This window comes from Suricata suricatta, chromosome 5 (assembly GCF_006229205.1).
Source record: "Suricata suricatta isolate VVHF042 chromosome 5, meerkat_22Aug2017_6uvM2_HiC, whole genome shotgun sequence".
NCBI classification, from domain to species: Eukaryota; Metazoa; Chordata; class Mammalia; order Carnivora; family Herpestidae; genus Suricata; species Suricata suricatta.
Window position 1 is genome coordinate 16,183,325 of NC_043704.1, and position 72,089 is coordinate 16,255,413.

Below are 72,089 nucleotides of genomic sequence, written 5' to 3' on the forward strand. Positions count from 1 at the left end.
ACTTGTCATCCGTGGTAGGCACAGAAATGGCAGACTTCGAACATCCTGACCTCGTGTGTATTAAATGCACTTGCTATTATTAGATACAAATAATCCCCCTTCCAATTGTGCAGTTGAAAATCAAGTATGTCCACATCCTTGGTATAATGATAAATACTGGTTTTTTTATGACCATCATGTAGCATCTGCTAGGAGACACATATTTTATTGCAATTAATAATACACAGCAATAAAAATTTTTGAAACCAGAACCTAAGTTATTTTTCCTCCAGATTATTACTTATACTAATACAGTAAAAACTGACATGTGGACGTTTCTTTTTTAAACAATTAATCTGAAAAATAATAGATCTCAAATGCAGATTTTAAAAATGTTTATTTATTTTTGAGAGAGAGAAAGAGAACGAGTGGGGGACGGGCAGAGAGAGAGGAAGACACAGAATCTGAAGCAGGTTCCAGGCTCTGAGCCCAACGCTTGAAGTCACGAACCAAGACATCATGACCTGAGCTGAAGTGGGATACTTAACTGACTGAGCCACCCTGGCGCCCCTCAGATAAAGATTTTTAATAGAATTTGTCAAAATATGGAAATGTCCTTTCAATGGAAAGATTTGTTATTCCTTTCAGAAACTCAAATGCACTGGCAATTAGACATTTTCGGGGGGACAAAACAGGGCTTTGATTTCTCTTAGGAAATCTATGAAGATGACTTTAAAGCACCTAATTTATATAGTTAGGCTTGCCAGGAATTATATGTTTAAAGGGCAATAATTTATAAACAAAAATAATAGGTTCTATAACCTCTGATTTGTGCCTACAGCAAACAGAAGTATCTATCTTGATAAGGAACGTGAGTACAAGGATATGATCACTCAACTGTCATCAAGAGGAAATGCGGTCCTAATTAGGGAATTGAGGTTTGGGTGTTTAAGGGAATAGTTTCTGTTCCTTGTTTTATTCTTTAGTCATTGTTCAGGTCTATACACGCAAAGTAAAATGAAGAATGAAGGTAATGATTCAGGCAATTATTCAGGCTAAAATAAGTACCTCCATTATTCTCTAATAAATAAATAGGGATGGTTAAGGCATCGTGTTTTGTTTGAATTATATATATTATTTTCTCAGTTCTTTACTTCACATGCATTTAATATGCCATATTTAATGTGCCAGTATGAAGTGTGGGGGGGGGCAGGGAGGAGAATGGGTATATGAGTGTTTGTGGGAAAAAAACATTCCTATGAATTGCTTCTGAATACTCCAATATGTTATGCACCAATCAATGTTTATATATCCCATTCTAACTCTTCAAATATGATTTTTATTTTATTATAAAAATGTATTTAATTTGCAGTACATAATTGCAATGAACAGATTAAATTTATTCACCAAATATTTATTGTGTGTCCATCCTTATTATAATAAAATAACAAAATAGTTACATATTTTCAAATATGTTGATATATTTCACTGTGGTGTCAATTTCAGAATGAATTTCTGTCTTCCAAAGACCATCTATTAACTCTGAAACGTTAAATCAGAGATAACTCAAGACTAGATGTTAACATCAGATCTTCCCTCCATTCTACAAACCACAAGCAAGTCTTTAGGAAGTCAAGTCCTTGGTAATATAAGATGATATTTTAAATATTAATAATACATAATGACAAAGGCCACATAAATGTAAATATCTTCAAATAATATCAGTAAAAACAAGAAATATAATGATTTAGATTTTTTCTAAAAGTTTTTTCTCAGACTTCATTCATAAAGGTCTAAATTTTGAGTGTTGAAAAGGAATCATTTATCATATATACAAGCCAATAAGTACAAAATCAAGACATGTAAGATATATGGGTAAAGGTTGTCATAGAATCATTTGTTTTACCTTTGCACCCTAGAAGAAGTAAGTGGCCACACATGACAGGTTCTAGAGACTAGATGAAGCATATTATTCTGCTAGCCAGAGGATCAAAGAGTAAAAAGGTATCACACAGGGTAGAATCACAGAATTATTAGAGAGAACATTAGGCACTGAATTTGGGCAAGATTTCAGGACCCAAAAATTATTTTGTTTGTGCTCTTTTATTGATCAAGGTATACTTTTGGAAAAATTATTTCTATTTTCTCCACTCTGCTGCAATATTTTCCCTTTTACACCACAAAGAAATTTCAGTAATTCCTAATGAACTTCAGGAAACATTATGGATGTAAATCTTATACCTCAAACCCAGATGTGCAAGAATTGCACCGTTCATATCTAAAATTTAACTTAGATTCAACTTCTTGAGAATTTTCCCACATGTCACACCATTGTCAAGGTCTTGTATAGGGTTAAGCAGTACTTGGAGCAATGGGTTCATGGGATCCAGTCCATCATGATCAGTCCATACAGGTCAGTGAGAAGATGTCTATTGTGCCTGCTCTCATGGTCCATTTAGATTTCTCAGCTCTGCCAATTCTTTGTCATGCTTGGCAATCTTTTTTAAGACTCTCTGGGATACTTAGATCAGTGGATTTCAACTTTTGCTGCAGATTAGAATTACTAGGGGAATTTTAAAAACTACTGGTACAGGGGTGCCTGGAGTGTTCAGTCAATTAAGTGTCTGACTTTGGCTCAGGACATCATCTCACAATTTGTGGGTTCGAGCCCCACGTCAGGCTCTGTGATGACAGCTCAGAGCCTGGAGCCTGCTTCAGATTCTGTGTCTCCTTCTCTCTCATGTGTCCTTTCCCTGCTCATGCTCTGTCTCTCTCTACATCTCAAAAATAAATAAAAACATTTTTTATCACCTGATGAATGGATCAAGATGTATATCTATATCTATCTATCTATCTATCTATCATCTATCTATCTATCTATATACACAGTGGAGTATTACATGACAATGAGAAAGAATGAAATATTGCCATTTGTAGCAAAGTGGATGGACCTCGAGGGTGTCATGCTAAGCTAAACAAGTCAGGCAGAGAAGGACAGATACCATATGTTTGCACTCATAGGTCTAACAGGAGAAACCTAATGGAGGACCAGGGGGAGGGGAAGGGGGAAAGGAAGTTGAGGAGAGAGAGGGACACAAAACCTGAGAGACTATTGAATACTGAAAATGAACTGAGGGTTGAAGGGGGAGGGGGAAGGGGAATGGAGGTGGTGGTAATGGAGGAGAATACTTGTGGGGAAGAGCACTGGGTGTTATATGGAAACCAATTTGTAAATAAACTATTAAAAACTAAATAAAAACATTTAAAAAATTAAAAAATAAAAACTACCAGTGCAGCCAGTATCAAAATGATCTATGCCGTTTCCTAGATTCCTAGCAAGAACATGACCCATTGATTTGGCTACCAGTTATCTACAAACAGTGGTGAAAGAAATGATTCCCTCTCCTATGAGATTTTTTTAAATATCGCCCCTACTAATCTCTTTTTCTTCCATGGTCAACAATTTTACACAGTCTCATAGAGGCTTAGGCTTTCACAAGCAAAAAATGCATTAAAAATAAAGCTCTTCTAGACTATTTTCCCTTCAGTTTTGCTATACACGCCACAGAGCCAGTGAAATGCATTGCTGGCTACCTTCTGGAATGGTGACCAAGGAAAGAGGGGAAGTAAATATTATTTAGCCACAGATGATTAAAAATGTTTTAAAAGAGTAATACATTGTAAGTTACAATTTTAGTTAAGTGAATTCTAATAATCCTTCTCATTTGCAAAAAAAAAGTTGATATGTTTAGAAATATTTTGTTGGGCTCACTTGCTCTTCACAACCACTATATGGTGTAGACATCAGTAGCAACATGAGCATTACAACTAAGAGAACTCAAATTTACTAAGTTACATGACTTGGCCAAAGTCATAGAGCAGACCTTGAGAAATCAAGCAGTCAAGAATAGTTCTAAGTAGATACTTAATACATATTTGAGGAATGATTGAGAAAACAATATCCATGTAGGATGATAGTTTGAGATTTTAGCATATATGAAACTCCTCCCACAGGGAGGAGCTAAAACAATAGAACTCAGAAATTTAAAGACAGCTTTTGCGTTTTGGTTTTGTTTAATCTGAAAGCCTAATATTTGTTCTGTTTGAGAGAGAGAGGGAAAGATGTGGAAGGGGAAGGTAGAGAGATTCTTAAGCAGGCTCCATGCCCAGTGTGGAGCCTGACAGGGCACTTGTGCTCATAGCCATGAGATCATGACCTGAGACAAAATCAAGAGTTAGACTCTTTTAAATTTATTTATTTTTGAGACAGACAGAGAGAGAGAGAGAGAGAGAGAGAGAGAGAGAGAGAGAGAAATAAGTGGGGGATGGGAAGACACAGACACACACACAAAATCCCAAACAGGTTCAAGACTCTGAGCTATCAGTACAGAATTGCAGGGCTCAACCTAACAAACTGTGAGATCATGACTTGAGCCAAAGTTGGATGCTTAACCCACTGAGCCACCCAGGCACTCCTAAAAAGCCTAAATTCTAAAGATATCATGGACAAATTAAAAAAAGCCTCAGTTAGAAACAGGTTTTCCTCACTCTTAAGATTATAAAATAATTTATTTGAATGAATGTAAAACAAAATGGAGTTCAGAGGGTCTAGAAACTGATGTGTCAGTGGGAATGACCCTGTGCCCTCTCCTTTATCCACTTTCTGGGGATATTGACACCAAAAATGAAAGACTATCAGATGGGTGTGAAAATTTAAGGACAGAAATGATCTGCATCCTGACCCAGATGGAGTCGAGGACGTTGACAGTTTTCGGCATGCCCGTACAGTTCTGGGGAATAAGGAACATCGCCATGATGCATTTGGTCTGACAGGACAGGAGATAGTCTTGCCACGTTTTCCACATACTATGGCAAGGTAACACAAGTGAATGGACAAGTGGGTCTGTTCATGGCCTGTTTGCCCTTAGACTCATTTCTTGCCCTTCCTGTGTCTAACCCGTATCTTCAGGAGGTGGATTCCTGTGGACAATGTAGTGGGGTGCTGTGGGAGCAGTAGGGTCCATCCTCAATAAGTACAAGCATTAACAGGACCTCTATCTGGAGAGAATGTACAAATGATAACAAAATCCCATCAATATTGAGTCTGTTTGTTATCTTCACATGCTGCCCTCCCTAAACTATGTCAGTGATAAAGTATTCATGCTCCAAAAAAAAAGTGTTGGTTCAAGTCCTAAACAATCACTGTAGTTACTATAAATAGATAATAATAACGATGATGATAATGAGGGTAATAAATAAATGATAGATGACAGTTGGATGGTAGATAAATATATGATAAATTATATATAATATATAAATGATGGAGATATAGGTAAATAAAAAGATGATAGATAGATAGATAGATAGATAGATAGATAGATAGATAGATGTTAGCTATGCTACAGTGAGCTCTGACATACGACTATATGCATTTGTTTCAGGAGTAAATGAGGGAGTTTCCCCCTCAATTCAGATTCAGCAAGGCATGATTTTCAAATCATCACTCTTCAGTTATTCCGATTTAGTAGTCTAATGTTTAACGCAAATAAAAGCTTCTTGTCACCATGAAGTGACAAGAATTAAAGTAACTCAAATTCTGTTTCTATGTCTTGACAGTGTGTATGCTGCAAGAATTGGAGACACAGACTACATATGAGATAGGTCGAATGGGTCTAAACTGTTAGGGACTTACTGGAATTTCTTCAACGTAAAATCTATACAACATACAATGTTTACTGAAGGATAAATAATAAAAATGTGCTAACTTGTAGCTTATAACTGAAAACTATTTCTCTCAGAGTGGAGCAGTGTAGTAAAAACTGATCTGTATCTGGGACTCAGATGCACTAGACCAAGGCCACGTTCTCCCGTGTTCTGTGGCTGCTAAATATTTGGCCAATAAAAGGCACTGGTGAGGGGCACCTGGGTGGCTCAGTCAGTTAAGCCTCTGACTCTTGATTTTTGGCTCAGGTCATCAGCTCATGGATCATGAGATTAAGACCTGTGTCACACTCTGTGCTGACAGTGTGGAGCCTGCGTAGAATTCTCTCTCTCTCTCTCTCTCTCTCTGCCCCTCCCCTGCTTGCTCTCCCTCCCTCTCTCTCTCTCTCAAAATAAATATATATATATTTTTAAAAGAGCACTGGTGAGACTGTAGGGCTTGAGGGTTCCTCTTCTCTCTTTGCCTGGAGAGCTGAGTCCAGTGGTGACTCTGTCTTCTCTCCAGCTTTGCCAGAAGGGTCTGCCTTAGATCAAGCTTCTGCCAAATGAACCTTATCTCTTGGGTCCAGCAAAACTGCTTTTCTGTTTATTCTCCTATCCTCGGGTAAGTGGCCACTTTCTGCTGTTGTTAGTGTCTGGGGGCTCCATGGTCCTCTCCTTGGTTTTCCCTCTCCCCATAACTTGAATAACCAAGTTTCTCTATCAAGTTCTACCAATTTGAATATTAAAAAATGATTTTGCTTTTTTTCTGGTCAGATCTGGAAGATAAAGCATCTGAGAATCATCCCAAAGTTGGGGAATCTCAGCACAAACCCAGGGGAATAGTAAGGGTCTAAGTATCAGGCCAATGGACTTGGGTTTATATGAGCTCACAGAACTTATACAACTCCGGGAAAATTAGGAACCCTCCCTGAATAAGATTAAGTTTGTATTCCGTGCAAGTTTGAAACAAAAATGAAGTTCAGTTTTTAAAAATACTAAATGTTTTCATATCAAAACACCTGGCACCTAAGAGATGGCAGATGTTTTTCTGGGAGAATAAATAAATGCTGAATTAATGAAGGAAGGAAATAATTAATGAACCATAATGTGAAGCACCCTATCTAGGGGTAATCAAAAGTTCAATTCCTGAATTCATAAGTGGGTCTATAGAAGTTTTGTGTTTCGGGTACTCTTAGCAGAATCATTTTTAAGAAAATATTTATTTAATAGTCAATCTATTAAAGAATCATTTCAGAAAAAGTAGGACATAAAGAAAAATATCTTGGGACTCCTGGGTGGTTCGGTCAGGTAAGCATCCGACTTCGGCTCAGGTCATGATCTCACAATTTGTGAGTTTGAGCCCCGTGTATGGCTCTGTTCTGGGCTCTGTGCTGACAGCTCAGAGCCTGGAGCCTGCTTTGGATTCTGTTTCTCCCTCTCTCCCTGACCCTCTCCCACTCAAGCTCTGTCCCTCTCTGTCTCTCAAAATGAATAAATGTTAAAAAAATATTTTAAGAAGAAAAGAAAGATATCTTTCAAGTGGGTAAAAATTGTAGTCTGAACTCAGCGTGATTTGGTAAAACTCAGAATTTACTGGTAGAAATGATTAATAAAATATTCAGTAAGAAGCAAATTAGGAAATGGTCATAACTAGAGCAAAATGACAAAATCTTTTACTACAGTAAAGATGTATCAGACATTTTATTATGGCTGGGGTGCCTGTGGGACAAAGAATCCTTTCATCAGTTGACAAATACCCTCACATGCTCTGAATAATGAGACAGATTATGACCTTGGATTTGGCTGAAATAAATTCGTCAAATAGAGTCTGAGAAAAAAACAATAGGACATAATAAAGGAGAACTAAAAACATAAAAGACAACTGATAACAGAGAGAGGGTGCAACTAGAAAGTAGTACACTGTTAGGTTCCTCCTGTTAGACCTAACAGAGGACCATAGGGAGAGGAAGGGGGAAAGAGCTGAGGAGAGTGAGGGACACAAATCATGAGAGACTATTGAATACTGAAAATGAACCATGAACTGAAGGGGGAAGGGGATGGAGGGAAGGGGGTGATGTCATTGTGGGGGGCACTTGTGGGGAGAAGCCCTGGGTGTTATATGGAAACCAATTTGAAAATAAACTATTTTTAAAAAAGTAAGTAGTGCAAACCAAAAAAAATGGAAGAAAAGGAGGCTCTGATGATAGGAAGAGAAGGAAGAGTTTCAGTGAATACAGGGGAGAAAGAAGAAACTTTCTGTTCCACCATGAAGCAAATAATTCTGTCAGCTCTGGCATTTAGTCAGTGATGAATATTCTTAGAAGCATTAGAGACACTGCTGTTTTTATAAAGCCCTTTCCCATTCTGTCCCAGAGCTGATGACTTCATTAGAATCACAGAACTGTAAGATTGTAAAGGATCATGGAAGGAGTTGAGGATAAGGGAGTTGGCCAACTCCTCCTTACCTCAGTCTAGTCTGACTCAGGGCCCTGCTGCATTCCATCATTAATTCTCCAGACCCAAATCTCCCTACCTCAGGAAAGACCTGTCTCTCGGCTTTCCAGTTGCCTTCTCTGGCACTACCTCCTACTCCTCTTCTGTTCTATCACCCTCAACTTGACCTCAGACCTGTCTGAGCATTGAGCTTCCAATGGTGTTCTACTCTACACCCCTTGCAATGTCTTCTATTCGGAATGTTCTACAAGAGTTGGATTCGTCAAGATGACCAAATACCTGCTTCAATAATTTTCCTCAAATCTCTCTTGATTTAATTTTGTTCTTAAATTGTTGCTGAGAAGAAATCTTATTTAGTGTTTTTATAAGCACACTGCTTTTGCGTTTCCTCCCTAGATCCCATATACATTTGCTCCCTTGGGGAGCTCATTCTCTCCTATTATTTCAGGTGCCAGAAAATGGCAAATGGCTTAGTAGACAAAACACAGAACTAGGAGATCTGCATTTATAACCTGGCCCAGGCCCTTCCATCGAAACTGAGCCTAGGTTTTCTCAACTACAAAATGTGGAGAGGAAATAAACATTTTTAACAAGTACTATGTGTTTATAATTAGGCTAAATATTATAATTAGGTTAAAAATTGTGTTATAATTAGGCTAAAATTTATATATACATATACATATTCTTTTTAAAGAAAATTATTTATTTGGAGGGAAAGAGAGAGCATGTGTGCAGGGGAGGGGCGGGGAAAGATGAGAGAATCCCAACTAGGTTCTGGGCCGTCAGCTCAGGGTCCAAGGCAGGCCTCAGTCTCAGGAACTGTGAGGTCATAACTGAGGTGAAATCCAGAATTGGACACGTAACCAGCTGAGCCTTCCAGGTGATCCTATATCATTCTTTATAGTAAAGTACCTGGTGTCAAAGAGGTTACATAACCCTCCCAAAGACACAGTGAGGTCACAGCCCACTTCCACGTCTGCCAGGTCAAGGCATCTTGAAAGCGTGAGCTCTTTTCTGTGTGGCGCCCTTCCTCCTTACCTCCCCCTCCCCCGGCCCCCTCTCCCTGCTCCCAGGGAGGATAATAACCACTCTTTCTACCTGGAAGGGCTACAGTGAGGAGAAAATGAGGCAGTGGTTCTGAAAGCATTTTAATCACAAAGCATTATGTAAATGTAATACATAATTACTGTTATTATCTCCCGACAATCCAAGTCTTCTCTTTATAGTTCACTTGCTTTCTCTGCCCGTGAAGTAGTTCACTTGTATGTCCTGTTGGCCTTAAACTTAGGTAAGAATAATATTCATTATGTTTTCCTAAGTTTCACGCTTCACTCATTTTCCCTTACCTTCCTAAGCATTGCAATTCCCTTTGTCCCCAACCTACTGGTGACTATTACATTCTGGTTAACTCCTCGTGTCCCAGAGTAACAAAGAATAACACCGTCTTTTTTTTTTTTTTTCCAAAAATCCTAGTTTGGATGATGCATTTTGTGGTCACCCAAGATGTCTTTTAATGCCTTCTGCTACAGTCCCTATCTTTGGATTCTTGCTTATTACTATCCAAACCACTGTGCTCTAAAACCCTGTCTCTTTCCCATTTTTACTCACTAAGACAAATCCAGTTGCTCCCTGCTCACCTTATTAAGATAGACGGTTAGCTTCTCTGCTCATCTTGTGGAGTCCTCACTGCCCTTGTTTCCTCCACACAGAAGGATCCTTACCCCCGGCCATGGCTACTATCATGTCACTTCCTTCATCAAAGCTCACAGACAGGTATATTTCCTGATCCTAAACTTTATTGCCTACTTCCAATTATACTTTACTTTTTTTTTACATTTCTTTCCTCACTGCTCTCTCCCTCCCACTCTCTTTTTATTATTTATTTATTTTGAGAGAGAGAGCACAAGTGGGAAGGTGAGAGAGAGAGAGGGTGAGAGAGAATCTCAAACAGGATCCATGCTGTCAGCCCAGAGCCCCACTTGGGGCTCAGACTCCCAAGTTTGACCCCATGACCTGAGCCAAAATCAAGAGTCAGATGCTTAAAACCACCACCCAGGTGCCTTTGAGCTTTCTCTCTTTATAACTTCATTAGTCATACATATATTCACTCCAAATTTAAGGTACACTCAGTTTCTTCTACAAGCCTTGTCTTCTCTATAGCCATCTCCTCTTGCTTTGGTAGATTGCAAATGGCCATCAATTCTTGATAGTTCTTTTAATTAGGAGATGGAGTCTACTTCCCTAGCCAGGAAATCAGGCCTGGCCTCATGACTTGCATTCAAGTGCAATGGGAAGTGACATTATACAAATTCGGAGTCAAGACCTTATGAAACTTGCAGCTTTGTGTTGCTCTTTTGGAATACCCTGACCGTGTTATTAGTCCAGACTCTGCTGACTGAGGATGAAGGCCAAGTAGAGAGAGACATCCAGCCTTATGAGCAATCCGAGTAAAATTCCAGAAATCCCACCTGAGTTCCCCAGTGTATGATTGAATTCCAGTAAACCGTGTGGTGGGGAGAATACCTATCCTTGCTGAACCATTTGGCCCAGTTCAAATTGCTGCCTCATAGAATTACAGGCAAGTCAGTGATATTTGAAAGTCTCACATCACCTTATTTATTCCCTTATTATGACTATCTATATATCAATATAATATGTTTTGTGTTCCACCTTTTTTTTCTGCATCTACAGGAATATCTTTAAAAGTTTTTGAGAATATGCAAGTGCTGGGACACCTGCCTGGCTCAACTGATAGAATATGCAGATAGCTCTCTATTACTGGTCATGAGTTCAAGCCCCACATTGGGTGTAGAGCTTACTTTTAAAAACAGGAATATGCTAATGCTTTGCAAAAACAATCTTACTTAATTTTTGCACCAAACACATAAGCTAGGTATTGCCATTTTTATTTTCTGGATAAGCGTACCCATCACCAAGGACATTCAACAACTTGAACAAAACTCTCCAATTCATAAATAATTTAAATCAAAATTGAAATCATTTGTTTTGTTATTTCAATACGCATGAAAGAAATATTTTTCCCACTGCATACAATAAAGACTGTTAGGTCTCCTGTGCCATTGAGAAGAAATCATTCCAACAAAACATGGAAACAAAATAAACCCAAGGAAAAAAGAAATACAACTCAGTCTGTGATCCCTGACATCTGAAAAACAAAATGCTTTGGAAGTGCAGAGGAGAGGGGTAAGATGGACTGAGAATGGGTGTAAGTGGAAGGTGTTTCGGGAGGACATGGAGATTGAGACACACTTTGGGGAAGAACAGGACTCTCCCAGGTGAAAAGAAGTAAAAGAAGGTTTGAAAAAAATGTCAACCTAGAACTAAAAATATGGAAACCCTCTAGGTATGTCCAGGGAAGTAAATATCAGAACATAGACATAACAAAAGAGAGCAATTTGAGATATATATGGAAAAGTTAAGTGTGCGTCCAGGATATTGAAGACCTTGAAATCTAGGATGTAGAGTTTTTTTGTTTTGTGATCTGTCAAAATAATTTGCATAACAGTCATATTGTCAGGATTCTTCTTAGAAAGCTTTCTCTGTCTCATTTTAATTGATTTTATGCCTGTCTGTCTTACTGATTACTAAGCTTGCCAAAGCCACCAATATGTTAATAATTACTTAGTGAGCACACCGTATTTAAGGAACAGGGTTGAATTTCATGAGCTAAAACAAAACCACTGTGACCAACGATAAACATCTGCTCTTAGAGAATGGACAGTCTTGTTAGGTCCCTAAAACCTCTCCTAATGTAAAAACATAGCTATTGATGGTACAAATTGTGACTTCCACTTTTAGAACAATTTTCTGGAAATAACAAATGTTTGCATGCATTTTGATGGCCTGGTTGAAGTGTGAGGCACTAATAAACACTTGTTAAGGAGCTGTACCTGACTGACATAATGAAACTCATACGAGAACAGTCTCGTATATTCTACTAAAATGAGTGTTCTCACAACTTAACATTCTTGCATTCTAAGCATTTATGGTTCAAGGGATTTTAGCACCAGTTGCTATCAAAGGCAGCATGATGATTAATTTTATGTGTCAACTTGACTGGGTCACAGGGTGACCAGATATTTGGCTAGACATTACTTCTGAGTGTGTCTGTGAGAGTGTTTCCGGATGAGATGAGCATTTGAGTTGATGGATTCAGTAAAGTAGGTCACCTCCCCTAGTGTGGGTTGGCATCATCTAATCCACTGAGGGCCTGACTACAACAAAATGTGGAGGAAGAATTTCTCTCTCCCTCCCTCTCCCTTTTGTCTTTCTGTCTCTTTTCTGTTTGACTAATTAAGCTGAGATATAGGTCTTCATCTTGCAGACCTGGGATTTGTACCATCTACACACCTGGTTCTCCGTTCTTAGATTTGGACTGAGTTATTCCCAGGCTCTCCTGAGTCTCCCACTTGCAGACAACAGATTGTGAGACCTCTCAACCTTCATTATTGTGTGAACCAATTCTTTATAATGAATCTCTCATACATAGATAGATCTATAGATACAGATATCTAATCTATATCTAGATGGACATTTATATATCTATATTAGATGTAGATAGATAATAATATAGGTAGAGATAGAGATAAATATAGATACACATAAAAGTAGTTAGAGATAGTCCTTTTTCTCTGGCAAACCTCAACTAATAGAGGCAATCTTCTTACTTTCAGAGAGCAGACATTTTCCACAACCCCTAAAACATAGGTTTAGGACAGAATAAGATATTAATGTCATTGGAAAACCCACAAAACATAGCATTAGGTCTGGAAATAGCTACACATATCTTCATCTCTAATTATGAATTGATAGGATCTGTCTGCCCTTTTAGGGACTGTAAGCATCAATGGACCAATGAGGAAGTGTTTTGGTAAAAGGTGGAATCAATCATCTACCCTCAAAGGTTCCAAAATCTTACTCACTGTCAATATTTCCCTATAATGACCTGAGATACTTGTTAAAAGTTCCTGCACTCCATCTCAGACATATTCAATCAGATTATCTGTGATGGAGCCCAGGATTTGTATCTTATACACACCCCAGAATAATCTTTTATGCACCCTTTAGAGTTTAAGAAGGATTTGCCAGAGGCAAAAGAAAGGGAAGCCTGTGTTCTCCCCCACTTTGTAATTACCTGTAAGCAAACCCAGTAGGTCTTACAGTTGTTGTCAAAGGTATTAATCTAATTACAACTCTTCTCTGAATTTCAGGGAGTTCCTTTGAATCAGTCTTGTGAATGCCTCTCCTTGCCATTGGTGGATTTGCTATTGTATTTTATATGCCACATCAAGTGCAAAATTACATTTCCAAATATCTTCAGAAACTACTCATGGTAACTACGAAAGCGACTTTAAATAGATGTTTTCAGGTGTCTGCCCATAAAGACTCTACTGAACCACTTTTCCTGGAGTTATTACAGCTTAAGCAGAGTCTAATTTAGAGGAGTGGTTTAAACGTGCAGGACTTTGGGAGCAGACCTAAGCAATTACTCCTGGATTATGCCCAAACAGGACTGGATCCCTGAATATTGATTGCTTCATGGAACCTCACCTACCTCAGTGTTGTGATTGTACCTGCATTTTGGCAGCCAGTACGAGTCTATATTTTTTTTAGGTAACAACCAGTGAAATCTGCTGGATAAAGAAATTGCCTTACTTTATCACATCAACCCCTTAAACTGACACCTATCTCTTATCACGTGTATAAACACACAGTATCATAGGTTACAGTAAGATATAGTCATCATTTATCTTAAGCAACAATTAAGATGTGTGACTTAAATCTTTGATGAAATCAAATTGGCTAGTGAAAATCAAATGTAATTGGAAAGAAATTCTTAGCATATTATTTTGAAGAAGGAAAAGCTTATCACACTCCACAGGATGTTTGCAAATTTGGATATTTTTTTCTTATTAGACACCTCCAACTCTGGATCTTACATCTCACCCTCGCAGGTAATTCTTTTCCCTTTGTTTCCTGCTAACTCAGATATGGATTACAACTCATTTTCTTTAATCCCTTGCCTCCATTCACATCTCTCACAAAGAAATCTGTATGTAGCAGATTCAACCAGAGGTTTGATAGTAAGAGCTAATGTAACAAAAAGCAAACAAAAACCAACCTTTGAAAGTATGGACATTAACTATTCCTGCTGAGGAGAAGCCCTTTGATCACTTCAATAGCAGCAATTTCTTATAAGCTGCATTCCTTTCCTGCCTCCAACTTTCTGCATTCCTCTCCACCTCACTTCTCAGGTCATCTGTAGGGTTTTCCATTCCTGGGATCTCTTCTTATTTCTTCTGAATTTTCCTACAGAGAGAAATTTAGTCACTGTTCTTCAGTTTTAGCCTTCACTTTGCATTTTCAAAGATTTCTTCCATCCCTGATATCCAGGCTCTGTAAATAAGAAGCAGTTTAGGGTTTATATAATAACTTTTACCGCTATGTTGATAAGTGAAATGATGTATAGAAAAGTGCTAGAAACATGGATAGACTGATGGATATAGGTGATGAGAGAGACAGGGAAATGATGCGTAAGTAGATAGATAGATAGATAGATAGATAGATAGATAGATAGATAGATAGATAGATAGATGTATACCTCTTCAACACTGTATTCCAGCACCTGGAACAGTATTTGATACATAGTTGGTGATTAATGCATATTTTTAATAAAAATATGGTCTCCCTAATTGGTCACTAATCCATCCATCTATAAATTTATTCAAAATATATTTTATTACATTTATTTTAGGTGCAAGTATTTTTCTAGAACCTGGAGATAGAGCAGTGAACAAAATAGTCAAGGTCTTTCTAATAGAGTTCAAGTTCCTGTCAGTGTTCTTTCCCTAGTAACCCAACTCCTATTCTCTTTTGCAGCCAAACTTTCATCCTGTGTTTAACTGAATAAATAAAGTAGACTGGTATTTTTTTCTTTTTCCCCTTGTATTCTTGGTCCTTTGCAATTCAACCTCCTTATTTTAACCACAACTATTTTCCAAGACTGAAATCTGATGGTGCCCCTATTTTGTGCTGTTCATCGTGTTTCTGTCATTTACAGAATAAAGCTAGAATCCCAGGTCTTGGCAAGGCTTCTTATGGTTCACTTTTACCTACTTTTAAAATGTCATCTTGGGGTGCCTGGGTGGTTCAGTCAGTTAAGCATCTGGCTTAGGCTATGGCCATGATCTTACGTGGTTCAAGCCCAGCATCAGGCTCTGGGCTGACAGCTCAGAGCCTGGATCCTGCTTCAGATTCTGTGTCTCCCTCTCTCTATGCTTCTCCTTTGATTGTACTCCATCTCCCTCTCTCTAAAAAATAAATAAAAACATTTAAAAAATAAAATGTCATCTTGTAGTGTTCCGGGACACAGCCCAAATTTAAAGCCATGCTGACTCACTTGAAATTCTTGAAATTTGCCTCAAAGATTTGGGCTTCCAGCCCATTGTCCATGCTCTTTCTTCAGTCATCCCTACCTTCCCCCAGCAAGGCAGAATTCATCACTCAATGTTCAACACAAACATTACCTTTTTCAGGTTCTTCCTGGACTTTTCCAGATGAGTTAAGAATTACCTCTATCATGTTCCTAAATGACACAAATGACTTTATTGTAGTTCTGACCTCACAGCTTTCACTCTGCCTCCTCCTATACACAGTGTGGGCAGATGAGATGTTTTCACTTTTTTTAATAAAAATTTCATTGTGTCAGCCTTTTGATCTATGTTTTCCCACCATCTACTCCATTCCTACTTCTCCAATATCATCTCTCCTACTTCTCTTAGTTCTTTATACATGGCTCCCCTTTTCCTTCTGTTTTTTGAACACACCAAAAAATCCTTCCACCTCTTTATCCTGATGGTTCTCTCTGCCTGGAATGCCCTTCCTCTGGCATCTCAGGGCAGACTCCTATTCATCCATTAGGCCTCACCTCAGTTGTCACTTGATTAGAGATGCCTTCCAGAATCGTTGCTTCTACAGTGGCCTCTGATTACTCTCCATCCTAACACCTTGTGTTACCCTTCTTAGTACTAAGCATAATATGAGTGGATCTCATTTATTTATGTATCTCTGATGATTTTCTGGAATGCAAATTCATTGAAGGTAAGAGTTCTATCTACCTTTTTTAATACTCTGGCTCTAAAGCCCATCATGGTTCTTGGCAAACTTATTAGGCTGACTTACTGAATAGAACTGAACGCATGCTGTTATTTGCTTCTTTCTCTCCTGAGACTGTGGAGATTTAGGAGATCTATGTTGGATAACATTCACTTTAGTACCACCAGGAAGATCATATTATATAGATAATTAAGTAACATTTTATTGACTATCAAAGCAATCAGCTTAAAAAAAACATACCTAATTCATAAAAATAGTTATTTTCAACAGGACTAAAGAAAAGATGAATAATAAGATTCTTTTTTTAATAATAAGATTCTTTTTTAAGAGTCTGAGCAAGTCTGAGGCTCGCTGCTATCAATTGTGGCAAATTGGGAATAGAGACCAAAGTCCTGTTTGTGGATTAACTTCAATAAACTTGAGTCCTCTCTGCCATTTGGATGATGCATCATGGGGAGCTGGCCATACCCTGCGGTCACTAGCCTTGCTTCTCTATGTAAGGTGGAGATTAAAGGAGATAGTAACCTGCTCTAAAATGAGAAGCAGAGTATGTTTTCCTAGAACAACACAGGGGTCCAATAAATGTTAGCTTCCATATTTAAGTTGATGAATAAAAGAAATTAATTTCAAACATAGACTAAATGTAATAAAATCCAAGTTCAGAAGAGAATTCACTTTGGAAGATTTAGCCTTTTCATTGCTGACTTTCAAATATTTTCAAATTCCAGAAATAAAGTGATTTTGTTTTTTCCCAGGGCCTCATCACTATAAGCATATTATAAAAGTCATTCATAAATGGAAGCACTTGTCTTTTTTGGTGAAAAAGTCATTTTCATGTATGTTTAACTATTAGCTAGTCGTCAGAGTTCAAATTATGCTTATGAGAATACAGTTTTGTAGGGAAGGATATACTTTTATTGTTCAAGTTGCAGAAAAGGTACATGTTTTTAATAGCTAACTTTCACTCCAGGACAGGAAGTTTAAGCAGACTACTGGTCTTCTAACATAGTCATTATTGTATTCAGTTTTAGGGTTGCCAGATTCCAAGGTAGACCCCAGGGATTCCAACCTCCTGTTATTCACACCTTTAAGTGGTCTTCTACCTTTTGATCCCAGAATCAGTGTGTGTGACCCATAATGAAAGAAGTAAAGGCATGTCACATCAGAGATTATGTTATAGAAGTTTGTGCCTTCTATTTTGGCCACTCTGAGAGAAAATAAGCTGCCATTTTGTGAGCACCCAGTAGCAGAAGTCAAATCTGCTCTGCCCAACAGCTGTCAAAGAACTGAGGTCTGAGGAAAACTATGTGAGTGAATTTGGAAACAGTTTCTCTAGCCATAGCTGAGCCCCTGGATAAGACAGTAGTCCTAGCTAATGGAGCCTGCAGCCTTGTGAGAGATGTGGAGCCAGAACGACCCCATGAAGCTACTGCCAGACTCCTGATCTGCAGAAACTGTGAGATAAAACATGTGTATTGCTTTAGGCTACCAAGTTTTGGGAAAATTTATTAAAGAAAATTAACACAAGTGTCAAATCTGATTTATTTGGCATGTTACATTTTTGAAACCCATTGCCCTTTAAAAAATCCAGAATCTTTTAAATTTTTTAATGTTTATTTAATTTTGAGAGAAAGAGTGCAAGCAAGGGAGAGGCAGAGAGAGAGGGAGACACAGAATCCGAAGCAGGCTCCAGGCTCTGAGCTGTCAGCACAGGGCTCATGGTGGAGCTTGAACTCATGAACCACAAGATCATGACCTGAGCCAAAGTTCGATGCTTAACTGATTGAGCCACTTAGGTGCCACCCAAAATCCAGAATGTTATACATCATATGATATTTGTAAAAGCCAAAAAGTAAGACACAAAGAAATTGGGTGATGAAAAGTAAAAGTAGGAAGAAAGTAGATAGCCCAGCTGCAGATATTTTGGTCATATAGATATCAGAGAGGTTGGAGATGGTAGTAAATTGAACTTATCTATAACTCTGCATCAGCGCAGAAGTCTGAACTACAATCTTTGAGTTTTCCCTTTTCTAACTGTAATGTAGTTTAATCATGTTTATTTAACTGATTCGTTAAATTGCAGATCTTTTCTGGATGCTTTTCTCAATCTTTCAAGCTTTCTTCAGGGAGCCTATATTAATTTTGTAATCAGAAAATGTAACTATTAGTTTAATGAAGTTTTTAAAAAATTATGCATTTATTTTGAGAAAGAGAGAGAGAGAAGAGGGAGGGATGAACATAGAGAGAGAGCGAGAAAGAGAGAGAATCCCAAGCAGGCTCCAAACCATCAGTGCAGAGCCCAGTGCAGGGCTGTAATTCATAAACCATGAGATCATGACTTGAGCCCAAACCAGGAGTCAGATGCTTAACTGACTGAGCCAGCCAGGTCTCCCAATGAAGGGTTTTTTTTTTTTTTTTTATAATTTGTTTTGTTTTGTTTTGTCTTATTTTGTTTTAAATTAAGTTTTAGTAGACTCAAACAAGATTTTTAGCACCTTTGGAGCTGGGATTGAAAATGGATAATTCAACTGCCTATAGTAGATTTTACTAAATGTGATACCTATAGTCTACTTCCAGGGTTTGTATATTGGAGAAATGTCTAGAACAACTGAGAATGTTTATTTTGGAGAAGAGATCATTTGAGGAAATATTAGAGCTGCTTCCAAATATTTCAAAATTTTTATGTGCCAGAAGAAACACATTCTGTCAAGACTCAAATAGTCCTATGTTGACCCAAGGCATTGAATGAGCATCAAGTTATAAAACAACACTCAGATCAACATGAGTAAGAAATTTTGGACATAACTAATAACACCTACAACTCCTGCCTTGTGATACTGTAAATCCCTAACCACTAAAGGTGGGTCTACAGACATGAACCCATTCCTTACTGGACACCTTTCATAACAGCCTGAAATAACATGTCATCGATCAAAGGCATGCTCTGCTGGCTCTAGATTCTGTAATTTTATTGACTCCACAATCAATATTGTTACATAATTGAATTAGTGGCCTATCAGTGCACAAATCAGAAGAATCTTTGTTTCAGAGAACATTCAGGCATCCCATTATTGATGACATTATTCAAGCATATGAGGATAGGGGCACCTGGGTGGCTCAGTTGGTTTAGAGGCCAACTTCAGCTCAGATCATCATCTCATGGTTCATAGGTTTGAGCCCCACGCCGGGCTCTGTGCTGACAGCTCAGAGCCTGGAGCCTGCTTTGGATTCTGTATCTCCCTCTCTCTCTGACCCTCTTCTGCTCACATTGTCTCTCTCTGTCTCTAAAAAATAAAAATTAAAAACATTAAAAAATATATATGAGGATACTTGCTTTTTGTGTCCTAGCTCTACTTCATTGGCTTCTGTTGATGAAAACATTTCTGAGGGAGCTGGCAGAGCTCAAGGAAAACCTGAAATCAGTCAGAGACCAAGAACTGGCTGGGCTAGACTCCAGGCTGCAGGATTCTTTCCATGACACTCATTTAGGATATCTCTGCTTGTCTTTATCTTCTCAATTTCAGACAAATCTTTTTAACATAGTTCCAACTTCACATCTGGCTAGCCCTATAGTTCCAGGGAGAAGACCCATATCACCTGAAGCTCTGGGCAAGTACATCTGGACAGATTTGTCTGGTTGGATTTGATTGCCTCACTCTTAAATCACTTTGTACAGGAAAATAGGGAAAAATATGATCGTTCATGTAACCTTGGTTCATGTGACCTTTCTACAGTTGAAGCATGAGAGACAGTATATCAGAAGTTATAACATAAACAGAAGTCAAAAAGCAATCCGCATTTCAGACCACAATAATCTATCCTTTCCTGTACTCTTTCATGATTTTGTCTGGTTATTATCTAATTTTATGTAGTTATAAAAGTCAGAGACAAATGCATTGGACTTACCTTTCATTGAAAAATGCATATTTTTCCCTCCATAAATTATTGTGGTGTTTTTGTGTTATAATACAATTCAGGGTTTCACTTGTTTTAGGAGGATAAAAGTCTTTTTACCACAAAGTGCCCAAAGTCTGTTTGTTCAATCTGGCTAGTTTTTAACAAGCATAACGCACTCAACCTGACTGAGGTCTGGTAATTAAGAAGCACTTCCCTAAATATTTTTTTATGTTTTTTTAAAAAATTTATATTGATTATTGAGACAGAGAGAAATAGAGCATGAGTGGGGGAGGCACAGAGAGAGAGGGAGACACAGAACCCAAAGCAGGCTCCAGGCTCCCAGCTGTCAGCACAGAGCCCTACGCAGGGCTCAAACCCATGAACCGTGAGATCATGACCTGAGCCAAAGTCGGACGCTTAACCAACTGAGCCACCCAGGCATCCCTCCCCAAATCCTAAAAGAATTGCCATCGGCAGAGAATGCCAATCACATCATTTGCCATAGAAATCCATGAAGAGGGCTCAACAGATACTTCCATGGGACTTGACCAACTGCTTCCTCAGTGGGCCCACCCTCTATCAAGCACATCTTACTTCAGGTGGATGAAGTATTACATTAGCAATATTCTGCATTGCTACAGTGTATTCTGAGTTTTTAACTTTATTGTGATTTTGCTATTTTCTACCTAGTTTTTCAGAATGGAGATGTTCTCAGTAGCACATGTTAGTTGAGCTATCGAAGCAACAGTGTAAACATAACTTTATTCATTCACTAAATTTTGGGGTAGTTAGATCTAGAAAAATATGGAACAACTGTAGTAAACACATAGATACAACTACTTCCTTTAGTACTCAAATTTCATGAGGACAAGAGTAGAAAAGCACAGATAACTTTTCTGTGTTTTTGTCTCTGTCCTTCAAAACTACAACACTACAAATTTATGAGCCAGAACACATTTTTCATGAAAACTCTATAAATGAAAACCTGAACTATGATAATATTAACTGTATGAGTAAAAATGTGAAGTATTTGGTGTATTCCTCCTACTATACACTTGTGCCAGAGGAATTTGCCTGAACCAAGAATAATAACTCTACTGGAACATCTTAATTGTATGTCTGGCTACAGTTCAAGCTTCCTGGTGTGTATGAGGCAAGCCATCCCTCAGGCAATCCTGGTTTCCTGGCTAACCTGGGAAACGAACGCAGATGACTTCATAGATAATTGGCTTTTTGTAGAAGGCACAATGCCAGAGGACCAAGGCTTTGTCAGCCAGACTGTATTACTCAGAACTTCTTTGTGTGATCCCAGATGCCATTTGTCAAGGTTTTCCAACATGTACACAGTTGTGCATAGTTTAAGGATAATATCTCACTTATTTCAATTTATTAGGATTGAGTTGGAGACCTTTGAAATGCCTAAAGGTATGTCTTATATATATTCAAAATTTTATGTGTTCATAAAACAGGCCAAAAAGCTAACATTTGCTTAAAACATTGGAAGTGATAGTTTTTTAAAAAACATTTTTTAAAAATTTATTTATTTTTGAGAGAAAGGGAGACAGAGTGCAAGCAGGAGCGGGGCAGAGAGAGACGGAGACAGAATCTGAAGCAGGGCCAAGCTCTGAGCTGTCAGCACAGAGCCTGATGCGGGGCTCCAACGCATGGACTGTGATATTGTGACCTGAGCCAGAGTCAGACGCTTAACTGACTGAGCCACCCAGGTACCCAAAGAAGTGATAGTTTTGAATATAATGAAAGTCTTCCACTTGAGTTAACAACTTTTCATAGGTTTTTTTTCTTCATAAATTTTACCAAATTTAAATTATTAGTTAAGTTAGAGTACTTTAGAATATCATTTAATATTTTTAAAACTTTCAGTTGACACCTATGCCAAACATTATTAGTAAGTAAACACAGAACAATGTCATTTATTACTCTATGTTTCCAACTTTTTGATATTCTAAATCAATGAAAATCATATAATATGAACTCATTGTTTGCTTATTGAAAAAGTGAAAAACTCTTTCTATAAATCTTATACATCTAACTGGTGAAGCCCTGACTAAAAATACAATTCAACTTTAAAAAGGTATTAGTGAGTAGTTGGTACAAGCAGAAATCTAACAGAAAGATTTTTTAAAGTTCTGGAACCTACCCTCTAAAAGTAGAGTGAGAGACTTCACTCAGAAAATTTATTTATGACACTCGATACTTCTATCCTGGCTTTTTAATATCATTCTTCCATCGATTGCCTTATTTATTTATCCATTTATAGTGAAGGTCACTCACTCGTGTCATTCAGTGAGCCAGTCTGGGGTTACAAAGATAAATGAGATACACCCCTAGGCCTGCTCCAATAGAGAGGATACCAAGGTTACTGGGGATAAAGAGGGCAAAGTCTGATGAAGATAGATGCTAATAGTCAATGACAATTACTTGGAAGTCACCAGAAAGAAGTCTGGATGTAGGTCAAGAGGAAAGTTGGGTGATATATCTGTGAAAACCATGCTGTTACAGCTACTATTTGCTTGCTGGTCCCACTTCCTTTGGGTTCGTTTTGCCCTCATTCAGTTTCTGGACTTTTGCCTTGAGTCACACTGTCTTCCTGCTTTTACTTTCTTTTTGTATCTCTCAACTCTTTCTTTGTCAGTACTATCCACTTTCTCCCTCCACCCAAAACCTTTTCTGGAAATACACTTACTCTTCACTTCTAATCTCAAATAGAGAGTATCTTTCCTTTGTTCGTGACTAATTTCTCTCCAGATATCATTGAACTTCTCCCCTCCCAGCTTGGCCCAGATCTCTCCACTCCCCAGCTCTATCATCTCTCTCTCTCTCTCTCTCTCTCTCTCTCTCTTCTTTGTGAGCACACACGTTTGCAAAACTCTATTTTAACATTTAAAAAAAATCCAATGACTTTTCACATCACATTCTTCTTCCTGTCATAGTCAAAATTATTCGAAATTTATGGTTATTCTTTCTTCTTCTTTTCTTCCCATTCACCCCTCTGCCTCCCACAGACTGACGTCCGCTTTCCACACATCATTCCGGGGGAACTGCTGATGGCAAGATCACCAAACCCAAAGAACACTTTTTAGTCTTTATTTATGACCATTTCAAGGCAGCATTTGACACTTACAAATAATTCTACTCTAAAATGCCTCTTGGTTCTTTTGTTTTCTTTTTTTCTGTCCCACCATTCCCTCCTGGTCTCCTTCTTTTGGCTTCATTCTCCCCAACAGCTTCTTAATTTAATTTTATTTATTTTGGCCTCTTTTCTTTGCATTCTGCTTTCATTCGGTAGGAATTTCATCCACACCAATTATTTCAAATGCACCAATGAATTAATAATCTCTAAGTCTCTTTCATTACCCAGACTATCTTCCTGAGCTACCTCCAAGATGTGTCCATCACATACCCTTCATGCACTATCAACTCTACCTACATGTAACTGGAGTAACTGTTCACTCCACTTTACCTGGTCTACTCTATCTCCTAGCTTCCCACAAAATCACATAGGACAGATATTTGATGACTTCTTGGATTTCTTTTCTTTTCCATCATCTCTAACTTAATAAATTCATAATCCCTGCCATGCCTTCATTCTTATTATGTCTTGAAGCTGCTTCTGCCTCTAGCTCCATTGCTCTTCTCAGGTAAGGCATCAAACTTATCACATGCATTATTGCATAATTGCTTCAGTTAGTGTCTAGCCTTCTCTCTATTAAATCCTTTATCCATAAAAATCGGATTAGTGTTTTATTTAAAAAAGTAAAAATAAAATAATGTCATCTCACAGCTTAAAATTTTCCAAATTTCATCCTGGAAAGCAGGATAAATGTAACCTACATGTCAAATGACAGTAAGCTCTCAGTTACCCGTCTTCCGCTTACCTTTCCAACTTAATTTCTTTAAGACTTCTCCACACGAATCCTTTATTACAGCTGATAGTGACATGTTCTTACCTAATGTAATGCAAATAGGCATGTGCCTCAGCATCAAAATGGGAGAGTCTTACTACTTTCATATTTTGGTAGCATTTATTTCTCCTTAGTTAGATCACAACTCCTTCTTGGTCTCACATAACCTATGAACTAAGTTATACATCTAATCACCACCAATACAGCTCGTATTATGGTTGAAGAAAGAGGGAGAATAAAATATAAAATTGGTTCATAAGAAGAAATATAAATAAAGCAAGCAAAAAAAGATGGTTTCTAGGTGTCTAATCATGAAATTGACACTTAACATCTGCAGGAATTGAGATGGGACCCCAGAACTCTCTGTCTTAATAAGAATCCTGACTTCTGGGATGCCTGGGTGGCTCAGCTGGTTGGGGCATCTGACTTCAGCTCAGTTCATGATCTCTTAGTTCGTGGGTTCAGGTCCTGTGTCAGGCTCTGTGCTGACAGCTCAAAGCCTGGAGCCTGCTTTGAATTCTGTGACTTGCTCTCTCTCTGCCCCTCCCCTTCTCATGCTATTTCTCTGTCTCTCTCTCAAAAATAAATAAACATTAAAACTTTTTTTAATCCTACCTTTCTTCCCTTATCTTTCCAAGTCTCACAACCCCAACTGTCCTGGTAGCCAATTGGAACAAGTTACTATTGTTCCTTATGACTGTGTATATATCTGATACCTCCAGAGCCTAAGATTTTCTGTTTATCCTTTCTCACCAAGACCTATATTTTCTTTTGACTATACTCTATTTATACACATTTGTACTCCTCCCTAAGGTCTTATGTTCCTTTACCTTTCCTCTTTTCTCTGAATTTTCCCTCAAACTTCTTGCTCTAGCCAGAGCCTGGCTCTAGCTGGAGCACATTGACTTCTCTGTAGTTTGGTCAAGTAAAAGCTATTGTCTTAACACATCGTTTGTACTATCACCTTGTAAATTTTGAAGCAGTGTAGTCCTAAATAGTAATCATCCAGCTCCTCTAGACATCACTTCTCTACTACTCTGCTTTATTTACCACCAAAACATTTATTGCATGCTAACATATTAGACACAGAATCTTTCATTGTTCAAATATATTTAACAAATCCAAATATATTTAATACATGAATTTGGGTAGGAATACTATAGGTTACTCTGCTTTGGCTAGTGAGTTTAGTTAATGAGGGAAATACCTGAAGATTTAAAAAAATAAAATAAAATAAGCACAGTTTCTGAATTCAGACTAAGAAAGTTTGGAAATTGCAAGTTCCCATATGTAGCAACTGTCTGATTTTCTGTTGTATCCCAGGGTCTAAAATGAAACCTAAGAAAAAATTGACACTCATTAATATTTTTATTTAAACTGATGAGTACAGAAAATATTTGTAAATAATCTCAATTATTTTTTTTCTTCTTTGATCAACTAGCCATAAGGAATTCTCATTGAGGTCATAGATACAAACTGAGGGAATAATGCCAATGCTACAGAAGAATGCAGCCTACCCTAGAAGCATGGATCTTCTAGTGACTTAAATGATTTATGTTCTCACAAATCCTTTGAACCTCTTTTTGCTTTATTATTTCCATTTGACTGAATCACTTGGTGTTGGGCATCTCGGGTCTCACTGAACCCATGTGTGTAATTTCTATGAGCGATGGCCCATTAGTAACCCAGGATTTATTTGTATACGTGAATAATTAGCCTATGACAAGGGAATGGCTTTCCATCTAATTCTGAGGTTTTCCATTCTTATCCTTTCGAGGCTCTCCATAAACGTACATAGCATCTCATCCATTTGGTCAAAAAGGTCATATGCTATTGCAAGTCTTGCCTGCTCATGAGATCCAATAAGTGGATTTTACCAGTTTCGTGGACCAGTATGGTATCCTGTGGAAAAATGAGACAAATTTCCTAAGGAATAATTTGAGCAGACTCAAGATTTGACATAACTCTGAAGTAGGATTCTTCAAATGTTTTAGTCACCTTCCCAAGTGAAAGCAAATATCTCTGGTAATTCCCTATTTATCAAAACAGAAGAAATGCATTTACCAGACACCAGGGACTATGTTTAATTGCTCTAAAAATAAGAGACTGCTTCAAAAACAGAAGCTCCAGGGGCACCCCGGTGGCTCAGTAGGTTAAATGTCCGACTTTGCTCAGGTCATGATCCCATATTGGGTTTGAGTCCCATGTTGGGCTTTGTGCTAACAGCTCAGAGCCTGAAGCCTGCTTTGGATTCTGTTCTCCCTCTCTCTCTGCCTCTTCCCTCCTCACACTATGTCTCTGTCTCTCTCAAAAATAAATAAACATTAAAAATCAAACAGAACAAAAACAGCAACTCCAAAGGAATTATCTCTGTTAAAGTTTATGATAACTCATTTTTATCTCTTAAGAGCCATCTGACTTATCAAAGACCAAATCAGTAAGATAGTGGAGATCTCATCAAATCACCAAGTCTGCATATCTGTTGTGTATTTCAATATGGTGATAGTCTTTGTGATGTCCCCAGCAAGATGGTATTGCTTTTACTTAATGGGTTTTACAAGGAGATCTAAAGTTACTAACAGATCTCTTTAATCTTTACTCTCACTTCTGTGTCAGAGAATCAATGTCAGAATCATGTCATTTGGCATAAATGTCTATTCCAAGTACACCCTCCCAATCTTATAAAATAAGGAGAATATGAGTTTTAGATTCTACTCTTGCTTCCCCATGGGCCCACTGTGAAATAGATTTAGAACAAATTTTCATTTATCACCTAACATTCAGAAGTCCTCACTCCACCTGGGATTCTAAGTCCCTAGAATTCAGTTTTAGATCATTGACACTATTAATTTATGAATGGTTTGCTTATTTCTCTTTCTTCAAAGTACCTTTTACCTTGGTAAATGGCCATAGATCTCTTTTGGGAAGGTTGGAGGGAAGATTTTCAATACACACGTATTGCATTATCAGAGTTCCTCCACAAAGCACTTAGCCTGTTATAATTCAAGGGGATCTGGGTTTGAGAATTAACTCAAGTGAGATTAAATAAAAGGCTGTAATTCTGCTGTGTTTAATCAGTTCTCTCTATGCAATGCTAGATAGTTTTCCACCCTTGGTGGAATTACACCTTTATTGGACTGGCCTCTATTTCATTTCCATGGGTCCTGTGATCAATTAACTACCTCCAAAGATCCTTTCAGGTAAAACCATTCTGGTTATCACTCCAGCCTTCCTGTCTTTTGCACGATAAGTATGATTAAATGATGTTTCTCGGCTCATGCCACACTGGGACCTAACTGACCAACTTCTCTCCTTAACCTCTGCTCCGCCCCCCAAAAAAGCCACAAAAATCATATACCTTTTCAATGTCATTAGAGCTGCCATTTACCATTGTAACTTTTAATTTAGTGGGGAAGGAAGGGGGTATTCTGAACTGTCCCATGGGACATAGTTAGGAGAGTCATTTATGACAAATTCACTGTGACATTCCCCAAAGACAACACAAAAGCCAAGCTTCAGGCAACTGAACGAAAAAGGAACCAGAACCCTTCTCAGTTGTCAAAGCCAGTACCTTGCATCCACAAACTTGGATAAGTGCAAACATTTTAATAAATTCAGCCAACACAAAAATTCTGTTTCTCCATTTCTAGTCTAACATGAATAATCCATTCTTACTTATCTCACTCAAGTTTGTTTGTTTGTTTGTTTCTGAAATAAACAAAACAAATCTTTTCTTTCCAAGTTTGAATTCTTATTTCTCCCAGAGCTTGCTGACCTGGTTAAAGATCTGGGAGCAACGATAACTGGTAGGGATGAAGCATGAGCAGAAATGACATCCTCTTTCATGACACTTTTCCAGATAAGCTTGTAATTAACACCTTTAAGCATTGCAGGACCAGCTGCTTCTTCTTGTAGGCTTGATAGGCCTTGGATACCTGGGTATTAAAAAGTCATCTAAATATTCCTAAATTGCTATTCTAATTCTCAAAGTTTCCCACTTGCCCAATAACGCCCTAATATAATGAATTCAGTTTATATTATAGTTGAGTAGTAAACAAAATTAAGTTCTTAACTTTTTGCTACACTAGCCTTGAGACCTGAAGAAGTCAGAATATTCTTTAGGTCACTCTTAGTAAATTTATGTTCTCCAATAATACATTGAGTCAAGAATTTCAAACGTTGACTTTTATCATTTTCTATCTTTAAGGTCCCTATTTCAATTTACAGGCCTTCTGTTATTGTGTTTGTTTGTTTGCTTGCTTGCTTGCTTTTAATTAGGCTTCATGCCCAGCACAGGGCTTAATATAGAGTCTAATATGGGCCTTGAATCCACAACTCTGAGGTGAAGACCTGAGCTGAGATACAAGTTGAATGCTTAACCTATGCTTAACCACTCTGACATCCCCAGGCCTTCTATTGCTTTTGACCCCAGTAAAGGTCTTTTCTAACAGTAACAACTGTCCAACAAAATCTTGTCTTAATTTGACATCTCATGCCACTCTTAAATTCCAATGGTTAAGTGGCTTCTCACTACCTTAAGATGCAAATAATTCATAGGGACTTTCCTAATTTCCATCTTCTTGAAGGTCTATTGTACTTTACCAATTCTGCTATCAATTATGATGTTGGTCAGTATTGAATTTTTGACAATAGGATCTACTTTAGCTGGTTTAAATAGACATACATTTGATGTGAAGATTTAGGAGTTTATAAGGTTGCTGGAAGATCTAGAAAAGACATTCGATGAGTTCCTAGAAACAACATCCCATCCACCAGTGATTCATGTTCTGCTGATTTTGCCCTTTCCCTGGTAAGAAGCTGACAAATCCAAAGCTGCTATTTCTCCCACTTTTAAGTCTCACTATGTCTGTCATATTTGACAAGGCCTTTTCTCTTCTTCTTGCTTAGCTGATGAATCAAAAAGGCAATAAATATGTCATCTCTGCCATTATGTGAGTCACCAGTGGATATATCACACCATGCCTGTCTCAGTGATTCAGTTTCTAATCTAGGTCTTATAGGAGAATATCTTAAAGGTAGAATCAAAATCAGATCTCATATCCTGTCAACAAGTGGAAGAAGGGATTATTCATTTGGTCTTCCATCTACAACATCCTGTAATCTGTGGAGTGGATATTAGCAGAACCAGTCCAAAAATCCATAACAACCTTTAACACAATCTTTGGGCCATTGTTTATTGTGAAGGGACATAATATTCCCTACTCTTCCCATGTCCTTGTCTCTTGTTACTATAATAGAAAGTTCCAGTTTCTGACATTTACTCTTACTCTGGACTACAGTTTTTATATCTCACTGAAACAAGATATATTATTAGTGACCTAACAATAATATTTCATTGTATTTGTCCGCATACCTCTTGATTTATGAATTAGTCCCATTATCCTAAAAGTCACTCTCTGTTATCCAAAGTCAACCATGAATGCCTTTGGTTCTAAACTCTTTAACTGAAATGATGCTGGAATGGCAGAGGAGGAGAAAGGATGGGTGAGTGTGCAGAGAAATGTCAATTGGGGATGACTTTGGTGACATGGCTGTTACCCAACTGTTTGCCAAATAAAGTGAAAACAATATTATCTACTGAAATCCAGAAAAATGAAAATAATTCCTAGGTTTTGAAGATCATAAGTATCAGAACATTGTGGAAAATATTTCTAATGATTGCTAAATTTTTCAGTGTTCCTTCTAATTCACATTTCTGTTTCACTTTCCTTGATATACAGAATTCTGAAGTGTGGTGACAAGCAGAGACTTTGTCAGCCTGGTCATTAAAGCCACCCCCCACCCACTCATGTGAACTAGCATGCAATCTACAGCATTTGTTATTCTGATCCAGTGATGTTTGAGTACTACATTTTCTGGGGCAAAACAAAGGCCCGTATACCTTTTTTAAACAATGATTCAGCTAACTGACACAGAAATTCAATAGGGTTGTTGAGAAAAATAGAAAATTCTGTTGTATGCTTTAAAATTATGATAATTTGAAATGCTTAGATGGCACAGTCCATTAAGCACCCACTTCAGGTCAGGTCATGATCTCACAGTTCTTGAGTTCGAGCCCCCATTGGGCTCTGTGCTGATAGCTCAGAACCTGGAGCTTACTTCAGATTCTGTGTCTCCCTCTCTTTCTGCCCCTCCCCTGCTCGCTCTCTGTCTCTCTTTCCTTCAAAAATAAACATTAAAAAAATTTAAGATTATGATAATCTTGTTAGTTCTTATTGATGACTTCTTCCTTTCTTCCTTTTCTTTTTCTTTCTTCTTTCTTTCTTTTTCTTTCTTTCTTTCTTTCTTTCCCTTTCTTTCTTTCTTTCTTTCTTTCTTTCTTTCTTTCTTTCTTTCTTCCTTTCTTCCCCTCCTCTTTTCTTTCTTTCCCTCTTTCTTTCTCTCTTTCCCTCTTTCTCCTTATTTCTGTCATTACAATTTTTGATAACCAAGGTATGCAAAAGAAGAATACACTTGTAAGATAATGCTTGTATATCCTTTTATATTCTTGTAAGGAATAAGAATATTCCTTGTAAGGTTAAGGAAGAAATAAATTTTTAGACCTTAGTAAAATCATTGTAGAAACAATTCACTGTGCAATAGAGGCTTTGAGCAAGTAAAGTCAAGGAAGATCTAGAGGATGGGGAGAAATATATATTTAGAAAATAAATGAAAATAATAATAGAAATGAAGATGTAGTTGAATAGAGGAAAATAACTCTGTGGTACCAGATATGGAATGAAAGGAGTTCAGGTGATGGTGATATCTAAGAAATTACTGCACAAAGAAGGCAATATAATGAAGCAGAGTAAGAGTTATTGAAATGGAGGAATTGTGTGGAATTTGAGGAAATGTGGATGGGAAGTGCCATTAATGGTATTCCCCATTGTAATGGCAGAAAACACTGGTGAGTGACTGGGCACATTAGATTACATAATGCAAAATACTGCATTTGTGATTTTTCTGAATTTTATTTCCTATTCAGTACTTAAATCTTTTCATTCGAGCTCTAAGAAAAATAAGAACAAATCTTATATTTTATAAGCAATGTTTTGATTATGAGGTTATCTCATTAAAGTGCTATCTGATTTTTAAAAAGTAGAAAATAGAGCTTTTCTATATTTTTCTGTTCTTTAAACTCCTTACTTTTAAAAATAGGTTAATACTTTACCAGTTTATTTTGAAATTTTGCATATAAAATATCAGTGAGAAAAATAGTATTTTCCTTCAATACTATTCTAGGACATGTCTCTACACCTCAAATACAGCAACTGAAACATGATATGAGTACTTCTAGAAGTTATATAGCCCATTATTTGGTATTAATAATTATTGTTTTGTTTTTATGGTGGAGCCACATCTGAATATGTGACAATTCTTTAATGGGATGATCTGTAGCCCAGCACCAACACAAATCTAAATTAAGATAAAAATAGGTTGCCAATGAATGGGTCAATTTGGAAACAAAAAGAATTATTATTTTATTCCTCAATTCCCACATGCTACTACTCTCTTTTGCATACCAGCAGGTCCTTTTCAGGATCTGCAACCACTGACCTCTATTATAATCTGTTATGCTTTTTAACTTTTCACAAAAGAGAAGGATGAGGCTACTAATCCCAATTAAGAGAGTTCTCTCTCTGTATCCCTATTTTGTAAATGTAGACACTAACATTTTTCTCTTTGCTCATAAATTGGAATGGGTTTCTATCTATGTTTATTTGTAAGCTAGTTCATAAATTGTGGACAACTCCCATTCATTGCAGTTATTTCTTGGGAATGTAGAAATGGATTGTCACTCAGTTAGAGACCGTGTTTGTAATCCTCTCACTTCCCATCAGTGAGCACTTATTTCCAAGGTCCAAGAGGAAATAACACGAAGTGAGTGAGTGATGGCAGTTTAATGTGTATAATGATGGTCTATGTAATAAAAATGAATCTTCGGAGTAGAGAAACTCTAACTTATTTTCTGGGTATCAGAAAGGGGGAAAAAAAGAGAAACATTTCAATGCCAGAGATAGCTACGTCCATGAGTGATCTGAGGACAGTGGTCCATTGATCCTCTTAGCTCTTTGGTTCTCATGAGAAGGCAGGCTGAACAGCAACTTTCTAAATTGAATCGTCCTGCTTTCTTAACTAAGGTGGTTATAGCTGTCTATCACCGCACACTGTGCTCTGTAACCAATTCATTTGCAGTGGAAATGACAGAAGGGGAGCTTATTATAAAAGGAAGATCTTAGTAGTAGAAAGAAATGTGTTAAGCTCACTTGAATGTATAGAAACAAAGTAATTGAAGTTGAAATAGAATGAAAACATCAACAATTTGACAAATATGGCAAGTTTTAACACAGAAATACGAGATAGGTAAGTTGAAGCATGCTTTTCCAGTTTAGTTTGGAAGAATGGTGAGGAGAAATTAACCGCAAAACCTGTGTCAGTATTCCATCAGTCTGTTCGCTATTTCAGTCAATCAGTGAAATAAATAGTTAATTTAAGAAAATCCATTTTAACAGTAAAATCAGTAAATATTTGATTGAATGCTTGACTCTTTGAATGTCATATAGTACATATTATAAGAAATTGGTTAAACAGAAAAATGTCATAAGGGTAGAGAATTAACATAACATGATGAAATTCACCAACATTAAGTAACTAACAAAGCCTTCTCTCTTAGAGAAAAAAAAAAGATGAGTTCTAAGGCTTTTGTTTATTAAGAAACTCTGAGCAGTAGCATCCAGTTTAATACATTAATTATAGCTAATGTCAAGCAATGCAACAAAAGCTAATTAAACCAAATATTTCATTTATTTCCAAAAGATGTGTCAGTATAACTTAGTCTATCATTCACTCAGGATACTCAGAGGAGACAGAGACTACCATCTCACTGAGACAGACAAAATATTATCTCCACATATTACTTTTGTCCTTTCAAGAGGAAATTCTCTCAAAAATTCATAGCTCTGGAATTCCTCATCCCAGGCAAGTAAGAGTGGAAGCTTGGAAGAGTGAAATGCCGTATGTCTCTACAGATAAAAGGAAAGGTCAAGCTGATAATTGTAGACACCATGAATAATGCATGTCTTTGGACATAAGCTTTCTGAGGGGGAATGATAACAGATTGTTTGTGTTCATGGCTAGCTCTCTATGCTTTAAAGAAAACTATGCATCCCATTTAACGTAGCCCACATACCATTTAATGTATGCATTCTAGAGCAATGATTTCCTAACTTTATGTGCATAGTAGTCTGGACCACGGTCTGAGATGAGATTCTATATATCCAACAAGCTCCTGGATAATACCACTACTATTGGTCCATGAAACACTTCCAAGTATACAGCTTGAATGTAAACTATAGAAGGTAGAAGAATGTGTAACCTAGAAGGCACCTTACATGACATGTAGTGCAACATCTCATTTTATAGGTAAAGAAATGATATCTCTGGGCAACACAATAACAAAATTCTCACAAGTCTTTCTTAAATTGACAAAATTAAAATCAAAACTCCTGAGTCATGGTCAAGTGTTCTTTCCCAAAGGCAACGAACAGAAATCACCTAGAATCTTAGTCCCCAGCACACTGTGTGATGGGACCCACATCAGGTTATTTTTATAACTTTATTTACTTATTTTGAAAGAGAGAGCATGAGCAAGGGAGGGACAAAGACAGAGGGAGAGAGAGAATCCCAAGCAGACTTTATGCTGTCAGTGCAGAGCCTGATGCAGGACTCAGTCCCACAAATCATGAGATCATGACCTGAACTGAAATCAAGAGTTAAGAGTCGTGCACTCACCCAAATGAGCCACCTAGAGGCCCCAGGGACTTTTTAATTTAAAATGTTATGATGTTAATTTTGAAAGTAAATATGAAACATAATTTCAATAGTGTTTTCAAATTTTATGAGTATTTTAAAATTTCTTGTCTCCCTGGTTCTAGCTCTCTATTCAGCTTTCATCTATTGAATGTTTACATTCAGAAAAAAGTTCCCCTAAAATAGCAAATTATATTTTACCAGGACATGTTTTTGTAAAATATGTAGACCAATTTTCAATGTTATAAATGGAGCTAGACAGTATAATTCTAAATGAAATAAGTCAGAGAAAAACAAATGTCATGATTTCACTCATGCATGGAATTTAAGAAACAAAGCAAATAGAAAAAGGAAATAAAAAAGAGAGACAAAACAAGAAACAGACTCTTAACTATAAAGAACAAACTGCTGGCTACCAAAAAGGAAGTGCAAAGGAAGACGGAAAGCAAAATAGGTGATGGGGATTAAGGAATGCACCTCTTATGATAAGCACTGGGTGTTTTTATGGAAGTGTGAAATCACTGTATCGCATACCTAAAACTAATACTACACTGTGCATGAACCACTCCAGAATTTGAAAACAAAAGCTATGTAGGCCACATGTGAAAAGCTTTAAAAATATGTCTGCACAAGTAGAGAGAGGCTATAAAACTGCAAAAGGTAACATTAAGCCGTCATTCACTCACGTATTTATCTAACCAGCCATTATTGAGCAATTAGTTAGGCAATATTTCCAAAGAAATAAAAAGCGTGACATCCATTCTTTCACAGCGTTTTAATCCAGTGGAAGAAATCAGACATAGATGCAGGAAAGAGTAAATAATAATCTATGTGGCATAGCTCATGAAGTTCAGAGCAGATAGAAGAGAAGGTTGGAGAGATTTTGGAAAGCAAATGAACTTCAATTTAAGTTTAAATTGGGTCATGAAGGGAAGAAGAGACATACAGGAAGAAAGGGATCATGGTGGACAAAATACCACCTTACAATGAAAGTGCACAAAATCAGGGTGAAATGGAAAAACGCTAAAACAAGAGGGTAAAAGCAAAGGTGTAATGCTTGAGGTTCACATGCTGACTGTCCTTCCTATTATCCCACATATGGAGTAGCTGATGGCAGAGGAGAGGCCAGAGGTGTCTTACTGCCTGCGGCATCTACAAAATCCCTGAGCAAGAAAGACGATTGATGGGTTCACTTCACCATACTGTGTTATGACCGCACGTATGATCTGTCTTGGTGAATATTTCAATGTGCACTTGAGAAGATTGTGCACCATGCACTTGTTGGATTTATTGTTATATAAATAAAAATTTAAGTATTCAATCAGATCAAGTTGATTGATGATATTACCCAAATTGGCTATACCCACACTTTTTTTTTAGTATATTTGTACTATCAATTATTGAGAGGGGAGTGCTAAAATCTCTAACTTTATTTGTGGGTTTCTTTCTAATTTATTTCAGGCAGCTTTGGCTCCATTTATTTTGAAATTCTGCTAATAGGAGCCCACATATTTAGAGCTATTATGTCTTCTTGATGAATTGACCATTTTGCCCTTAGGAAATGACCCAATTTCTGGCAATACTTTGTCTTTAAGAGCACTTTGCTGGATATTAACATAGCTATTCCAGGTTTCTTATGATTAGCATTTTCATGGTATATCTTTCTATTTTGTCACTTGTAGCCAAGGTGTGTCTATTTTTCAAGAGTCTCATTTTTTGTCTCCAAGCAGGATTTTCATTGAAAATCGGGAACTAAGCCATCTATACCTACAAGTCTTTCTGGATTTCTTTAGTCCAGCCAGCTTAAGTGGTGTTTTAGACTAGCTATCAAGGTAATTTTTGTTATTCTCTTTTATTTTTATTTGTTTGCTTCTTATTTTTAAGTCAGTACTTGTCAGAGCACATTTGTATATACTTTACTCTTTTTGGATAAACATTTTATGATCAATGATGAAGACCCTCTTTCTAGCTCCAGAGTTATGTGGTGAGTACCTGTTTCTAAATGGATTCTCTTTCTTTTGACATTAAGCCACCAAAGAGAAAATCTTTCTATTAAAAACATTTTTATATGCAGTTTTGTCCAGCACCCAGTTCAATAAGCATCCTTAGAATATATGCAAAGTAAATGTATTGCAGGCTTGACATTGATGATAGTGGAATAATTCCTTTGAATAATTTAGCATTTTAGTGAATACAAGTGAAAGAATGCCAGACATCCAGGAAAAAACAACAAAAAAATCAAGGCCTTATCAAATGATTACCTGAATTTAATCTAGTTTCTCCTGCTGATTTTCTTCCTTTACCTTCTAATTCTTGTCTCTGCACCACACAGAACTGATTCATTTCCCTTCTCTTTAATTAGCCTCTCCCTTCCTGGATTTTACTCAGTGACTCATATAATACTTAAATCTCTCCCCCAAGTGCCAAACCCTCCCTAATTCCTTCTCCCTCGGATTTGTATGTAGCTTCCTCCACCTTTGTTGATACTCTCAACATGAATTATTAGTCAATTAGACTTGAGGTGGCCAACCCTGTCTTGCTCCTTGGCCCCATGAGGCCCACCTGCTCCCTTAGCAGGCCTACCGACAACTGTGTTCAGTGTAAGTTTTGCTTCTTTGTTTTCTGGCTTCTAAAATAGATATGCAGAGAAGCAATCCTGTGATCTTGCTTAAGAGACTTTTCTGAAGATGACATGAAAACTCTGTCCTTGCCAGAAGACAGTCAAGATAAGGCTAAGCTCACATAGTTAGAACACCGTCCGAAGGATGCACTGAGTGTCAAGTCTGAGTGATGAAATTAGCTTCATTTGACCCCAAGGCTAACCTTGCCCAACAATGACATAGCTCTGGGGTCGAATTTTGGTGGATTAACTCCAGGAAAATTATTTCATTCCTTGTGACTCATTGGACTCATTTAACAAATGAGAATGAGCCTATCTATCTTAAAGGTATGTTGTTAGGCATAAATGTAATAAATATGTAAAGCATGGAGCAATGTTGCTTTAGTGGTAGAGAGAGGAAAAGCAATTGCTACATCAGTAATAAACTGTATTTCTTTTTTTTCCCCAAATAATTAGGCATTTTCAGGTACATACAGAGGGCAGGCTGTAGGAGTTCTGCTAGGTAACAATCAGAAGATGATAAAGAAGTGAACTCACTCCAAGGAAAGGGTAGAGTATTGTCATGATCTTTGTTCAAAAGAAAGTGTCCTTCTATGAGAACAAGTACATTCAGTCCACTCTATGTGGCACATATCCCCTTACCAGTCCTTCTACATTTTAAGCCAATTTTCTAGGGAGAGAGAAACATTGAGAGAAAAAAAAAAAACAAAAAAACATGGCCATCCCACTACATATCTCCATAGATGTAGAGAGCTTTGGAATGCCTATACACAAACAGGACTGAAGATAAAGCTGGCTCACTTGGAAGTCTCCTTTGAAACATACTGGAGCACTGACCAGAAGAAGGGGAACAATATACAACAGAAAGGAGGTAGAAGGAACAGTGAATATGTCTTCTTGAGGCCCGATCAGTGAGCCAACCCTTGCTACTCTACGGCATTTAAAAACACATTGGTGTCTTCCATCTGTAGTCCACACATGACATTTGCAAAACAGTCAGATTTGGGGGCTGTGCTGTAGACCTGGAGTATAACCTCATGATAGTGACTTCTCATGTATGTTTTAAACCTGTAGTGGGAGGAAACCAGGATATAATGTTTGAAGTAAAATGATAGCTAAAAGGCCTACTGCATTTGGCCCACATAGGGAACCCATAAACCAGCTGAAAGAAATTTGAAAGCATCTCCTATTTTGCCAATCTGTTAGATGGGACTGGACAAAATAAATAAGAATAGTTTATGTATTTGTGATCCTGTTTTAATTTTAACATTGACTCACTTGAACAAACATGTATTTTACATGATGTCTGGGGATTGTCCATGGCAAATTACTTTAAAAATATAAATAGTAATGAATAATTTACATTATTGATTGTAAGAAGTGCAAATAAACACAGAACACTTACTACTTCTAAATTCACTAAGGTGAATTCCCTGAGTGTAAACTAGAGTATATACATTTCAGTTGAATCTTGAGCTTGGAAAATACCAAATGCTCCATTTTTAAATTCTTGCTAATAATATAGTCAGATTTCTAGGAAACAGTATCACATACAGATATCATTTAAACTTAATTTATAGGCCTTGGTCTCCTTTAAATTATTCAGGTGACATGATTAAACAGTTCCCAAAGTATGTTCCAATAAACAATATCTGAAGAAATAATATTTTAAATGATTTTATGGTTAAAGACATTTGGTGAGTTTATATTATACCCATTTTTTAATACTTGGTGATTTGAACTAGCTATGAGCATATTAAAATCCCAAATAATTTCCACAGTAAAGAAGACTTAAAAGGCTTAACCCAAAGTTTCCAGAACCCATTAACCATGGAACTCAGTTATTTGAAATAGCATCTTTTAAGAACTTGGAAACTGAAGGTTGGAAAATGCTGATATCAGTGTAATTGTTTTGCAACATTTCAAGTTCTAATTAATTGTGTTTCTATATTTTATTTCCTTAACTTGTATCAAGAGCTTAATTTTAACTGTCATCACACAGAATTATCAAAGAATTATCATAGATAGAAATGTGAAAGGGCCCATATATTACTTGGTGCATAGTTGGCACAAAGTAAGAGCTCCCTTAATTAAATACAATTAATAATGGGCAACTGATTCAGTTGGATATTGATAATAAAGAAGACATACCTTTAGAATACTGCTTTCAAACTAATTTTTACCTTATTTACTGTTAAAAAGAAATACACACACATGCACATACAGTGTAACTTAAAGTTTCAATAACACACTATTATTTCTTCTTGCAATGTAATCTATATTCTATTTGTGTTACTCTAGTCAACATCTTAATTTTAAATCTGATTGTGTCCTAATAAACTGATTTTGTAGGCACTAGTGATTTGAAAAATTCAGTTCTAAGAGCTTAACGTCCACCGCAAAATTCTGTCACCTAAAGATGGAACAAAATTATCTGTTTTTATTGCACAGATCTAGACCTGACTATTATGAGATGAAATGGTTTGCATCACACTCACAAACCACAAATTCTAATTAGGAAATTTATCCATGGGGTTAGTGTTCAGAATTTGGATCTACCTTACTTAGAGACTTACATTGACCACCTGTGTCTAAAAGGCTGTACTTGGCACCTCAAAGTTCCTATTAGAAATGAATATGTTAATTGTCATAGTATTTTATAATTCTTTGTTTAATTTTACAATCTGGAGTACCACATCCTTTGACAATCAGAAATTCTTCCATGTGTTTACATCATAGATAATTACATTGGGATATCTAAATCCATGCTTTAGATATAGATTCCTAATTTCTGGTCTTCTTTGTTACTGAAAAATAAAATTGTACAAAATTTTTGTATGTCAAAGATTCTGATTCAATTCTCATTTTTCTCCTATAGTAAGTTTTTTGATTGACAGATTGATAAACAATGTTTATTCATTAAAAATTTATAATGGGAGGTCAATCCTTTTAAGTTCATTAAAAGTCTTTAATGGAAACTAAATTTCAAGACACTGCCCTAAGGAAACACACACACATGCATATATATATATATACACACACACACACATATATATGCATTCCAAATGAATATCTACTTTCTGTGAATACCTCCATATATTTCCTGAAAAACAACCACAACAAACATAAATCAGAGACAAATGATTCAAATGTTCAGAGAAAAATCTATGAAAATAAAATAAATGCATTTTTTAAAGTTTCCAATTTGAGGTAGCCAAATTGATTTATAATCTCTAATTTGTTATGCTCTTCTGTGGGGCAGAGCATATAAATCTATAAAGCTTGCTCAGCATTTCTAATTATATAGCCATGCAATGCTGAATACAAACTGTCTCACCACTATACAGAGGGCAAAGGAAGAACAAATAACAAAGCTTAGCACCCATAAGCATGCAGGCCTTTGTGTGCTTCTGGACACACTAAAACCACATGCATCTCCCAAACTTCATAAGTGTAGCCACTGTTTATCTTCATCTTTGCATCCTTCACTAGAGTTCTCTGGGATGTTCCTATTAAATATTCTGCCTAAGTTTCCTGCCTCGAAGGAAATTGGTGGAAATGATCCCAAGTAGATGACTACACAGATTCAGATGTCTGGATTTCAGGCAGGTCCTAGAGAGAATGAACTAGTAAGTGTGGCTATTTTGAATGCTCCTGAGGCAATCATTGTTTATTCATTTGCATGCTGTAAAATTTTGAATGGCATCAGCACTGATTTTTCTATTGTGCTCTTTACCTACAACTATAAGGAGTTATTCCTTTTATCTAGGCATCAAAACAGAATATCCAGGGAAAGATAAGACATAATGTTTGAATCTAGGAATTCTTATCGTCAGGCTTCTTCCAAATGTCAAATAAATACTAAACAAATAGAAACTTAACCCCAGAAGGCTTTCCAGAGATCACTAACTCTAATCAGGGTTCACATAAACCTTTTCTACCAAATGAGTAACTATGCCATTTGCAAACACTTCCCAGACAGAGTAGTATTGTGTTTTTAGGCATTTCATTCTAATATTTTAAAGGATTTGCAGCACTACCTACTGCTTTAGTGCAAAGGAGGCATTCACACAGGTAATAATAATTGAAATATTAATTAGGCAAAAGCTAGGATAGATCAAAATGCAAATTCAGAAAATAGATAGGATTGTTTCTTTAAGAAAGAGAAGGACAGATATCATATGTTTGCACTCGTAGGTCTAGCAGGAGAAACCTAACAGAGGACCATGGAGAGAGGAAGGGGGAAAGAGCTGGGGAGAGTGAGGGACACAACTCATGAGAGACTATTGAATACTGAAAAATGAACCATGGACTGAAGGGGGAGGGGGAGGGAGAGAGGGGGTGATGGTCATGGTAGGGGGCACTTGTGGGGAGAAGCACTGGGTATTATATGGAATCCAATTTGAAAATAAACTATTAAAAATGCAAAATGTAATTAAAAACAAACAAGAAAAAGAAACAGTATAGTTTACAGAATAGCATAGGGGTATTTGATATTTGAGTTCACAAGAAGCTTACTACCACCTATAAAGTAATACAAGTTAGTGTTTCATTTTTTAAAAATTAAACAGGTAGTAATTCAAAAGAGACTTACAGAACTGCTAAACAGTAATAATAAATAGTAAGGAATTAACTGAAAGATCATTCTGTCACTCTCCCACCACTGATACAAATGAAATGATATTGTAATCAGGGTAGAGTAACTGATGTAGAGGCACACCACATATTGAGAGGGTAGAGATTATGCTTTATAGTTTTTTCGTTGACCCCCAGCACTTAGCATCATGTTGGGCACACAGCAGGAGATCAATAAATACTTGGAGAGTGATTGATCCATCCACAAATACGTGCATGAGGTGGATAATTGGTTGCCAGAGGGAAACTAGTATCTCACTGTTAGTCCTCCACACTGATTAAAATCAAGGAAAAGAATATACAAAAGGGCTCCTCAGCCTTTGTAGTTTTTTCTTTGAAGATACTCCAACCATCATATTGATCACAAGTTTGACAGTGAAGAATCAACTATTTCTTCTTACCATACCATACAGTTATTTATGATTTTGATAAAATTCATACTTTCATGAAAAGTAGATTCTATCATTACAGGCAATAGGATCAACTCCTAAATACTGAATTTAATCCCTTCATTTGCTGAGGTTTTGCTTCTCTTGTTCCAGATTCTTTCATTCTGCTCACTGTGCTTTCACCAAAGCGTCTAGCGATTCCAAACCTCTCATTGACAGACAGTCTGCGTTGTTCCAGCCTAACGGATCTCTTTTGTTTTTTTTTCTTAATTTTTTTAAATGTTTATTTTTGAGAGACAGAGAGACAGAGAGTGAGTGGAGAAGGGCAGAGAAAGAGGGAGACACAAAATCTGAAGCAGGCTCCAGGCTCTGAGCTGTCAGCAGAGCCCGACGTGGGGCTCAAACCCACGAACCGTGAGATCATGGCCTGAGCCTAACTAAATCAGCCGCTTAACCGACTGAGCCACCCAGGTGCCCTGATGGGTCTCTTTTGAAAGAGCCCAGAGTCTAGGTTTGGTTACGTAAGTGCTGATTTAACAGCCACCTTTATTTCTATCCTAGACTCTACTACACACTCGCAAATGCATGCACGCACACACACACACATACACATCACAGTAAACACTGAATCAATTCTCAACTTTGAGCTTCTATTATTCAATTTCTGGGCTCCTTCTTTTCAGTACCTCTAGAGAAAGATGCAGAAATCATTACTTAGTCTTTGTTATCCAGTTTTAATCTGCTTTCCTCTTTTAATTTACCACTCTCAATAATTTTATTCTTTCTTAATGATCTATAAGGTCACTCGAGATCTTTATGATTTCACTTATTTGTTTACATGTCCCCGTGGCCAAACACTCATTGTGCAGAGACACTCTTCCCTCATGTTTCCACAAAGAGCATTCGTACCTGAATTTCTCCATTTGTCCTTTTTATATTGATATAAATCTGTACCCATGCCATTCCTTCCTTCATGTACTCAGTGAGCACTTACCAAACAATTACTCTGTGCTGGCTTCTGTTTTAGCAGATACCTGGTGAACAAGATAAGTAATGCTCTCAAGGAATTTACCTTCTCTTGGGGGTAAACAGGAGATTACAATAAATAGTTATCATTGTTATGAGTAATAATACAAACTGACTCACACTATACAGAGGGCAAAGGAAGAACAAGGTGTTGAAAATATATAAAGCATAGCACATGTAAGCATGCAAAGCCTTTATGTGCTACTGGACAAACTAAAACCATAATCATCTCCCAGACTTCATAAGTGTAGCCACTGTTTGTCTTCACCTTTGCATCCTTCACTAGAGTTCACTGGGATGCTATTAAATATTCTGCCTAAGTTTCCTGCCTCGAAGGAAATTGGTAGAAATGATCCCAAGTAGATGACTACACAGATTCAGATATCTGGATTTCAGGCAGGTCTTAAAATGAACTAGTGAGTGTGGCCATTTTGAATGCTTCTGATGGATGTTCCAGGAAGCACATAGCATTGACACCCAAGCTGGAATTGGTTGTATGATTAGTGATAACTTCCTGGAAGAAGTGACACTCAGCTTGACATCTGAAATATCAGTAAGAATTAACCAGAAAAATAGATTGAAATGGGATGGAGAATGGGTTTCAAGTATGAGAAAGTATGTTCACAAAAGAAAGCACATACAGAGGATGGAAAGAGATTTAATCTGGGTGAAGATAAAGATGTGAAGATAGAATTTTGGAAATCATTCTGGATATGTCTGCAGGGGTCCACCATGAAGGGCATGGGAAGCAGTTAAACATACTGTATGAAGAGTAGCCCTGCAGTAGCACAGATCTGGTTTACATCATTCTCAGGTTGAGATAATGTCCTGCACATAGTTAGGTATAAAAAGCTAATTTGGGGCACATTAATGAGCTTGTATGTTATACAGAGCTAAGTAGGGAACTATGGAAATATTTTATCCAAAAGAATGACATGACTTGATTAATATCTGAGGACTGTCTCATGGATTGAAGAACTGTAAGGATAGAGATGAGCCAAAGTTAGCATCAAAGATATGGGTTATGCACTTTCTACAATAATTGAGACAAAAATTCTAGTGATCTGAATAAGTGGAAGTAGAGGTGAGAAGACATGGCAGGATTTAGTAAATACTTAGGAAGTAAAACCAAAAGGAGTTGTTAATCAATGGGCTATGAGAGAGGAAGGAAAAGTAAGGAGCAAGGACAACACTGTAATTCCTGGCTTGCCCGACTGCCGGTGGAGGGTGGGCCATTATCACGATACAGAACACTGTAGAAGAATGGGATGGAGATGTCAGGAAGAAATAACTTCAGGAATAGATCTGTTGAGATTGAGGCTCTGTGGAATCTAGCATCCAATCCACAGGTCAAGACAGAGATCTGGGCCATTATTCAGAATTAGGACTCACATGTATATGGTTGACAGCTGAGACCACAAGAGTAACATACAGTAGAGGCACCTGGGTGTCTCAATCAGTTAAGTGTCCAGCTTCAACTCAGGTCATGATCTCGCAGTTCATGGGTTCAAGCCCTGTATCAGGCTCTGTGCTGACAGCTATCTCAGAGGTTGGAGCCTCTTAGATTCTATATCTCCCTCTCTCTCTGACCTTCCCCTGCTCAAGCTTCTCTCTCTGTCTCAAAAATAAATTAAAAAAAACATTTTTAAAAAAGAGTAACATACAGGAGTATAGACCAAGTGAGAAGAGGAGAGAGGAGAAATTTTGCCAAAGAACCCAAGAGATAAGAAAGCCAAAAGTGTGGTCTCATTAAAGTCAAAGGAAAAGAATGTTTTAAAAGGGGCATAAATGTCAGCAATTTGATTTGGTAACAAAAGGGCATTAATAATCTTGATAAAAGGTATGTCTGTGGAGTCATGTGGCAGAGACGATGTGAAGCTGTGACTAAGAAGGAAGATGTAGTAAAAGGAGGAGGAAAAATCTATTTATTTTTATTTATTTGTTTTAATGTTTATTTTTGAGGAAAAGAGAGGAGAGAGAGAAAGAATGAGCATGAACAGGAAAGAGAGGAGAGAGGGGGACACAAAATCCAAAGCAGGCTCTAGGCTCTGAGCTTTTGTCACAGAGCTGCATGCAGGGCTCAGACTCACAAACCATGAGACCATGACGTGAGCTGAAGTTGGATGCTCAACTGACTGAGCCACCCAGGTACCCCAAGGAAAATTCTATTTCAAAGTTTGTTTCTTGGAAGTTTCTGGGTGGCTCAGTCAGTTGAGTATCCAACTTTTGATTTCAGCTCAAGTCATAATCTCAGGGTTCTGAGTTTGAGCCTCACATCAGGCTCTGTGCTGAGCGTGGAGCCTGCTTGCAATTCTCTCTGTCTCTCTATCCCTCTCTCTCAAAAATAAATAAATAATAGTTAAAGGAAAGAAAGATTGGTTTTGAAGAGTAGATACGAGTTAGCCTGTAGTTGAGACGTATAGTGCACCTCAGAGAACATACCTTGTGGATAAGGAACCAGAGAATACTCACAGGGACAGGGAAGAAGTCAGGGCAGAGGGCTGCTTGAAAATGCAAACCTCAAAGGCAGTAACTAATGACACAAGATTTTGGAAGAGATTCACTCAAAGATCCAGATGAGGGGGTTAACACAGAAAAGAGGAGGAACACTCCTAATACTTTTATTTTTGCTTTAAATCCTTCAAACTTCCCAGAGATCCTTCCATTTGTATTCTTTACTGACAGAGAAATCCCCTCATTTGGGGGGGGAAGGGAGGGAGAGGGTTACACTTTCTCTTCTGTGTCCTCTAGTTATTTAAAACACATCTTATACATACAGCTTCAAAAACGTCTCTACCCGCTACCTCCATTTCTCCCACCATACCTTATTCCCTTTTGCATTGCAATTAAGATTTCATTCCTGGAATTAAATGAAATATCTTTATTACAAGTCATTAGTCATCACTCCTTGTCTCAAAGAACTTCTCTTTCTTTTCTTTCTTATTTGATTTCATATTAAAAAGGCCAAAACTTTTAACCAAGTGCTCTTTCTCATAACACTTTTCTACTTTGATTCTATGACATTATTTTGGAAGATCCACTTCCTCCAACAGTCCCCCTGTGATGTGTGGTCTGTGCCCTATTTTGTAGTGGTGGACATTGCCAACTCACCCATCAGTTGCCCTCTATTTTTCTCTCTGTGTGTTCTGTTTTCTTTGCTAAGTCTTATCCACTTTGACATTTAGGCTTTTATCTTGATGTCCTCTCCAAAATCAATAGCACCATTCTAGCTTATTCTGGCTTGTAATTACAACCACCTTTATATCATTCCCTTCATTTGCCCCCCAATTACATCTCGTTAGGTTAGATGCTGACTTCATTTTCATTCTTTCTTAACAATTCCTTTCCCAGTTTCTCCATTTGTGTTACTGGAATAACAATACTGTAGGCACAAAATATGAAAGCCATAATGGACTCTGCTTTCATTTTTATTGTCCAGATAGAATATGCTGGTGCTAAATGATGCTATACGTTCCAGACCCTATGCATAAATAGCATCTCCAGTGTTGAGCCCTTTATTCACCTTCTTCCTGTCTCCACCCTAGTCCCAGTTCAAAGCAACCTATGTCTAGAAAGTTACAAGATCCCTTAATCATTGTGTTCCCAAAGTCAAGTCAGCTTGCATGTCATCGCCACACTGGATTTTTATATAGTTCAGTTTTTACTATGCCATTTTTCTTTACCAAGAATCCCATTACTGGGGATCTTGGTGGCTCATCCAGTTAAGCATCTGACTCTTTATTTCAGCTCAGGTCATGACCTTCCTTGTGAGATCAAGCCCCACGTGGGACTATACACCTACCGTGTGGATCCTGCTTTGGATTCTCTTTTTTCCTCTCTATCTGCCCCTCCCCCATTCTTTTTCACTCTTTCTCAAAAATAAAAAAAACTTCAAAAAATTCCATTACCTATAGAACCAAGAAACAAGTATTGGTGAGTATGCGAAGAAAAAGAACACTCAGGCACTTTTGATGGGAATGCAAACTGGTGCAGTCACTACGAAAAACAGTGTGTACTTTCCTCAAAAAGTAAAAAATAGAACTATCTCAGAAACCAGCAATCCATGACTGGGTATTTACCCAAAGAATATAAAAACACTAATTCAAAGAGATACATGTACCCCTACATTTGTAGCAATATTATTTACAATATCCAAGATAAGGAAACAGCCCAAGTGTCCACTGACTGATGAATGGTTCAAGAAGATGGGCTATATATATATGATGGGATATTATTCAGTCATTAAAAAAAAGAATAAAATCTTGCCTATTACAACAACATGGGTGGAGCTAGAAAGTATAACGCTAAGTGAGATAAGTCAGACAGGGAAAGACAAAACCATATGATTTCATTCATATGTGGAATTTAGGAAACAAAACAGCAAGGGGGAAAATGAGAGAGTGAAAGCAAGAACGAGACGTTTAATGATAGGGAATTATCTGGTGGGTAACAGAAGGGGTGGTTTAAAGAGATAATGGAAATTAAGGATTGCACTTGTTGTGATGAGTGATGGATAGAACTGTTAAGTTACTATCTGGTACACCTGAAACATATAATCCTGAATGTTAATTGGAATTAAAATAGAAACTTAAAAAAATCCGTATGTTGAAATCCTAACCTACAGTACCTCAAAATATGAGTCGCATTTGGAGATAGAATCTCTTAAGAGGTAACTCAGGCAATATGAGGGCATATGAGTGTGCTCTACTCCAATATGACTGGAGAGGTCCAGAAGGAAGATCATGTGAAGACCAGAAGAGGGCCATCTTCAAGCCTAGGATAAAGGTCTCAGAAAAAACCAAGCCTGCTGGCACATTGATTTTGGAGTTGTAACCTCCAGAATTGTGAGAAAATGAATTTCTGCTGTTTAAGCCATTGAGTCCATTGTGTTATGGCAGAGCTAGCAAACTAATATAGTGCCTTTCATGATGCATTTGGACATCAAAACTGACAACGAAGTGTTCCAGAGGACTGAACAAAAGGAGTTTGACTAGGGGTTAATGTGGATAATGCTTTAGCCTCAGAGTTCTAAGTGAACAAAACAAATGAATGTATATTGCCCACTCCAGGTATAAAAATAATAAAACAATAATAAGTAACATTCAGTGATATCTTTCTATATGTTAGGCATGCTTATAGGAGTTGTAGAAGCTATTATTTTGAGATAGATTTATTATTTTGTTCAGTCCTCACAATGCCCAATGCATGAATAAACCGAGACATGGAGAATTTCAGTGATTGACCCCAAAAAATAAAAAGTGACAGAAACGGGTATTCAACCAAAGAACTTAACTCTAAAAAATATACTTATAACTTTTGTACTATCCTGCCTCTTCATCTGTGTACACAATTTCTGTTTTTCATATACATTTGCACATATTATTACCACTGTCTTGCAAAAAAGGACTATCCCAGATACTTGTCCTAGTGAAATGCAAAATTTCAGCAGTCTATAAGTACACCTTTCTATAAGAACAAAATCAAATTTGGCTGTTTCAAGTTTTGGGTTATCTATTGGTTTAAGTTTTGTTTCTTTTTTTCCATTTCAGTTTATATGCTCTTGTCATTTTCTGATGTCTGTATCAAAACAAACATCTATGTCGATGCATGTATTTTTTTTTATTCCAATTGTTAAGTTAAAAATAGTTCTTGACCCCAGGCTCAGACCTTACCAAGATGAAGAAAAGGAAAAATAATCCCCAACTAACCAAAAGTAGAAGGAAAGGAAAGGTGGGAAAAAGAGAAGAAAGAAAAATAAATTTATATACATAATCATTTGACCTTAGATTAGCCAAAATAATCTATGTTGTAAATATAATAGGTGATATCATTAAATCAGGTGAAAATAATCTACATTGTTAAATACAAAAAAGAATGTTGTTGAGGAATGGGCAGTGTCTCTCAGGAAGCACAGGTTCAAAGTTGGAATACACTCTTCACACCAAAATGATCTTTCAACGAGTCATACTCAGTTTTGGTATTCAAAGGCTCTGACTAGCTAATGCTAATCCTTAAGACAGACTGTTTAGTAGATTCTTGTCAGACAACTAAGTACTTCATCAAATGTCAACTATTTTAAGTTTGGAAGGCACTAAAAATACAGAAAATTTTTTCCACCTCAGAAATTGCATCAGAAGCATCATCAAGCTACCAAAATAACAAAGATTGTTGAGTTGCTCTCTGGGGCTGGCTGGTGGTCAAGAGGTGAATGCCTGATACACCCAAAATGATAGAAGTATTTTAGTAGTATTGCTCCAGCTTAAGAAGAGGAGTGACTGGACCAAATCCTCTCAATACTATCTTCAGAAGTTCTAAAAGGTGATATAACACATGTTATGGAATTGGAAGACCTACCTACAGGTGGGCAAAAGCACTAAAAGCCACCTGGTCAGAAGATCACACCATGTAAGTCTCTGAATAATATCATTAAAGGAGAGTTTAGTCTTTAGTCTTACTCTACTCCTTGGGAAGCTAAAGGATGTCTGCAAAGATGGTAAAATTATTTTATTTATGTTGAAAAAATCATTGCTTTGTAATTTCTACCCAGAACCCCACTTCTTCTTTTGTTATAAGCATTATTCAGTCTTCTATTAGGCAAACTCTCAAAAATTTAAAAGAACTGTTATGTTACCCTGAAGTCATCTATTTGTTATATTATTACCCCTCAATTTCTTCAGTTCTTCCTCTACAAAATATTTGACAGAACTCATACATTCTGTGTATTCTTAATAAATATATATTCTGATTTTTCATTTTTTAAAATTGTAACATCCACCATTAAACCTAATTTTGAAATAAGATATATAAATATTGAACTTCAGCAGTTTTGTAATCCAGCTGCTAATTGTTACACTGTTGAAAATCCATGAGTTACCCTTTCCTTTCAGCTTTATCCAAATGTAAATGTGATTGGATAGAGGAAGAGAACGGTCTGGTAAGCTTAATTACATAAAATATGTACATGTACACTTTACTAATTATTCTGTTTTATGCTATCAGCGGTTTACTTCTTCACTGATCTTTCTGAATTTGTTTATTTATATTTTATGATTTCCCCCCCCAAAACTGAGTATACCTGTATCCAGTATCTTGAAATACAGTTCAGAAAAATAACAACTTTTGGGGTATCTCAGTGGCTCAATTGGTTAAGCACCCGACTTTGACTCAGGTCATGACCTTACAATTGGTGAGCTCGCACCCTGCATCCAGCTCTGTGCTGATGGCTCAGAGCCTAAAGCCAGTTTCAGATTTTCTGCCTCTTTGTCCCTCTTAATGTCCCTCCCCTGCTTATGTTTTTTCTCAAAATATATAAATACACACTAAAAAAAAGAAAAATAACAATTGTCAATACTTTAAAGAATTTTGCTTTTTTTGTATTAGAAATAATCAAGAATAATGTATTGAGCACCTGGGTGGCTCAGTTGGTTAAGGGTCAGACTTTTGTTTTTGGCTCAGGTCATGATCTCAGTTCGTGTGTTCAAGCCCCACATCAGGCTTGGAGCTGACAATGTGGAACCTGCTTGGGATTTTCTCTCTCTCTCCCTTTCTCTCTGCCCCTTTCCCACTCACTCTCTCTGTCTTTCTCTCAACATAAATAAAACATAAAAAAATACTATATTAACCAAAATTAAATACATTAAATATTTCATGAGTTTATTAAAACCATTAGTTTTAGAATATACCCTAAAAAAGGAAAATGAGACTAAAAAGCAGTGTTTTTTTCTTTTTCTTTTTTAGAAAAATTAATAAATTACTTATAATACTAAAAAACAACAAATTAAGCTCTTACATTTTGAAAATACCATTTTGACGATTTTGACTCCAAGTTAAATTTTTTCCCCATATAATTGCAAGTTTGCAAGCATAAGGGCACCTGGGTGGCTCAGTCGGTTAAGTTTCCAACTTCGGCTAAGGTCATGATCTCGGAGTTTGTGAGTTCTAGCCCCTCACAGCTGTCTAGGCAGACAGCTCATAGCCTGGAGCCTGCTTTGGATTCTGTGTCTCCCTCTCTTTCTGCCCCTTCCCTGCTCATGCTCTGTCTCTCTTTCTCTCTCAAAAAATTAATAAACATTAAAAAAAACTAAAAAATAAAGAAGACCAAAGCATAAGCAATATACCTGGACTATCGTGTTTATAAGAATTAGTAAACACAACAAAAAAATCTATAGTGGAAGTTTGCCAGTGTTGGAAAGAAAATTGTAGTCTTCTATTCATTCCTTTTAAAGGTCTAGTGGTTGGTAACTAGTAAGTAAACATGTCTTAAGCATATTTGAATTATTTATAAGATTGCATTGGGGAAATAAGAATAAATAGGACAAAAACATATGGGGTTTTCATGACTGTATTTGTCAAAGGGTTCTTTGATACCAAAAGGATAATCAATAACAAAAATAACAAAATAATAGATAAGTTGGACTTTGCCAAAGTTAAATACCATTGCCCTCCAAAGAGCACCATCAAGAAAATGAAAAGACAACCCACAGAATAATAGAAAATAAGTTCAAATCGTATATCTGATATACTGACTTGTATCCAGAATATATGAAGAACTCTTATGACTAAATGATAACAAGACACCTAATTTAAAAGTGGGCACAGGATCTGGATAGACTTTCTCTAACAAAGATATAAATATATGAACAACCACATGAATATGTGCTCAACATCATTAGTCATTAGGGAAATGGATATCAAAACCACAAGATACCACTTCACACAGATGAGGGTGGCTGGAATAAAAAAAAAAGACATATAACAAATGTTAGCCTGTGGATAAATGAAAGCCAACATACACTGCTAGTTGGAAACAGGAATAGAAACCACTCTGGCAGTTCTTTATACAGGGCTATCATGTGACCCAGCAATTCCATTCCAAGGAATATTCCTAGGTATATACCAAGAGAAACAGACACATGTCCTATCAAAAATTTGTACACCAATGTTTATAACAGTTCACATACTAGTAATATGCTATAATTTATACACTGTAAATTATAATCTACAACTTATATATTACAAATTATTTATAATAGCCAAAGAGATGGAAATGACCCCAATGCCCATCAATTAATGAATGGAAAAACAAAATGTATTATATTCATACAACGGGATATTATTGGCCTTAGAAAAGAATGACGTGCTGATGTATGCTACAATATGGATGCATCTTGAAAACATGCTAAGGGAAAGAAGCCAGTGACAAAAGACCGTGTATTATATGATTACATTTATATGGAAGTCCAGAAGAGTGAAACCTATAGAGACAGAAAATAGATTAGTGGTTGCTTAGAGTTGGCAGGACAGAGGTGAAGATAGGAGGTTGATAGCTAAAGAATATGGGGTTTCTTGGTGAGGTAATGAAAATGTTGTATAATGAAGATGGTGATGCTTATGCATGTCTGTAATTATACTGTAAACCATTTAATTGTACAACTTAATTGGGTAAATTGTACGGCATGCAAATCTTACCTCAATAAAGCTGGTAAATGAAAACATTCTTGAGAAAGAAAAACAAGTTTGGAAACCTTGGTCAATCAGGTATCAAGACTTATAGAGGGCTGTAGTAATAAAGACAGTGCGATAGGGTGCAAAGATGAGAACACGGATCCATAGGAAAAAGGAGAGAATATACAGAGAGATGCTTGTGAATGCCTGATTTACAACAATCATAGTGCTACCAAACAGGAGGGAAAGGATGGTCTTGTCAATAAGGCAAGGTAGGTTAATAGAAAAAAAGAATGAAAATATGGCATAGACCCTGTTTTCAAGGATCCAATGGTCTTGTCCCATTCCCAGACACCAAAGGTCTGGTATGTAAAGGGAAAATTAAGTCCTGACAACCTGATTTAAAGTTCTCTCTGCCTTACATTACGTGGATCTACCCAACCATTCTGACAGTGTGGAGAGACACACAAAATGATTTTAACACAATGGAAAAGCTTACGGAGAATTTTGTTAATTATTAAAGTATTTTTTCCCAGACATTTTAGGAAGGAAGTGCCTTTGAAGGAATAAACTTCTATGTGTTACATTTGGTTTATTGTTTTCATCGTTCCCGCCCTGCCTCTCTCCTATGGTAATGTGATCTTTGGCTTTTAGTATCACTTACTACCTGCCATGTTTTACCATAAGTTCTCTGCTGCCTCCAAAAACACATAGTGCCAAACTTAAATGTGATAAGCAGCCTCACAGGCTCAGACATTGCTTTAATTTCATGCAGTCATTTTTTATCATTTTCCCAATATGCAGATTGAGTACTTTATTCAGTTGCAGATGGTTCTGGAATGGGGTTTCTGGCAAATATAAGTGAAAGTCAATAATATGTAATGAAGTGCTAACATGTTACTACTTATGATGAGCTTCAAGGCCAGATTTCTGTCAAGATAGCCATACAGTTATACCCCATATCAGATTCAGATAGCTTTTCTTTATGGCATAATGTGTGTATTTTGAGGAGGGGCTTTTTTTATGCCTCTATAGAGCTGGAGGCAATAAGCTCTCTTTAAAGGGCTACTTCTATTACTTCTAGTTCCTTAAATGAGATGACAGCCATCTTATCTTTGCATACCTTACTGAAAACAACTTCAGAAATGTTGACCGCATTTACAAAGTAAAATGCTAATATAAATTAATATAGGCTAACATGTTTATAACATTTAACACTGCAGTTTTTCTTTATGTCAAAATAATCCAAAAGTGGGAAAGGAGCTATATATATAAGTATACTTATATATACTATATACCTATAGAACTACATCTATATATAGTATAGGCCTATACTATATATATAAGTATATTATTACCCATGCTAGCCAACAAAACAAGAATAACCTGCCTATCTAATACATGAGCATGGACTGAAGCAGAATGTCTTAAGGACTTGTCTATTTGCCGAAATCATGGAACCACCAAAGTAGTTGATATGAGGACTATATAAAAACATGGGAGGGACGGCTGGGTGGCTCAGTCAGTGAAATCTCCAACTCTTGATTCAGCTCAGGTCATGATCTCACAGTTCATGAGACAGAGTCCAACATTGGGCTCTGCACTGACAGTGTGGAGCCTGCCTGGGATTCTCTCTCCCTTTGCCTCTCCCTCGCTCACTATCTCTCTCTCTCAAAAATAAATTAACTCTGAAAAAAATAGATAATGCTAAAGATTTATTCTAAGATCATACTAAGATTTTTCTTCCTCTAACAATAGTCATGCAACCCTTAATTAGTTTTTATAGGTAAAATGTAGGATAAATTCTAGGATTATAAAGACAAAATTTTGAATCAACATTTAAAAAATGATTAATAATGTTTTGATAGGTGTATGATATTTTCCAATGTAAATTCCAGTTAAAATTGTGAGACCAATGAACTTACCTTCCTTGATGAGCATTTGTCCCTTTTCAGCCACCCAATACCCAACTTCCTTTATGTCACCACTTCAATCTTCTTTATGGAAGAATTGCTTATATGCATAGACTTTGGAAGTAGTGGCCATTCTTTCCACACCCTGGTGCTATCAGCTGGCAGACATGTGAATGAGGATCATGAAGTCTTAGGTTTTCTCTTAGGACTTTGAAGTCTTGAATAAGTTATTTAATGATAAGGGGCTTGTTCAAGTTCATCATAAAAACAGTGCCTGGTTATCCAGCCTTTCCCTTTAGCATAAACTTCCTTATGGGCCATGTATAGTTGCCCAATAAGAATGGAACTCTTCATATTTCATCTATTCCCCCCCAATCTTTCCCTTTTTATTGCAAGAATCTTGAATTGCTCCTATTACTCATAACCTAGGATCCTTTCTGACCTGTATACATGCATATGACTTCAAATATTAAAGTTGCTTTCAAATATACATGTTAAAGAGAATAATACAAACCAATCAACAAAGAAATTTCAAACCTGAGGAGAATGTTGAAGTGAGATAAGAGAAGCATATAAAGAATCAAAATCAAGGACACCAGAGAGAGAGGACAAAGTTTACAAAATCAGTTTATAATCAGTGAGAGAAGTATGATTTAGCGTGAGCTACATTAGGCAGACTTGATCAGTCTAAGCAAAAGCTGATATGGATTTGAGAGAATGAACATTGTCTTTTGCTCTAAGATTTCTCTAAGGTGTAAAGGAGAAGAACTCTGTTTCATTTTTACTTTGTTTTGGCTTGGTTTTCTTTAATCAGTGTGTGTGTTGTTGGGGAGAGTGGAGAAGTTTGTTGATGATGACATTGTTCTTCTTGTTTGGAAAGCATATCTTTTCTGCTCAGTCATCTGGAAAGTTGACTAGAAACAAGAACATGACAATTTTCTGTTTTTGATCTAATCCAAGAGTTTGGGTCTGATCTCCAATAGGAAAAAAAGGATATTGGATAAAACTGAAGGGTTTGTTTTAACAAAGGGAATCAAATACACAGACCTAAGACTGCTTATTTCTAGAGCCTATGTGAGAACAGTTAAGACCCAGTTCAGCAGTGGGCCTTTGCTTCCATTCTGCCATAGTCTCCATTGAGCTTTCCAGCCTAAATGCTCTAATTCTAGAGGAATGCTTTGCCCAGTGGAATCATTCCCAGAGGAACAGCATTTTGTTGGGTAAGGCAATCTCATGAGCACAGTCTTCTCACCTCTACTTGGCCATGTAAAATTGGGCCTTGGACTTGGAACACTTCCTTAACAAGAGATAAAGGTGCTTCCAACCAGTGCTTTTCACCTTATATGGGAATATTCTTCTTTGTTCCCTGTTCAGTGAGTGCTCCTTCATTCTACATATGCATATGCCTCAATGACTTTTGGTCATATCCCCAGATTTAAATATTTCAGACTCCATAGGGGAGGGATTGGAGTCTTCTTATGGCACAAGAGGAATTCTCATAGGCCAACTGCTTTGCATTGGCTGCTGGAGAGACCTGCTCACCATAAAGGACTGACATACACTGTTGGAGCTGATCTTGCTCTGTGTCTTCTGTGGGTGAAAGTATTGTTCCATCCAGTACTTGATTGTTTTATTTTTTTTTGACACCTCCAGTACCAAAAATCAGGAAGCAGAGGTGTTTGGACTTCTGCTCCCGGTGGCTGACATTGTGATGATCTCTTCTATCCTCCATGTAGTTGGACCCCCTCCTTGGTAATAGTAACTTGTCCACAGAATTCAGTTCTACACATCCCAACTGGCTGAACTGTTTCCTTGTGGAGAAGCAAGCATGGTGGCTGTAGTCAGTTACTTCCTGGAAGTTTCTTGTTGGTCTTGTAAGAGATTTTCCAAAATATAAATGAGAGAAACTCTGAGAAATGAAACTAAATCTGAAACAGCTAAAAGAAGAATTCTAAATTGGGGAAATTGAGATATGAGTATTAATATAACTCTTTGGTTCCCACAAAGCACAGTATGGGGCCGTTAGGGACAATATTTAAAGTAAGCTATATGGTTATTTTTATTGTAGTAACTTATGTTTGCTAATCCCTACTACCTTGAAAATAGAACAAACACAGAATCACAAAATGATTTCTGTCTCCCTCACCACACCCTTCTATCCTCTGCTACCCAGACTCCTAGAAGCTCAGCCTTGACCAAATACTGCCTATGTGTAGGCCTTCTCAAAGAGCTCCTATGTGCTCCTAAGTGTGAACCTCCTGACTGCCATGTTTTCTCACTCTAGACTGAATCCTACAAGAGGACTGCAGGCTTTGCTTCTACCACACAGCTTAATGTTTTATCTTTGACTAATTTGCTAACAGCATGTGTTGGTCTCTAGAAGCTTCATCTTTGTGAGCTGTCAGTTTCTAGGTTTTTGATTGTTGTGAGTTAGTGCTGCTATCTCCTCAGTCCCCCATGCCCTTCCCCCTCTCAGTAACCCAATGGGCTTCCACAGTCATCACCTAAATCATGAAACGTATTTGCTGCTCCCACCATGACTTGTTTACATTCTAGTACTTGTGCCTCAATGTCTTAGAAAGGTTTTAGGGACATGGGAGTGGCTCAGTCAGTTACTGTCTGACTCTTGATTTCAGCTCAGGTCATAATCTCATGGTTTGTGGGACTGAACCCCACATGGGCCTCCGTGCTTGTGGTATGGAGCCTGCTTGGGATTCTCTCTTTCCCTCGCTTCCTGCCCCTCCACTGTTGCATGCACACTGTCTGTCTCACTCAAAATACATAAGTAAATATAAAAAATACTTTAAAAAAGAAAAATTTTAGCCCTTAACACCATTAAAGTGTTCTCTTCAAGGCATCCTGGAAGGTTCCTGCCTATGACTACATTTCTATTGTTCTAATTTTTCTGAAAAGTTACCCTTGTATTTGTAAGGGAAAACAGAAGATCAAAGCATTATATCTAAAAGCATAGACTTCTTCGGTCAGGGTCAGAAAATGCTCTATGCCAAGATGATATAATTCTTATACTACAATGGGAAGTTTTAGAAATAATGATTCTAAAAGCATATAATAAGGAAAAGGTTACTCCTTTTGTAACCTATTTGGTAAGGAGCATGAGATGGTTAATCAGGAGGTAAACCTGAGGGTCTTTAGAGAAGACTTGTGGTATTTCTCTCTGTGCTGTCCCAACCAAGACTGTAGTCTTCCTCACTACAGAGCGTTCAGCATGCTTTCCAATCAGTGCAAAGAAGAGAGAAAAACAAGAGTGTGAGACACATAGCTGGGCTCTCAAATTTGTTAAGACAACTGGAGCTCTCCCGGGTGAACAATGAAAGCAGGAAGCTATCGTTTTGTCAAGGCTGTTGGAGAAAACAAACCTTAACAATAATAAAAGTCTCGGTGATAAAGGGAAGTGTGAACAATGGCATAAATACAACCGGAGAACACAGAGCAAATATTATGTAGTGAAACCTTGTATGAAAAACTAACATCGCAGCATAGGGTAGCCTCGGGCAAGAGTGGGTTGAGACACTTAAAAAGCATTTATGTGACCTGGAAAAAGGGAAATTGAGATGGAAGGTTTTCTAAAAATTTAGGAAGGAGAAGAAATGGCACTTTATATCTGAACCTGTTCTCTTAGCCCTACTTCATGTTCTTTATCTTTTGTGGTATAAAAATGTATCTTTAAGTATACTGTAAAAGAATAAAGTAACTGAAGATTTATCTCCTCAAGGCACTGGCCCCAAGGTCTAAAGAGAGACCTCACCTCAGAGACCTCCGGAACATATAAAAGGGACTACGCATGAATAGAAACATGGCTTTTTTTTTATTACTTCAGGAGGTTCCAAGATAAAAATAAAAATAAACAAAATAATTGGTCTTACTGCTTTCTTTTGTTATTTAGGCTTTTGATTGTACTGCTTTCCATAAAATTAGTTTTAACGGTTAAAAGTACGTGTGTGCACATGCATGTGCATGTATATGTGTACTTGCCCGTCTGTTTTAATAGTTTCCCTCACTAGGGGAAAACTGACTTTCCCCTCTTCCCACGTTCCATCCTAATGTTTTATTGGACTTGCAGCATAAACTAAAATTTACTGTCACCACCAGGCCTGGAACCCAAGGGTTCCAAGGGTTCCAAGGGTTCCAAGTACAAACTCCGTAGTTTCAACTTTAATGCAGATGGGGAAAGGGAGATTTCTTGGGCAAATGTCTCAAACTCAGACCCTATAGAGACCAGGTAACTAAACAAATAAAGCAACTGCTCAATCCACAGCACCCGATTCCTTTTCAGCTCTAGGGGATCATTGTAAGAGGCTTTGGATTTACTAGAAGAGTCAGAAATTTGGATTTTTATTTAATTTCTTTTTATTGTGAAGTATTGGCTTCTTCTTTAAAAGAAATGGTGTCAGCCAAATAACATATTCAAAATACAAATTCTAGGGCCAACAGTTTTGATGTCTCACTTGTCTGAGCCAAGTGCTACTTTCCAATGGTAAATAATTTGGAAAGAGAGGTGCTGAAGATTGGCAGCCTTGAAATAAAAGACGTTGTGGTGAGAAAGGTTTTCACTTGAGAACAAGGGAAGCCAGACCTAACACTAGTATGTAGACATTCAGGTAGAGGACACTAGAGGACATCCTTGTCCTTTAAAACACATTAGCTTTCCTGTTTATAATTAACTCTTTAGTTAATTTGTAGGGAAGTAAAGAAGCATATATGCACAACCCGGTGCAAAGTAAAGACGAAACATTCCTCTAGCTCACCTCCTATCGGCTTCTTTTGAAGTAACACATCATTCTAATGAACAAGGTTTGAATTAACTGGAATAACCAATGAGCAGCGGTAAGCAGTGTCCCAGAGTAGGAGAAAGAACTGAGAGGTACAGATGAAGGAGGACAATTCAGGAGGTTCAGTGAAAACAAATATTGATCTTGACCCATATAAGATGCTAATTTTAAAGCGGGTGGATGAATAGTCAGCCAGACTGCACATGTAATTCCTGCAGAATATGATTTCTAAATTCAAAACAGGGCTTACAGCCAAGCTCCCAATAAAAGAGCCCTTTCAAAAACTGTTATGGATATAGATATGTAGGTGATTGATAGATGAATGATAGATACATGGATGGACAGACAAACAAACAGGCATCACCACATAGACATAGACACAGACAGAACATCACCTGGTCAATCTCAGCATCTATTATTCTCAAGAGAAACAAATTATTCTCCTTTTAGAGAATATTGTGTTATTTGTTACATGTTTAGAGAATATTCTGTACTATGTGCCACACATTATCCTTTCATAAGAAGTAGGAATAAAACTGGCAGCCACCATTCTCCAAGGATATGAAAACATATGAATTAAAATGTGTATATGTGAATGTGTGTGCAATTTATCATGTAATGGGAAGGTAACATAGAAGTACCTAAGCTTGGAAGTAGCTTCTGATAAGAGTGGGAATTTCTGACCTACAGATATTTCCTAGAGCTTCATCTAAGGTATAACTCCCGCAAACCTTTGTTGATTTGATTTATGCTGTCCTGCAACTACTACCTCTAAAAAGATGAATCATTGGGTCAAGACCTACTATGAAACAAGGTGATTCATAGACATTTCTCACACTTAGTACAACCACAACTAGAAACGTCATGAAAACTGTTTTAATAACAGTGTTAATTCATTATAGTTATATATATATGTATATATATATATATATACACACACACACACACACATATATATAATTGTTTTCTTTGGTTTTAATTATCAAAGGCATACTTGATCATTACAACCATTTTCAAAACATGGAAGAGGCTTAAAAAATGTTTAAAAATAATAACAACAAGGGTGCCTGGGTAGCTCAGTCTGTTAAGAGTTCGACTCTTGATTTTTACTAGGTTATGATCTCATGGTTTGTGAGATTGAGCCCTGTGTTGGGCTCTATGCTCAAGGAGTTTGCTTGGAATTCTCTCTCTCCCTCTCTCTCTCTTCCCCTTCCCTGCCTGCACTCTCTCTCTGTCTCAAAAATAAATAAATAAACATTAAATATATATTTAAAGAGTAAGAATAAGAATAATCCCACCCATTAAGTGGTCATCGCATCCCATTGTTGATGTTTCCATTTTTTCATGTTTAAACAATCATTTCTAAAAATTTGCAATGAATACATTTATCTAAATCTTTTCCATGTTTGGACATGTTGCAGGGTAAATCTATAAATAACTTATAAGAATATGTATACTTAAGTCTTTTGATGCATTTTGCTTAATTTCTCTCCAAAAGTTTGTGTCAATTTTGCTCCCACCAACATTATATAAAGAGCTTGCTAACTCAAGATTTTTAATTTCAAATTTTAGCAGACCTAATATCAACCTAACATCAACATTATATGATACTAGTTCATTTGGTAAATTCATCTGAAAAGCAGAAGAAATTAGTGTAATTTTGCAAGTGAAATGTTTTCATTGGTTAAGTTTATGTATACTATCTTGCAAGATTTTATTTTCATGACACATGGATAAGCACAGTTAGATTTCAAAGAATCAAAATATGTAGCATGGACTTCAGGTTGTGGTTTACGTAGAACACTTAGGTTAAAGTCAAATCCAGAATTTTGAAGATAATGAACTTATGTGAGCGTAAAAGAGTTCAAGAAAATTCAAATAAATACTTGCTTGCAAAGCCACCGGCACATTACTCTTACCAAACCTGCCCTGCCCACCTGAGGCCCACTCATGGACAAAAGATGTCAGCACTCTCTGATTTAATCAGTGAAAAGAAAATGGTTATTATTGGTATGCCAGACACTCAACTAAGATTTTTTAAAAAGCCACATTTGCTTTCACTTTAATTGAAAACTAGCCTTCAACACTGATCAGTTTATTTAAATCATGCACTCTCATTAAGTCCAAAGAAAGTAGGAGCTCCCGATTCTTTGATATATTAAAGTACACATTATCTAGTTGGAGGAGAGGACATTCCTGGGTAATTTCTTCTCTTCAAGATGATAAACCAGACCAAAAGCTAAGATTAGAATTTAACAGTAAAATACTAAGAGTCAGATTTTGTATCAAAACCCATCTCCAGCACAGAAACTGTGCTTGCCTCAATTCTTTTCAGTGCAACAAGTATTTATGATGCGCTTAGACCCTGAGAATGCACGAATTCCTACAAGCCCTCTTCCCTAGAGTTCCCCACTGTCTAAAGAGGGAGGCTGCCTTCAGATACCAACTGGCAAACAATGTAACGTTGGACCAAACTGATTTACTGGTGTGACACATAGGGGCCCGGAGGAGGAGCTCAGTCTGAGAGCTTTGATGGAGATTGCTTCTTAAAATATATGGTACTTTTTGCTGCGACTTGAAGGATCTCATGTCAGTAACCATAGCTTGACTATGGATGGAGAAAGAAAAATAGAAAGGTACCTCTGAGCCAGGTCTCAAGGCTGAATTCAGTCTTGGGAATTGAATGGCTTCCAGTCCCAGCCTTACAGAAGCAAGGTGTCTAGGCAAGGCAGACTATAGGACAAGAATGACTTGATGGTGAATCTTAGACTATTAATGTGTGGATTGTTTTTTTTTCTATTCCACACCTGTCTCTCTTTTTTCATTTTATTGAAGAATAATTGACAAATTTGTATACATTTAGAGTGTACAACATATTTCTTTTTTAAAATTTTTTAATGTTTTATTTATTTTTGAGAGAGAGAGAGAAAGAGACAGCATGAGCAGGAGAGGGTCAGAGAATGAAGGAGACACAGAATCTGAAGACAGACTCCAGGCTCTGAGCTGTCAACACAGAGCCTGACCTGGGGCTGAAACACATGAACCACGAGATCATGACCTGAGCTGAAGCCGGACGCTCAACAGAGTGAGCCACCCACGTGCCTCATGGTATTTCGATATACATATACTCTGTGGAACAGTCACCACAATTGAATTAATTAACACCTCATCATCCCATAGAGTTAACTCTTTCCTTTTATTTTTTATGAGAGCACTTAGCGTAAGAACAACTCTCAGCAAGTTTCAAGTACATGATGCCATATCATTAACTATAGTCATTAAGGTATACACTAGGTCCTCAGAACTTACCTTATAACTGAAAGTTTGTACCTTTTAATCTAAACCTCCCATTTCCCCCGCCCCTCCCTACCCTGGCAGCCACCTCTATACTCTGGCCCTATGAAAATAGCTTTATTTCACTTAACATAATACCCTCTAGGGTCATCAATGTTTTTGCAAATAGCAGGATTTCCTTCTTTATTTTGGCTGCATAATATTCCATTGTATATTTGTACCACACTATCTTTATCCATTATCCATTGATGGACATTTAGGTTATTTCCATGTCTTGGCTACTGTGAATGATGTTGCAAAGCACATGGGAGTCAAGATATCTCTTCAAGATACTGATTTTTCTACCTTTGGATATATACCCAGAAGTAGGTTGCTGGATCATCTGGTAGTTCTATTTTTAATTTTTGACAAACAGCCAGACTATTTTCTATAATGGCCGCACCAATTTATATTCTCACCAACAATGCACAAGGGTACTCTTTCCTCACATCCTGGCCAACAGTGAGTATATCTTGTCTTTCTTAATAAAGGTGACCTCTCATTATGACTTTGGTTTGCATTTCCTTTATAATTCACTATGTTGAGGAACTTTTCATGTACCTACTGATCAGTTGTATGTCTTCCTGGGAAAAATGTCTATTCAAATATTTCACCTGTTTTTTAATTTTATTGTTATTTCTTTGCTATGAGTTGTATGAATTTTTAAATATATCTTGGATATTAACCTTTATCAGATGTGTGGTTTGCAAATATTTCCTCCCATTCCATAGGTTGACTTTCTGTTTTATTGACTGTTTCCTTTGCTGTGAAGAAGCTTTTTAGTTTGATGTAGTCCCATTTGTTTATTTTTGCATTTCTTGCCTGTACTTTTGATGTCATATCCAAAAAAATCCCTGTCAAGACCAATGCCAAGGAGCTGTTCCCCTGTTTTCTTTAAGAAAATTTATGGTTTCAAGTCTCACATTTAAATCTTTAACCCATTTCAAGTTAATTTTTGTGTGTAGTGTAAGATCCGGGTCCAGTTTCACTCTTTTGCATATGATTGTGCCATTTTCACAGCACCATTTTTTGATGAGACTCTTCTTTCCCTATTGTGTGTTGATTATTTTTAAGGTTACTTTCAGGATATGCAATACAGACAAGAAGAGGAAAGAAACTGAATTTGGAGATTAAATGGTGTCAGCTATGAGAAAAGGAGAACTATTTACAAATTTTTGCCAAGTTTGATAAATGTAGTGAACATAAGATTCACCTGAGACTTCTTTTTAATGTAGCAACTAAGACCCAGATATTATATTTCATTATGTTCTGCCTAGGTAGGGCTCATGAATCTGTCCTCTAACAAATCATCAGAGAGTAATTTTGCTAACCATACTACTTAAGATGAGGGTCAGAATCTCATAGATTTTGAACCCCAGAGAGAATAAAGACAGAAATATTTAGAAACAGAAAAATTTCTTCCTGAATCTCAAACGTCCACATGTCAGTAGTTCAAAAATTCCCAACACCTGCTCTCTGCACCTACAGATGATAGTCATTGATTTCAAACAGGATGGGTTTATTAAGCTAACATAGTCAATTCACATCATATATTGTTTTATTTCAATACTTACATCTAACTGTTTGTTTGAATAAATGACTACTTGATTATGAATGTTAGTAAAGCAAAATATATTAGCATTTTCCAGAAATATTTACATTTCAGACTCGACTCACCATCTTTATATTCAAATATCAATAACAAATGTATGAAACTTAAAATCTTATACCTTAAAACACAGGCCTATGGCACTAAAGCAGATTCACTGTATAATAACCCATGTTTGTACATGTAAATTAAATAACACATGATCATAAGAAGGGGTCTGTGGAAAGATATCAGCATCAGCATACCCAAAAATAGGTAAGTAAGATGGTTCCATAGAGAACTATTGAAATGAATGAATCAGGAAAAATCAAAGACAGTAAAATCCAGAAGTGGCATTTACGATTCAGGATTAATGAAGAGCTATTGTGCTCAGATTGGAAATGTCAATGCATACGTCTTATTTTCTGGCGCAGAGGGAAATTTTTAGTAATGCCGTCACCACCTACTGCAAATGCCACGACTGCAAAGCTCCTAAGGGAACGAGAGCAGTCTTTGCACAGAATCGACCGCAGAGAAAGGGAGGTCACCGAGATCAGAAAGCTGTTATGGAAAACAAACTGCACAAAACATAAAAAAATGAAACTTTCCAGTCAGTTAAAAAATAAAGTAAAAGTGAAAATTCTTGCTAATTTATTTCCCCCAATTTTTATACTAAAGTGGGTAGCTAGTCCCAATTTTCTTGCTCCTCCCCCTCTCAACGGCTTGACTCCTTCAATGTCAATCATATGAGTTGGCACGTGGCCAATTACAGGATTTTACCCCAGGGAAACAGCTGCGAGAGTCCTGCAGAAGAATGTACATTTCACAATGTGAGTTGTTTCTCATAGCGGGATTCATCACAAGTGCAGTCATTGGATGTATAGGTCATTGTAGTCACTAGCCTGTTAGCACAGAAAAATTATATAGCATAGTAATAAAAAGAGCCTACAGAACTGAGAGAGAGGAATCACAGGTGGAGTGGGGGGTGTTAGCTCTTTCACACTGTACACTCTGGGTGGGTCTCTAAATCTCAGGCTCTGCCTGGACAAATATGTAAGCCATTCCTTCTGCTGACAGCTTCTCCCTTGTACCCCACAATGGCCATGGAATGTGCATGTGGTCAGAGCATAATCAGAGGGTGTCTCCTTAGACTCTGGATATACAGAGGAGTGCCACCCAAACTGGGAAATAATTTGATCAAGTTTATCCTTATAAGAAATAGGGCTCTTAATGAGATCTCTAACGAGGTCTCTAATGCTCTGGTTCTTGGTCAGTTTCTAAGCCTTTTCTGTAGACCCAGCTTCCCATTCAGAGAACTGAGGGTTGTAAAAAATCAAGATTCACTTTTAGTAACATAGCATATGGTCAAGAGAGTCATCCAGATTTCACCTGTAATTGAAATTGAAGGTATTGAGAAAAAAGACCTAAAAGTAGTTAAAAAAACAAAACAAAACAAAACAGCGGCGACTGTGTGGCTCAGTCGGTTAGGCATCCTTCTTGGGCTCAGGCCATGATCTCAGGGTTAGTGGGTTCAAACCCTGCATCGGACTCTGTGCTGACAACTAGCTCAGAGCCTGGAGCCTGTCTTTGGATTCTGTGTCTGACTCTCCCTTGCTCATGCTGTCTCTGTCTGTCTGTCTGTCTCTCTCTCACTCTCTCTCTCAAAAATAAATAAAACATTAAAAACAAAAACTTAAAAAAAAATGAGAGGTAAGTCCAAGAAGTTCGGTTTGGCTATAGAGAAAATTGAAGCAGTGGGAAGGAGTATTTAAAATATATTAAGTCAATAGTTGAACCAAAAAAAAAAAAAGGGATTTACTATTTCTAGGAAAGGATATGCCTTAAAATCAATAAACAAGAATGAAAATGAGGGTTGATATATATTAAATGAGAGTAAAGAAATAGATGAACATGAAGAGGACATTTCATGAACTGTGGGAGAAGATATAAATGAAGATTTAAACCCTTGAACTTAAGGGAAGCCATCTGAAATACTGTTCCCAGAGGAAACTGATGTAAAGGTTAGGGTAATTTTCTCCTTGTGGCCTGCCTCACACCAACAGATGACAGAACAGAAGAGTGGAAAACAGAGGGAAGTTTTGCATCTGAATTAACTGATACACCATGCTAAGCTCTTTGAATGTGTATAAATTCTAGTGCTAATGTATACCCCTGCTTGTGTATTAATAACAACTATAATTTTATACCAAGTTTAAGTAAATAAATCCTGGCCAACAAGTTATTTCTCTAATAAAAACAAAAATTACTGATTGGCAGAATAAAGACAGACCTTAAAGTCATTCTACCTCTTGCTTTTGCTTTCTCTTCTATCTTAGAGAAAAGAGAAACCTTCAGGGCCAAGAGGTTCAAGGGCAGTCGTCACTGTCTTACAATTAAGTGTGCTGCTTTGCTGGCCCATGGGCCCAAAGGGAAAGATGTTTCATTTTAACAGGATAGCATGTCAGGGAGAGAAGAAGAGGGTCCTTTACAGCATACCAAAGAGAAATGCCTTTTCCCTAAAGTTTTCTTTCAGTAGTTAAGCTGTGACTATTTATTCATGCTCAAGTACAGGATATCTCCTGCCTTAAGTACTGGAAGCTGAACACAAGAAAATTTATCAGTTCAGTTTAGCTCAAACACATTCAATATTCAATTTGTTATGTTCTGGACACTCCACTGGGCTCATGAGGAACAACATGATGTAGAAGACATTAATCTCTTCCTGTGAGCAGTTTAGAAAGCAGTTGGAGAGATAAAATATGCATCTGGATAATTATCCTTTGGAAGGCACTATGATCATCACTTTAAAGACAGCCACCCTATGGTGCCTTAATGACTCAGTCAGTTAAGCGTCGCTTTCAGCTCAGGTCATGATCTCTCGGTTTGTGGGTTTGAGTCCCATGTAAGGTTCTGTGCTGACCGCTAGCTCAGAACCTGGAGCCTGTCTTCAGATTCTGTGTTTCCCTCTCACTCTGACCCTCCCCTGCTCACACTGTCACTCTCTCTCAAAAATAAATAAAACATTAAAAAATAAAAATAAAAATAAATAAAGACAGTCACCCTATGGAAGTTTGCCATGGTTGTGTTTGTGTTATTGAAAGAGACTGCTAAATTTGTTGGGAAAGAGAAGTACTTAAGATAGGTTGGTAAGTTGCAGGATTTGGTTTCCTTTTTATGCTCTAAGAACCAATGAAACCACAATGAGTAATACACAAGTGCTCTCTCTCTCTCTCTCTCTCTCTCTCTCTCTCTCTCTCTCTCTCTCACACACACACACACACACACACACACACACACACAGGCACTAGGATAGAGATTAGAAAATCAGAATGTTGGAGAGAAGTCTCTCAGGAAACAGTGAAACAAAATCTCCATCACCAGCTTAGCCTCAATCTATCCTGATAAATAGGTGAGGTAGGAAGTCAAATAAACATTGAAATAAAAAGCTAGGTTTTTAAAAAAATATAGTAAGAGGAAAAGAAATTAATCAACCATAGGTCCTCAACTAAGGTGTCATGAAAAAGTTTAAGACCTACAGAGTCTTCAGTAGAAAGATAAACTTGTCAATGGCAACACTCAAAGTGCATAAATTAAGAGGTTTTTTTTCTGTCCTGAACAAGGGTAAATGCCCCCTTACTGAGTTCAATATTTCTGTCTTCCTTACTTCAAAGTAACTATGTGAATGAGACTCTTGTGTTCATCTTTCTTTTCTTTAGATATGTTAATATTATTGAATAGATTTGACATGCCAATAAATATTTTAACTTTTGTACCTATTTGCAGTGAAAGGAACTAGTAGTTAGTTACTGATTTTTGCTATTAAATTAAAACAGTAGAATAAATGAATAAATATTTGCTGTAATAATTTCATTTTATTTTCCCCAATCTGGAAAGAGGCATTTATTCTTCCATCTTTGCTATCTGGCCAGGTCTTTTTTTTCTTTCTTTTTTTTCATGAGTGTGGTGATTGGAACTCTCTTTAAACCATATTACATACACCATATAAACCATATTAAAAACTACAAATCATAAACCATATTAATCACATGTCACCTATAATTTCTAGTATTGGCTCCTTTAAAGTGAATCAAGAAACTGAAATAGATCTATCCTTTCATCTATTTATCTATCTATCTATCTATCTATCTATCTATCTATCTATCATGTCTATCTATCATCTATCTACCTATATCTTAAATACATTTAAATTTTTTTAAGTTGTATTTATTTATTTTGATAGAGAGTTGTTTGCAATGCTTAATTAGTATATATGATAACAAAAGGTCAAAGAAAAAATAGCTATTGGTGACTAATAGTTAAGGGTAAAAAACTGCCAAACCAAGTGTACTTTGTCAGCTAATTCAATACCTCACAGAGGCACTACAGATTGCTTTGTTATAAAAACACTCATCATCTGGACTTGTATTCAATTGTTTAGGTGATACTTCACAGTCAATCAAACTCCCCTAATGTGCACTGTTTTTAATGGGTTGATACTCAGAGGAAGATTATGTTCTGCTATTTCTAAGTTCTCAAAATACACAAATCCAATGAAAGTAGAGAGATAGGAGAGCTTTTGTTTGTTCCAAGACCCTCATAAACTATCTAAAATGTAGGAGGCATTTACACTTGGCACTAAATGATAGGTAAGATTTCAATATAGAAATGGAGATAATTGTGAAAGACAAGGGGAAGGGCACGAGCATTAATAGGGCTGCCAAATAACGTAAAGCGTGCTCAATTACAATCATATTTCAGACAACCAATACATAATACATTTTAGGATAAGTATATTCCATATGTTGCATGAGACACACACTAAAGAAAAACTATTTATGGCTCATGAATGAAATTCAAATTTAACCAAGTCTCCCCCATTTTTGTTTTTAAATCTGACAATCCTACTTGTAAGGCATGGAATTAAGTTTGAAGTCTGGGTTCAGTGAGAGGTAGGTACGAATCCAAACTTGAAAGGCTTTAAATATCAGAGCAAAGATTTTAGAGACTACTGAAAGGATGTCACCAATCATATTTCAGTAGAGGCAAATGTGTAAGAATGCAGTGGCACACCTGGAAGAGAGAGCTTTAGGTCAACGCTCATAAGTATTGGTTTGGCTGTTAGTGCATAACATCCTTCAACTTTACACCTCATGTTCTTTATTTTTCAGGTGGTAAGCACATGAATGCCTCCTACAACTTCAGAGCCTATGCGACGTCAATCAACCCTTAAAGATCAATGACAAGTACATGAACATAGGGCATATTTTACTCTTCACTATGTAGTTATGGATTATCTAATTTATAGATTAAATGCACTCCTAATTCACATACTTTCCTTTCCTTTTCAGTAACTTCACAAATTATTATCATCTTCAGTAGTGAGCAGGTAGGAAGAGAAATGATAGTAGTGATCAAATCACTCCATTTCAATAAAGTTATTACTTTCCTTGCTGGGCACCATGTTAGACTCAGGAAATACAAAGATACATAAGCTAATTTCTAAATTGATGGATCTCATCCTCTAATTTGCAGACCTGTAATTATTTCTTGTAAATTCTAGTGAAAGCATTTTATGATAAAGACAATTAAACTTGTGCATAAAATAAAGTTCAGGGCCTCTCCTAGAAGTTTTTAAGTGTTCCCAATGTATTTCAATGTTAATGAAAACAAAAAATTGATCTTTCTGTACTCTCTGTCAATGAACAAATGTTCCACAGCGTACTCTAAGCAATTTTTAATAAGCAATAGAAAACATGGTCTTAAGACCATGATAGAGTCCGACAAGAAAGTGATTTGAGTGGTTGGGTGTATTCTGGAAGAATTCAAGAAGGATGTTGATTTTAAAAGTTAGACACCATGTAAGTAGTAAGAGGAACCGAGAAGAAAAGGTGTCACAGAAGGAGGGATATAAATGCAGTTAAGGAGGATATAAGCGGTAGCAGTTGAAGGGAAAGTTTCTGGCTTGGCAAGTACATAGAACTCCCATGTGTGAGTTATAAAGCAGATTAAAAAGGGCATAATGTGGAAAACATGAAAGCAGGCATGTAATTTTATGTTGAGAGAGTTGGAAGTAATGAGACACTTACAGGCGCTTTGTTTTAAGGAATCTCTATTAGTTATATATTACAGATTACTCCTAGTCCAGCAGTTTAAAACAGTATATATTCATCATCACAGAGTTTTTGTGGTTGAGGAATCTGAGAGTGACTTAGCTCGATGGTTCTAGATCAGGAACTCTCGGGTTGCACCCAAACCATCAGCTAGGTTGCAGTCTCAGGTCAAAGCCTGAATTACAGGATTTGTTTCCAGGTTCACTCCTGCGGTGGTCAGGAGGCCTCAGTAAGTGGAAACACGGACTTGTCAATGAGCTTCCTGAGTGTCTTCAGCCCATGGTAGCGGACCTCCCCCAAAGGAAGCAGAGGGAGAGAGGAGAGACAGAGACAGAAAGTGAAACAGCTACCAAGAGATCACACCCAAGAGGGAAGCAATAGTCTTTTAAAGTCTAATCTGACAGGTCCCATACCATCGTTTCTGCTGGATCACTGCTGTGATCACACAGAACAAACCCAAATCAGTGTAAGGAAAAACTACATGTGAGTGTAACTCCCAGGAGGAGGGGATAATTGGGGACCATCCTGACACCTGTGTGCCACAGAACGTTGTTATGAAAACAATATATTCCATAAAGTTTATTTTACTTTTTAATTGTTTATGCGAGCATGCGGGATAGATTGGGGTGGTTAGTGAAGAATTTGGAAGACAAGATAGGAAGCTGTCATAAAAATAAGAGCCTATAATCAGAGATTAAAGTGTAAATCCAAGATCGGGTCCATTAACTAGACTCTATTGCAGGAATCACTGAATTTATTTTTAACTTACAACCTCAAAAATTCTGGAAAGACATCACACATATTTTTTTAGTCTTATACCTCATCAGGATCATGAATGGTGTCACTACACTTAGGCTAAATTAACAGATGGTCTTCCCGATTTTTGTCTATATAGTAAAAGCTTGGTTAATGAGCATAATTTGTTCCAGAAACATGCATGTAATCCAAAGCACTTGTATGTCAAAGTGAATTTCCCCATAAGAAATAATGGAAACTCAGATGATTCATTCCACAACCCAAAAATATTCATATAAAAATAATTATAATACTGTGCTATAATACAAAATAATAAAGAAAATACAAAATATAAAGAAAAAGAAACAAATTAACCTACACTGACCTTTGAAAACCTTCATGGCTGGTATGAGGGGGACAAGAGAGTATTGTTACTGTGTAGAATGACTTTCACTATCACTAACAAATGTTGACTACAGTACAGTATTAATAAACTCTTGTCATATACCATGTTTAATGTAACTGGCAAACAGGGAGCAGAGTAAAAGGTCTGTATCTGCAGGCAGCCTGACATAGAAGGAAGCAAATCATTCCTAGCCTTACTGTTTCCTGGTAAAACAAAAGACAGTCCACAGGTGCTTTGAAGTGACAAAAAATACACTAGTGCCGGTAGTGAACACCTTCCAATGTTCTGAAAAATTACTGATTTCTGCCAAACATCACAGCCTGAGATTGAGCATTTGAGCATGGGAGACAATCACCCACAATCCCACAGCAAGAGGTGGGGGGAACCATGGGCTCAGTTGTGATCATGTGACATTCGGCATCACGTACTACTCTTACTGCAAAACGTTGCTTGTTTATACAGTTAAAATTTATTAGAAATGTTTGCTCATCTTCTGAAACACTCACAGAACAAGTTATTCTCAATCCAAGGGTTTACTCTATTTTCTGCAGGTTTGTGTTTCAATTATTCTCACAGTGACTAAAACTTTATCTTAGGCACCTGGAGCAGTCTTTGAAATTCTGCTTTGCCTTTTATTTACTTTCTTGAGCCCGGGAGCATTTTGGATACTCCTCAGAGCTTTGAAAGCAACTGGTTTTTCTCCCCAGAGGAAATTCAAACGGTTCACAACAGCTGGTAAAATAGCTCTATTCTTTTTTTTTTTCAGAAGATGAAACCAAAGATGAAAGACTGATTTTTCTAACCACTGTTTCAGCAAGGACTCCCCCACCACCTGAAAGATCAAACATATGAAAAACAGAAAGTTTTTCAGCACAACGATGACTTCTCAATAGAGAATGAAAAAAAAGTAAGGTGATGGAGACATATCCACAGTGGGATAAATCAAGTCTTAAGAAAAAAAATAGTATCTGGAATTTCATTAAAACTTAATAACATATAAAAGAATGGATGGACACAAGAGTTGTTGGTTTAATTTTAAAAGCTTCCTTGGGTGTGATGGATATTATTTAAGAATAGAAGTCCGGATGTTTCTAGTGATCTTTGATGAGCAAAGCTAAACTAATCACTTTAGCAGATTTCTAAGCTAGAGTATGATTATGGAGTTAAGCAGCCATTAGCAGTGAAAATTTAATTTATG

The 72,089-nt window shown here is 37.0% G+C and overlaps 1 long non-coding RNA gene across 1 annotated transcript; it reads left to right on the forward strand.

Moving 5' to 3' along the window:
* Positions 1 to 9,081: 9,081 nt before the first annotated feature.
* On the forward strand, positions 9,082 to 35,085 carry LOC115291362. Its single transcript, XR_003908401.1, has 3 exons — positions 9,082 to 9,138; positions 13,368 to 13,489; positions 35,010 to 35,085. It is a non-coding gene; the product is annotated as an uncharacterized LOC115291362 (long non-coding RNA).
* Positions 35,086 to 72,089: the final 37,004 nt, after the last annotated feature.